Source organism: Diplotaxodon limnothrissa, linkage group LG23 (assembly GCF_057381915.1).
Source record: "Diplotaxodon limnothrissa isolate DT_005_m linkage group LG23, D_limnothrissa_male_GT1.1, whole genome shotgun sequence".
In the NCBI taxonomy this organism is placed as follows: domain Eukaryota; kingdom Metazoa; phylum Chordata; class Actinopteri; order Cichliformes; family Cichlidae; genus Diplotaxodon; species Diplotaxodon limnothrissa.
This window is the reverse complement of record NC_140617.1, coordinates 47,018,925-47,091,013: the sequence shown is the minus strand read 5'-3', so window position 1 is coordinate 47,091,013 and position 72,089 is coordinate 47,018,925. Positions and strand designations below refer to the sequence as shown.

Below are 72,089 nucleotides of genomic sequence, written 5' to 3'. Positions count from 1 at the left end.
CGTAGCTGTCAAACAAACCCAAACAGTCCTGACCCGCGACAACATGAAACAGGAAAGTACCGCAGTGTAATCCATTTATTTCAACAAAGTAACTGTACTCTGAATACCACCTTTTTAAACGGTAACTGTAACGGAATACAGTTACTCATATTTTGTATTCTAAATACGTAACGGCGGTACATGTATTCCGTTACTCCCCAACACTGACGGTGTGTGATTCCAAAACCTAAATACACCCAGACGCCTTTTGCAACCAAAGAATTGCCCCCTGCTGGCCATTAAGAAGAATGCAGCCTTAAGGCACTAACGCATTGGCTCCATTTTTAATACAAGTGTGCACTTTGTCCATCTTTTATGTGGTCTCTGGTTCGATCTCTTCTGTGAGTGTTACAAGGACTAAAATCTAGCAAGTGCGACTAACGCCAAGTAAAGTGTTGGTGTAGCCAACAAACCCATGTGCCAGCGCACCTGAAACCAGTTAGGGCTTTTGATTTTTATCTGTAGATGTTTGACTTGGAAGTCTTTTGTTGCCTTGAGCCATTATCTTAAGACCCAGATAAGCCTTGGGAGAAAAACAAAGAGAGCGATTAGATAAGTTTCCTCAAGCACTGCCACCTGTGTACGCCTCCACCTAAAACATCTGGAGATCAAACCTATTTATTGTTAAATTCTTCTCTCGCTCCAGCTGAACATGATGCTGAAATGCCCGAGGACTCCGTTTTCAGCCCACAGTGTTTGTGTGGCACAAATGCTGATTGATGATTCAGTTTTAGAAAGGCATGCTGCAGCTTTTCACACTGTCCTGACTCAAACTGTGGGCGACTGAATAAAGCTACTCTTCTCCTGCTGTAATTAAGAGAAGTTCCTGGGCTTTTGCCTCATGCTGCCACTTACACATTAAACCTGGCATGAATGGTATCTCTCAGTAGAGGTGCCAGTGTTGGTCAATTTGTGCTGTGTTATCAGGGTGGGGTTGCACTGATAATTTAATCTGTCTGGGCCTGTGTGTGTGTGTCTCGTTCAATCTTGCAACAGTACATCTCAGTTGTTCTTGCCTGAAGGAACGTTTATTATTGTGCACATGAGTACAGGAGAGGGATGAATAATGTGCTGTTCATTAACTTTGTTTTGACGCTCCAAGGTTTATGGCATGCACCTCCTCGACATAGCATTCAAAACTGCCTAACCCACTTCAAGGCGTCTCTCAGGCCTCCTCCGAGTGTTACATCATATGGAGTGTGTGACATGAGACTTGCAGAGTTGCTCAAACAATGTTGCTCAAAGGCTGTATTGTGCAACACCCAGCCAGGGTCTGAAATTCACACAAACGATCGATCTCAATATGTTTTAATCGAGGGCTCTCTCACGCAGACTCTGATTGAATCTCAGGGTGATAGCACCAGCTCCACACCCGTAATCCACTTAACGTATCTTGCAGTTGCTTGTCACAGTGTTTAGTTTTTATTTCCCTTTCTGAGGTCATTTAAGTGGTGATAACAGCTGCTGGTATTGCAGTGAGTCACTCTGGGCCAAGGTCGCCATTAAGCCGTGTCAACAACAGCAAGGCCCAGCATACTTGACGTACAAGGTAAGACAACAAGGAAGCTGGAGCTCTGCCATCATCCGAGAGAGTGCAAATCCAAAGATTAGCCCAGGTGTAAAATCTAATATTTATGGCTCGATGTTTGAAAGATATGTTCTTGTGACGTTCATAATCTTTTAATGCAAGTGTCAGATTACATTATGATTGAAATTGCCATTTATTTTGTTTTGAAATATCTCCACAACCTGCTGATGAACATACTAACTAAAACCCCGGCTGTGTATCAATCTCCACTGAAAATAGCCCTGTTTTAGAATAATGGTCAGCTTTTTTTGTTTAGTCAATGCCAAACGATATATCTGTATTCATAAACAGCCACCAGCTAACATAGGAACGTAAATAGGACATAGGACATATTAAAAGAGTGACATGAGAAAAGAAAACAATAATTTTTTGAAAAAATAACCGCAGAGATTAAAACTTGTTCCATGTTTTGTGAATCTGAGGTCAGCTTCTTTCCCGTCAACCACCCGGCACTGTCAAGGACGCCGACACAGACCAGCTTCTGCGGCATCTGAGGAATTTTGATGCCGCAGCACACCACATGTTGTTTTGTCTAAACGAGGTCAACGCTCATGCTGGCAAAACACAATTGTTATTGCTAACAAACAGGTTAGTGAACATAGCCCATTGTCGCCTCCCCCATGAGGATAATATTAACATCTGAAACCTCAAGAACATGTAATAAATAGTTTTCGTGCCTTGAGGGAGAAAACAGTGCGGTTTCCTAAGGCATTAGAAACAAATCTCCAGGACTGGTGCCTGACCTTTGACCCCTGCTTTGGTTCCCAACAGGGATCAACTGAGTATGAGATTCATTATCATTTCAGCAGTTTACAAAACTGGATTTTGTACGTCTCAGCAACCAAACCCGCAGGCCTGCTTGCAGCCAAGATGTGCACAACTTCCTTGGCCTCCTGAATGTCCCAGCATGCCTTTCAGCGTGTGGTTGAATAAGGTCTTTTGTGTGTCTGAGTTTGGCTACACTTTACTTCCTTTCAGTAATGACTTGTGCTCACTGCTTTTTAGTTGGAAAGTTTCAGAGTAAGTTAATGTGATACATGAAACTGTACAAAAAAAAAAGTTTCACCAATTTAAAATGTCAAGAGTTATTTAAAGCAGAAGTTTATACCATTTTCATATGTTGTAGTCATGCCATATGAACTAAAAAAAACAACCCTTCCCTACTCATGTCATGTTTAAATACGTTCAGCAGACAGACAGCTTATCATTTCTACATTTCTATTAACTCTTTCAGGCATCCATGTTTAAACTATTGTGCTATTTCAGCTATTTATCCAATGTTTAGCTGCTAACAGCAATTTAGCAACCAATTCCACTGACTTATGTTGAGCTAACAGTTTTATTTTTACTGTTTGCTAACAATGTCAGCTGTTAAATCATATTTTAAGATGTTAACACAAACTATTACCTGACAGCAGTTTAATTTGCTGGCAGACCTTTAACTAAAGAGTTTACCACTTTTCATTAATCATTTTCACTGTCCATTGTAGTTCAACTCTTTGTTATGTTTAGCTAATAATTCTCTTCATACTGTTAGTAATAACTTCAAGTATTAGCCATAAATTAGCTAGTTATGGTCAGGTTAACAACAGAAGATGACACGTGGCACTGTTTCATTTCATTAACAAAAATTAAACCAAAATGCAAATGCAGTCATATGAAAAGCTAAGTGCACCCTTAATGCTACCATAAGAGTTAAGATGGGAAGTTGCAACCAGATATTGCTAATGAAATAGTAAGTGTGAAGACCTTTATAGTTTTGGTAGTTTGCCTGTCTGGATCGTTCATGGTAACGCAACGCCAAAGAGGCAAGACTTGAGGATCAGCTTTATGGAAGCATCTGTTTGAAAGGTTATAAGAGCATTTTCAAATAATTTGAAGTAAACCATTCTACAGTGAGCAAGATTATTCACAAGTAGAAAGGATTCAAGACAGTTACCATTCTTTCGTTGAGTGGACCCCAAGGTCAGACCATGCAGTACTCAGAGAAACTGCAAAACCCCAAAGAACATCTCTGACTCTACAGGGCTCATTTAGCATGTTATATGTCAAATTTCATGACAGTAAAGTTAGAAAAAGAAAAGACTGAGCAAATATGGACTGTTTGGCAGAGTTTCCAGGAGAAAGCCTCTTCTGACTAAAAAGAACATGGCAGCATGGCATATGTTTGCAAAGCTCCATCTGAACAAAGCCAAAACCTCTGGAACGACGTCCTTTGGACAGATGAGACCAAAGTGGAGCACCACATTTACACCACCACAAACACATATAACTGTGAGCACAGTGGTGGAGGCATGATGACTTGGGGTTGTTTTGCAGCCACAGGCCCTAGGCACCTTGCAGTTATTGAGCAGACCATGAGCTACTCTGTATACAAGAGTCAAAGGTAAGGCCAGCTGACAGCTAAAGGTTGGTCCAAATTGGGTGATGCAACAGGACAATGATCCTAAGCACAGCAGCAAACCTGCAAAAAAATGGCTGAAAAAGAAAAGAAATCAACGTGCTGCAATGGGCTAGTCAAAGTCCAGACCTCAATCCAGTTAAAATATTGTGGTAGGACCAAAGAAAGATGGGCCAAAGGTCCACAATGATGTGAGACTTCATGTTTTTGCTGCTAAAGGTGCATCTAGAACAGACTTGGCCAACTCCAGGCCTCGAGGGCCGGTGTCCTTCAGGTTTTAGATCTCACCCTGGATCTACACACCTGAATCAAATGACTAGTTCATTACCAGGCTTCTGAAGAACTTCAAAACATGTTGAGGAGGTAATTTAGCCATTTAAATCAGCTGTGATGGATCAAGGACGCATCTAAAACCTGTAGGACACCGGCCCTCGAGGCCTGGGTTTATACACCACTGATCTAGAAGCTACAGAATAATGGGACGACTTAGTTATGAAGAATTATTGACACACTAATAGATTTTCAAAACATTTTATATCAGTGGATATGCCAGTCTACCATTGTGTCCCAGTCCCATGTGGTTTGAGTCACACTGTCAAAATCTTGCAGCCTGTCTGTTTAATCTTCACTGCAAACTATTAAATATATCTTACCTAATGTGTTTAATTAGAGAGCTTTAGTGCTCCTCTCATTAGAGCCTGTTGTGAAAATGAAATCAATCTAAACAAAGGGGTAACTAATATGGAAACTGATGGTTGGGGGAAATGACTGTATTCTCTCTTTCACTTCTGATACACAATGCTGCTTGTAAACTCTAGGAACCAGGGAGGAAACAGTGGACATTTTAGGTCATCTATTTTTTGCTGTTTTATCACAATAAAAACTGCAGGCTACAGTCAAACCTCTTTTATTGTCAGATAAAGTAGCTCCAGTCACAGACTTAGCAGACTGAGTCACTGATATCGTGCAAGCAATGTAGGTCAACATCCAGTCAATTAAGATAATGACACCAGATTTACTTACAGTGTGTACGTTATAATCTCAATCATAAAGATACAGCCAGTTACTGTTGTTGAGGCCTGGGAGATTATATCTCTGTTTGTGTGCGCACAAACCAACACGTCAGTGTTGTCCTCGTGTTTACAACAAAAGTTCAAAGTATGAGAGCTATTCGTGTGGGCCGGTGAAATGTTCTGTTATGTTGAGTTTTGCAGGTTCCCTCTCGACCCACTGGAGTATCTGTGCTGGTGCTTCTGCACAAGGAAGTCAAGGAGCTGATTGCTCTTCCTGTTTTTGGGTTCAAAGCTTGGGCCAGGCAGCACTCTTTTCTGCCAAGTTTCCACCACCTGTGTATCAAAGGTGAGGCCACGTTGTTCTGAGGTCTGAATTAGTGAATTATGAAGGTTTATGGCCAGAACACTTGTTTATAGTAGCAGATATTTCCAATGAAAACAAGTCATTAGGCACAACAATGAGCCATGAAGGGACTCGTAAGGATCTCTGATTTTTGGGGTACTGCTTCGAAATCTAAATCGTCCAAAATGCTTGCTTTAAAGATTTTAGCCGTTGTTGGGTGAATAGAATCCCAGATGCTTGAGTGCCCCTTGGTTTTAGCAGGGATAAACAGCTGGCCCCTGTGTCTTTGTTGTCCGTTCAAGCCCCCTCCTTGCGTTCAGACGTGTGCCTGCACCCCCCTCCATCCACTCCACCTCCAACGTCGTAAGTTCGACTGGACCCCTGCCCAGGCGAGCACCGACTCACCCTCTTTGTCTGCAGATCTGGCGCATGAGCGGCTCTGGCAACTGGCACGGTGGGCCAAGTTCCAAACGCCACCCACGCCCCTATTGTTCCCCGTGCCCTTTTTTTTACCCCCTAAAAAACTCCCTGCTCTCAAGCGTAGGCATGCCGCCAAGACGGGTACAACAACAATCATGGCGTCAGTGCTCATGTGTAATGCGTGCGCTGCGACTGCCTCATTTGGCACAGCAGCATTGTTGTTACAACAAATTATTCGAACATCTTGAAACCAATGAGATCCCCGTTTGCAACATTATTGAATGTAATGAAACATGACATACATGTTGATCTTTTTTTTTTTTAAAGTGTTCAAAGGCTAAAAGCCTGTTTACACTCACTATATGACACAAAATAGTGCACACATATAACCAAAACCAAAACCACATGATGCAAAAAAAAGCATCAAAAAATCCCTGGGGAAAGCCATATTTCACCACAAACAACAAGATCTAATGAGGCCTCAAATGTCAACCAAATGTCTGCAATTGTGCAACCTCATAACAACATTCCTCTCCAGAAACATTATGATAAGAGCTGAAGTTTGTTCTTTTTTCCCCTTTTAACTGTAGCATGGATGAATACAGGCAATAAAAAGTGGTACACCACTTGTGCGAAGAGGTGAGAAAACACAGATATCGCCTCGTCTTCTGCAATTGCTCTCATCAGAATGTAAATGTTTAGATTGGCAGGAGAAAGCTGAGGTTTCACCCCCACCCCCATCTGTTACACAGCAGATTAGCATTCCGATGGAGTTCGGACCTCGCTGGATGAAGGCGGGGAGAAAACTGATGTGGGCTGGGAGGGAATGTCAGCTGTGAGCTCGAGCGCCCCCGCCATGCCAGGCAAATGAATTCATGAGCAAGACAAATGGTGGTCTGATAACATTTACCCCAGAGGCTCGCTTTTCTTGGGTATTTAATTTAACCAAAGCAGCTGATTGAAGCTTGAGTATATCCCTAACTCAGGGATGTATATGTAAAATCGAACAGACTCCACCATTGCAGCCAAAACAATCACTAGTGGGAGCCAGTGCAGTGAATCCCCACTCAATCCAAACTTTGTTTTTATTTGATTAAGACGGAGTATTTCTCCACCCCGTGGCATTGTTATGAACATTGCTTGGCCCTCGGCTCCAATGAGAAATTTGAGACAAAGCAGAAGTGGATCAACGTGAGAGATGGAGAGAAAGCTGGGTGGGGTGGGGGCGTGTTGAAAGAGGTCTGCCACAATCCCCAAAGAATCCTCTTCTCCTTGTACATCCACCCTCCCCCAGCTTCTCCTCCTCAGAGGTCAGCACGGGGTTGCTTCCCAGAAACAAGCCGACCCTCAATCTCTCTGTCTTTCCCTTACAAATCCACCCAAACACAAGAGCGCTCGTAGCCCCGAGGGCAACAAAAACTGTGCGCCTGATGTAGCTGGATGGTTTACACACAGCTAAGGAATGTTTCAAGTGTGTGTGAGGAGTGATATGTGTCATCTGCAGTGTGTACGGTTGAGGTTCTGTGCGAATTTGTGTGAGGTCCTGTCATCCTTTTTGTTACGGTACACAAAGCTCACTGTCAGATTGCTTACCTGTGTTAGGAAGTCGGTTGTTGGTGTGACTCAAACAACCGCATTTCTGAATAGTTTTCATTGTCAGAGTTGGTGCTCTTGTAAGCTGTTACAAACAAGCAGACAATGCTTGTTGTGGTGCTGAAAGCTTTGTGATAGCTTACAGGATTACTGCAGCTGGTAAACTAACTGCTAACTGAGCAGACTGGAGTAACACCATTTTGCTAGTCACAACAGCTCTCTGGGTCTTTTTGTATTTTGTCTGTAGAAATGTTTTGTTCTTACTCAATATTGTTTCACTGAAGAGGAAACAAAAGCTAGTTAGTGTGCTAGCTAATTAGCTTAACTGTGACCGCAATGCTGATCATTCATTTTCTTTTGTTTTACCTCATTTTGACTTCAGTAAATTCATCTGTTTTGAGCCAAAATAGGACACTGGTAGTTCTTTAATATAGTATTCAAATATCGCTTTAGCTCTCATACTTTCAGGGTGCCTGCTACTATGTGCTATTTCTAGCTAGTTTCTAGCTAGGTAGCACCTTTGACCAGCAATAAATGGTTACAACCTCATAACAATTTAAAGTTTTAGAAAAAATTTATATGACAGGTGTAAATATGGAGAATTAGTCAAAAGCTTCTTTGTATACACCACTGACTTTCCTCCACAGTGTTTTTACTACCATAAAGCCAAAAGAGCGGTAGGGGTTAGGGTTCATGTGAATTTGTAGCCACTTTTTTCAGATTACTCTAACATCATTTATATGAGCAGCAAATTCAGTGTTAATTGCACATTTTTCCATTTGCATTCAAATGTTTGCAAAAGTTCCTAGACTGCAATTGGTGCTGAAGCGATCCCAGAAGCTTGAATTTTCTGGATCATGTGCCAAGTGAATTATTTCCATTCACTCACCATATTTGTGGTCAATTTTGGTTCTCCTTCCATGATGACTGCGTGATTTGTTCTCTGAAAAGTCAACATTGTGTGATGGCTAGCTAGTAGACAACAGGGTTCGTTTACTTCTCCAAACTCACAAAAGTGAACCTTGATATTTAAAAAAGCGCCAATATATAACTGATTATAACAATTACACTGAAGCAAGCTGATGATCCTGTCGAATTCTGATGTTTAAAACACTGAAATAACTGGACCTTTCAGCTATGTGCAGGTAGATATTAACACTCCTTAAAAAGATTTAATTAAAAAAAAAAAAAGCCAGTGCAGAGAAACCTTTAGTGAAATGTTGAGCATGGACAGTTTTTCACTGATTACAGTTTGGTATTGCTATGCTTGGTATTGCTTCCAGTTGCTTTGTAACATTAACATGGTTTAAATCCTGTGCCTATTACAAAAAGCTCTGCACTGTTTTAGCTTCTGTTTGTATGGTAAAGTTACAAATTGTATTTCTTGGATCATTTTGATTGTTCTTGAAACAACATTCTGATCTTGGGATGTTGAAATGCACCTCTGTTTTTGGATGTAAATGACCTGGGGGCAGATTTCAGTTGCATTCTGGCAGATGAACAACAAATGTGAGCCAGCTATGGTTCAGATGGGCTTTTGGATAAAATATGAGTTTCTAGCCATGGGAGGATTGAGCTTAAACAGGATCATCTCCAATGATCTTAGGTCAACTCTTCATTGTGGCTGATGGTAAACTGAGCATGAAAGCACAGTGACTCTCTGCAGACCCTACGTGAACATCTGTATTGGATCTACCTGTGTAATCTATTGTAGGACAGTATTGTTATGCTAATACTTACCGATGCAGCCTGTAGGCAAAGCTAGGCTCTTGAAGTAATTACCTTCCATTTTCAGTTTTCAAGTACCTAAAATGAATAGACTTAATGCAAACATAGTGGTGTTATCAGTGTAACTATGCAGAACAAGGACTTTGCTAACTTTTGAGTCATGAAAAGGAAACAGTGATAGCTTGATAGGTTTGGTGACATTGTGGGACTCAGTGGAGACAAGTGCAAGAGTAGTTTTAAAGTTCCGCACTAAAAGGGCAATGAGATTAGACAGTGTTGAAATCAAACATCAAGTTTCCCTGACAATGCAAGGTCTGTCAACTCTCCAGCTCCTGATATGGAAACAATAGGGAAACTGGCAGCCTCTCGCATTCCTGCATCCACCAGACAAGTGGCCTAATAGACAGCTCATAGCCATGCGAAACAAATCTATTTTCACATTGATGGGAACAGCTCTGCTAAATGGACTCCTGCTTTTTGTACTTCTGTGTCATATCAGGGCTTGCCCGGGCTCGGCAGCAGGAGCACCCAGTTGCCAGAGGGTTGAAATGCTTTAGCTGGATTGCGAGGCCGGGCTTGGTGCCGATAAATAGGACAACTAGTGCTCCTAGCTACAGTAATGCTGCACATTGGGAGGCTCTCTGAACAGCTATGGCTTAACTTTTTTTTCCCTGTTTCCCCTGAACAGAAAAACATGCTGATACATGTTCCTAACAGCATACAGAGCTTAGGATGCTTTTACGGCTAAGAAGATTTTTCATGTTGGCTTAAGCATAGTGTTTTCATACAAATTGAGTCACTGAAAGCTAGCCTTGGCCAGTAAAGCCAAACAATGCAGAATTTGTTGTATTGCATCATTTTGATGATATGATATAATTGTGTTTTGCCTGCGAAGTATAGGAAAGTAAATCTAGCCACATATTTATTGCTAAATGAGCAAAATCAAGAAGAAGAGTGCATCTTAACTGGCACTACTCCACCGGCACCCACCAGCCTGTCAAAGAAAACACACTGAAACTCAGACACGCTAATCCTCTCTGACAAGATGCTGATCAGATAGAGCAGACTGCAGCCAGATACTTCAGACAAGACATGCAGGCCCTGTCAGACTCATGCAGTGTATGTATGTGTGTGTTTGACTTCAGGCTGGATGTTATGTAACTCATGACTGACAGACAGAAAGAAACACAGTCACACAGATTGGGTTTGAGGTACCCCAGGGCAATACAGTCCAGGTTTTCTGCTTTCTGCAGAGCTGACATGGCTTTCCTACATTTTAAGCATTTATTTGACACCCTCACAGATTGAAATGTTGGCGGAATAACAGGCACGGGTCCTGGCAAGGACACTAAAAAAAGAGATGAAAAAACATTCGTTTTTATTGAAGTAGCAATAAAATGACTGAAGTTAAAACTGAACTTGCAGTTAAAGGTCTTTTAGAAAATACACTTCTCTATTTTTTTTTTTTTTTGAGAACTACAGCCTGCAATTAGCCAGTCTGCTTCTGGTAAGCTAAAGTAATACATTTACAAGCATCTAAAGCTTACATTTTCTATCCAGTTAATCAGTACAGATGCTAAATATATGCAGGAATTCAGGCTAACTGTTTCTTGTGTGTGTGAATGGGTGGATGACTGGTTGTGTAAAGCGCTTTGGGGTGCTTAGGGACTAGTAAAAGCGCGTTGGAAGATGTATATCTGTGTGGGTTCTTTCCAAGCTTCTCAGACAGAAAGGATGATGTTGGCCTTCAAAATAAAAGCTGTTCCTTACTGCTGAAACTAACATGTTTTAAAAATGTCGGCTTCTACTTTGAAGTCAGGCGTTCTTAGTTTCAGGGTTGGTCGGCACTCGTCACAGTTTCACTTAGCAAGTACCGTATTTTTCGGACCATAAGGCGCACTATCGATGAACGGGTCTGTTTTCATACATAAGGTGCACCGGACTATAGGGCGCATTAAGTGAAACAAAACAGTCAGATAAGTCAAACTTTACTCAACTCATTCTTCTAGATTCCTCCACTTCTGCTCTATTCCCATGTTGTTGCAGTATATTAATGACTAACCTCGTATTGTGGATGGATTAGCTCGGTGGTTCTCCTGATTGAAGTTTGGTCCGTTTACAGCATCCTGCCATGCGATTGCATTTGTCCCTCACATTAACTTTTATAGAGTGGAAAAAAGTTAGCATTTATCCTCCAGCTTCACTGTGTTTATGTTATGCTAACATAGCTGTGTCGCTAGCGATCATTATATACCAGCTAGCCCAACTTCAGTAATGTTACAAAAGTCACTGCTGTTTAGTTAAGTGATAGCCGAGCTGTACGTTTGAATTTTCTCAGAAATCTGTCAGTCAGAACATGCTATATCATGTTTAGGTGGTAACCAGCGAGCTAACTTCCTGCTAACTTCTAACTTTGTTAAATTGAATAAATTCTGTTTCCATGGATGCCTGGATGTTAAACTTAATTGTTACACCTGGTAAAGCAGCAACACTGCCGTGTTCGTTTGACTTGGGACCTGAAGCAGACGGAGTTTAAGACCCAGATTACTCCACGAGGCTCCTGACTACGGTAGCTATAATGCTCTGACAATCCATCAAGCGGTGCGGCTACGTAGCTTACCAAAGTCGTACTAAAGCATTTTTTGACAGATTTGTGAGCGCCGTGTACCACATAAAATTGGTTCGAGGTCAGTAAGAACAACCAGAATTCATACATAAGGCACAGATTATAAGGTGCACTGTTTTGAGAAAATTAAAGGATTTTAAGGGCACCTTATAGTCTGAAAAATACGGTACCGGGCAAGTGTTTGCTGCCAAGTTGGTGTCTGCTGTACAAACTACAGGTGACCACAGCAAACTGCTAGCAGTCAAAGTAATTGCAGGTTGTTGGTTTTTAGTGCAGCATTTATCTTTTTATCTTTTATATATCTTTAGTGCAGTTCATATCTCTGTTTGAGATTAATTTTACCCAATGACAGCAAGCAAGAACCTACCAACCAGTCCGGGAATATTAATTTTTTACCAGCAGTTGTTGCAAACCAGTCTCTAGGCCTGTGTTACTGAGGCCTAAAGTAACCCACTAAGGTACTGGAACTAAGGACTGGAAATAAATAACCTGGTTCTTCTAAAAGATAATTAGCGAGGCTCGGTATTTCAGTTTGCATGAGCTTTGCATTTGATTGATTCAGAGTAAAAAAAATGCTTTATATTTATACATGTGCTCTTTAGCTGCGCTTCACTTAAACCTATGTTTAAGTCCACCACTTCAGGTCTTGTCTTGTTAAGTCAGTACTCTCCAAAAGCCCCATTTCTTTTAGTGTGTCAACTTTTGGAAGCCTCCTGAAGGTCTGTGCTGTCTGTACTTTATGTACATGTTTTCCCTGTAGCAGAAAGAAATAGACAAAAAGCTGATGTCAGCTACAAAGCATTTAAAATCTGCAAGTGAAACAGGCAAAATCTGTGGTACCTTCTGAACTGTAATAACACTTTTTTTTTTTACTTTGAAGTGCAATAGTCTTTGAAGTAGAGTGCTGTCTCGACAATCAGTAAGGAAGTTTATATATGGTTAATATGGAGAGCTGCAGTATTTTTATCTACTTCCTATTTTTAAATATGCAGTCTGTAATTAACAGCAAATTAAAGTGGTAAAACCCATTATTAGGTCTGTTTGTTCCTGAAAGAAGAGACAAACCTCACCCTGTAATTCATTGTCTGCGTGTCCTAAACACGAGTTTTCCATTGAAACAACTTGTCTGGTCACTTTTGAAGTCATGCTACAGTATGTGCAGCATTGTGATGGAGATTTATAGCCTTCATTCTGCATTCATTCAGCAGGTTATAGCACTGTACTATCAAGTCTGACAAAAGGTTGAAATCTGTAATAAAACATGAGTGCCACGAGTGGGAGTGGACAAACCTATGAGGAATTGAAAACTTGTGGTTATAGCACAAATGTAAAGGTCACGGGAAAGCGGATCTCCTCGCAGACAAAAGGCGAACAACTTGTTTTCATGGGAACTGGAGTAGCAGTGGGTACGCTGTGTTTTGTTTGCTGGGTCTAGAGTACAGTTACAAAACCACTATGTAAACTTCCTCTAAATCAAATTGATATTGTGATGTGGTTTGGGTTTGCGCTAAATGGGTGAGAACCATTTTAGGATGTTTCTCGAGATCCTATTTTGGTGACTTTTCAGCTTAAGATCTAAAAAAATCCCCACTTATTCATATTATGGATGCAAAGTTATTTCTCATTCCTGATGTTGATAATGTTTAAAAATCTGTGTTTGTGTTCCCATCCTCAGCAACTTCCCCTCAGTTATGAGAATTTTGATCCAAGGATTACAGCTCATCTCTGTCAGGCAACTGCATCAGCCAGCGACGGCCTTTTTAATAAACATACAAAGGAAGAAGAGCAGGACTGACTTCACTACATTAGCAGATTGCAGACTTAAATAACACTCCCCTCCATTTATCAACACCACGTTGTCATGGAGATGTTCACCAGGGCCAAAAGTGAGCAGATGGCTCGAGAAATCGATGGCTGAGACTCAAACGAGCTGATCCGCTGATTTGCTTCAGACCCAGGGGGAGAGTGTTTGGGCTCGCTCTCAGCTTGTGTTTGTGCCGCCGTGTGTGGGTGTGTGTCTTTGCAGTGCGAGCTGGGGTCAAACGTGTACAGGCCTGCCACAGTCACCCAGAGCATGAGATTATTGTCTTTTACCTCTACTTTTGTCTGACATTTCAGATATTTCCACTAAGGGTGCTTGGAATGAGACGTTCCCAACATGAAATCAACACTATACACATTTAATGGTTGCTTAAACCTGAAGAAATATATATTTTTTTGCCTTTAAAAGTTATTTTTAATGACAAATGTGAATACTTGGCTCTTTATGTTGCTTCTGGCAGTTAGCTGGGGAGACCTATCCATGCTTTCAGCCATGCCTGTAGGGCAGGGTCACATGATGGCTGGGCTTTACAGCCTAGTCTTATTCAATCACCACAACATGACCCATGAGAGATAGAAAGCTAACCCCAGCTAAATGTTTATATAATACCTCATTGTGGAAGAGCTGCCAGCGACTGAGCAAAACATTAGCAGGCCTTTCGAGCATCTTTGTTTTGTCTGGTAGCTAGCTGGCTTATCAGCTCCCTCTTAACAAGTAATATACAAAGTGAAGCACAATGGTCTCTCAGATATTGTAAACACGGGGCTAAAATTAATTCAAATGGAGGAAATCACTGTTTTTCACCTGCCTGCCAGAGGCCCAAATGATAAAATACTCAGTTTGACTAAATTCAAGCATCCAGTTGGAGACAACCAAGTAAACAAGCAATCATCTTCACCTGAAATGGCTTTTTAATATGTCTTTAGTCATGTCCTTATGCAATATGTAATCCTGTCCCAAGTGTTCATTAGTAACTTTGTTCCGTTTATGCTTTTACCTGCAAACACAATTTTTAAAGCTTTTATTTTGAAAAATACAGTGCTTTTTGCAGCACAAATACGAGTATTATTATCAATGGAGTTCAGAGAGAGAGCGAACAGTCGGTCAGACAGACAGTCTGCCCTTAATGCAACTTTCCAATATTACCCATAATCCACCGGGATGTATCTGTGCAGGCCAGTCCAGTTATCGTGCTCAGAAGCAGCCAATCAGACCTCATCTTATGTAATCCCTGCATTCATCTAGCAGCACAGCGCAGGCTGACAAATTGTGGAGGAGAGGTGTGCATGTGGGTGCGCGCACGTGCGCACACACACACACACACACACACACACACACACACACACACACACACACACACACACACACACACACACAAATGCAGTTAACCCATCATTTTCCCTTTGAACTACACTACGCTTTTTCTCACTGTCCATCAAGACATATTCATCTCTTCTTCTATTCTTTAGTATTTCAATCCTTTGACACACACACACACACACACACACACACACACACACACACACACACACACACACACACACACACACACTCAATCCAGACCAGAGTAATTTGAACATTCCTCCTCCGCGAGCCAGCGTCTCCTGCTGCACATTCCTCAGACATTAGACTGAGCCGCTGCAGCAGATGGGAATTACTGTAACCGCTTCTGTTCCACTTATGTCATCACACACATCGTATGTGAATTAAGAGTGAAGTATAAATTACCGCATGTTTGGGATGTTTTGAATGACGATGGTGTTTTGTTGATGCTGTGAGGTGGTAATGTGCGCTGCATGGCGAGGAATGTGGAAAGTAAAACTGCTCTTTATTATACAGCCGGGGGGATTATGGCAGTAAAATTGTTTAATGGATTATTCTGGCCGCAGCAAAACTGAAGCCCATTTTCCAGCATGCACTCCCTCCCTGCTCTAAATCTTTGAATATGTTTACATGCTAATAGCAGAGGCACAGCTATCCTGTGGCTTATTTTCCTACATCTTAAAGGCTTTTTTGCCTACATGTTCATTAAAGTTGTGCATGGCCACAAATAAAAAACATGAAAAAGAAAAAAGATGTCCGGCGATAAGTTGCACAGTTTCACCTGCAGCTCTCTTCACCAATAGGAGGTTGGGTTTAGGTGCAATTAACTCAAACCTTGTGCTAGTTAAACTCTTATAGCCTAACTTGTTGTATCGCACCCTGTAATTTACAAAGACGGGAGGCAGCTTTCAAATGTGGGGCTTTTATCTTCGACACTGTTACGCCTGCTCCTGTGGTATTCAGCTGATGACACTCCCCCATGATTCTCTCTCTTCTTTCCTTTTTTTTTTAGCACTGGACAGCAATGTTGGAAAGCCAGCTTGTGCTAGCTGAAGCGACTCAACCCCGTGCCCTCTGAACCATCACCCGCCTCCTCTCCTGTCTTCCCTCTGCTCCTTCACTGCCAGTTATTCTTGTTTCCCGTCTCTCACTGTACAGTGTTAACACACCCATGGCGGGAAACGCCATTGTCTTATTGGGGGAGGAAGGGGCACTGTTGGTTGCGGACAACAGCCAGCCAACAAGAAGACCCCCTGCTGCGACAGCTGCCGTGCTGTTCCACTGATCTGTGGGCATTCCTGCTCATTAGCAGTCTTTGTTGTTCATTTTGTGCGTGTCTGTGTGTGTGTGTGTGTGAGTGCGCACAAAGCTGGGTGATGAATTGACTGTGGCAGGTAAAGTAAGAGGCGCAGGATGAATATGCATTAGACTTCCCAGAAAGCCAGAAAATTTCCCATCGCTGGGACTGAAAACAAACTTCACAGCAGGTGTGCCGAGCACAGAGCTCTTATTAAGTCCTCCTAACAGTCTGAACTCTCACTCTTTGTGACCACACCTGAGCTCAGGAGGTCACTTCTCGTGTTTTTGTGACGTGGGCGTTGAAAAACGAGCTCTCTCCTTTTGTGCGTTGTGTGGAACACACGTCCAGGCTCAGATTTGTCGTTCTTACCTCATGTTTTCACTTTTGTGCCAAGTGCCAGCGTGCAGCCTTATTTGGACACGAACGAACATGCTCCCATTTTCAGGAATTTTCTTAATGTGTCCCTTCTTCTGTGGTAATCGATGCCATGATAAGACGTACTTCTGGCTCAGAATCTCCTGGGGAAAAAGAAAGAGGAAGAAACAAAGCTCACCGAAAACCAAGCAATGCTAAATATATGCTTATCTTCCTCACTGTTTGCAGAAAGGAGGAACCTCCATTAAGACTCTCTGCGTGTTTTTAGTGAAAAGCTTTCATTCTTCACACATTTTTAATGTGAAAACTGCAGGTGAGGGTATGACTGCAATATTTACAACACCCTGGTGCTGGGTGGCAGGAATGAATTAAAGGTAAAAGGAAAACAGGTACGCGCGCTGCAGCAAATTATCCACCTCAGTCTCAGCTGGTTGTTGGATTTTAAAGCAAGTATTGAAGGTTTTCAAGCATGAGCTCACCTCTAAAGAATGTGGGCTGCCCCTTCCTCTGTTACACTGAAACCAGCCAGATAACCTGCCCATTACAAGGACAATATGCTACCACATCAAGAGGGAATTTTTCTCTCTCTACCACACATCTCTGAGCTGAGGAACCTTTGTATTTGGTACAGAGAGCAGCCATTGTTTCAGGAATGTGGGAGGGATGATGTGTTTTTTAAGGCGAGGATATGAGCTTGGAGCCCTGAAGAGTCCTCCAACAGCGTGCAATTTTTTGTGGTCGTCAAAATGGAAATGCCAACAACAGGAAATTTGTTTCCCAGTCTGTTTGTTATGATAAGGTTATCTGTTATCAGACTGCATATGGTGCTTAATGTCTGCAGTTTCTCTCTAATATGTCGGCCTGTTTTTTTGTCACTGTTTTTTGGTGGAGGTGGTTTTAGTTCTGCCGTTGTAAGTATAAACACGCCTGACATGGAGCTGACTCATAGCTGGTCATAGATCATACTTAGTGACCTTTGGGACAAACATTATTAACAGTTTATAGCTACAGTACGAGCACCGAGCCAGGTGAAATATATACTTTGGAAGTTGCCAACATTTATCTAAATACACTGGAAAGAAGCTCCCCTGTTAAATTACACAAAAGTATTAGCAGCTGGCTTTGCAAGCTAACAAGGGGCCCAACTATGGACAAGCATTGCAAACTAGCTGAGGTTATAAAAGGTGGTGCATGGCTGGTTCATGTAACACACGTGTGCCTATAAAAAGAAACCATGAATAAAAAACAAACATCTGATATTTTACAGTGCGCCTACCGTAATCTGATCTATAAAAACATGTATTTTACTTTGCTTCACACAACATATGCTTTGCAGTATAATGCTTATATGTTATGTTCCCATAGAAACACTGTATTATACTGTTTACAGCAACAACATTTACAGCATTTTCTCACAGTGCGTCTAAATAATTTTACCACAGGTGTTATTTCAGTCATAGAAGGAAGTGTCCCACAACAATAACACCTCATCGCTAATGACGAATAAAGGTTGCCTTATGGTCAAGCTAGCTAGTTCATGCAAGGCATTATCTGACAGCATGTGAAAGCAAAGATATTTAAAGGTGTTGTGAAAGTGGAGTAAGATGCACCTGCAGCTGAACAACAGAAATCCCACTTTGGCAGGTGTTTCTTTTCTGTGCTGACTTTTTGTGAACATGCATCATCGTTTTCAAGTATAAACTTGTTTGTCTTATTTGTGTTCTGACTGCTATCTTAGCGTTTTGGCAGATATGAGCTCCATGCGTCTTAAGTTATTTATATGTTTTTAATTTGCAAAAGAAGAACAAACATTAACACTTGTCACTTCTTTGCTTTGTAGGTTGAGACAGTTCAAAACTGATAATAACAACGTGGAACATCCCTGTCTTTGTGAATTCTGATAACAGGGAGGAAGAGGATGGTGAAGAGTTTCTGAATGAGAACTGAGAGCGACCTTTCTCCTTCTCGAAACCCTCTGCACTTCTGCAATTGCCCTCGCCAAGGAGGAAGTGGGAGCGCTGACTTCCTGCTGCTAACACAGGTGGGCGGGGATAAGGGGGGGCAGACCCTACTTCATCATGGGTCCCTTTACCCAGAATCCATCGCGTGGATTCAAGCAGCAGAAAGGCAGGAAGTGTGACCCAGGCTTGATAACAGCGGGGGCGGCTATTTCTGAAAACGGCGAGCACAGAGCAGACAAGGAGGTGTCTGTTCTGCTTCCTGTTGGTTGTTTTGTCAGATGTGAGCGGCTGAATGTGTCTTTATGTGTCAAAATGAACTGTTTGTGCTCCGAGGTCACCATACTCAGTGACAGACAGAGAAACCTCTACATGGGCACCGACATGAGTTTGCATGGCAGATTTTGCACTTTCTTCACATTAACACATTTTAGCCACAACGCTTGAGCAGAGGAAGAGCAGCTAAGGTAGCAATGAGTCCTGTCTGTGTTGCAAAGACTTCAGGCTTCAAAATGGCGGCCTTGATAACCTCCAGATATTGTTATTCTGCGTTCACGCTGTGCTTTAAAGCCTGCTGCTGACTCCAGATCAGTCTTTGATAAAAACCTGATGTGGAATTTTGGCCTTCGCCGCCCTCTTTCCTTCCTTCCCCCCCCCCCCCCTTTCCTGGGATGCCAAATAAGGCCAGGTTGCCACATCTGCTGAAACTCGAGGGCTGCTTTGTAGCTGCCTTTCAGAGTCTCCACATGAGACCGAAAGAATGAGACAAAAGGGGAAAAAAAGTTTGGTGTTTGTGCGTTTGCCCTGCTGACTTGATCGCGTTCTTTTACTATGAAAGCCATGACATCATCTGGTTTCTTTTTTCTCCCTCTCCTCTATCGTTCCCTCGTTTAAATTCTCCTGCACTTTTTTTTGCTTTCATATGTTCACTGTTATGTAAGTCTGTCGAGGCAGCCAGGGTGAAATTGTGAACCTTTTTTTTGCCTTGTGCAGACAACATTTCCCCTTTTCCACCCCTGGCCACAGCTGCTGTTTCACGGACTGTCAGAGTGCGCACAATTAACCCAACAGTCTCCACATGTCTTTTCTTGAGCTTATGCGACGAAATAAGATGGCCTAAAATGGTCATTTAGTAAGTCTCCAGAGCTGATGTAAGTGCCTGGATTTAAAGAGGTTATAAGATAGTTTGATGTGTAGAAGGAAGTTGATATGAGAAGCAACCGAGGCTGGCGTGAAGATTGAAGGACTGCATCTTGCTGCTTTGATAGACTTTTGTGCGGAGACACGCCTGTGAGACAACACTGAGACAAAATGTACATTTTCTGTCACGATGCAAATGTGGTGGCGTCAGCAAAAATGAATAAGCTGCGTTATTCCTCCCTGCTTGCAACTATTTCCACCTGATTTTAGTAAAACAAGCCCCGGGCTGGATATCTATACACCATCTTCCTGTCAAGTGTTACTTCCTCAAAGCTGTGTGTGACTGTGTGTGCGTGTTTTTTTACTCTAAAGTTCCCCTTTTGGAATGAGAGAAGCGCCGCGTGTTGCCTCAATGCGAGGAAGTGAGACGCAATGTTGTGGTTTACCTCAGCTCAACCAAGTAGCTCAGCACTCAGTTCAAAGCCAAGGAGATTAAAAGGAGCATGACCTGCACTCTGTCTTCAGATGTCGCCTCCTCCCCCTGCTCGGTGTGTTATTGTACCAGTCTCATTGTAAGAGCAGCTTTCATCCCCTGAATAGATTTTTATCTGCAGACAAGATTCGCCTCCTCCGTTTGACACGTCTTCATATCACACTACACATTCCACACCTTCAGCAGTGCAGAGGTTAACTATTCGTAGAACTGACAGGACTGAAGGAGACACGACTTTCAGACAGGCAGTCATCAAATGCGTGAGTTGGAGGAGTCCAGATTTAAGGGTGTGTGCTTGGAGAGGTTTGTTTGACCTGTGCACAGCAAGCCTTTACGCTTTTATCTTCAATTTGGTGAAACGCACTCTGGGCTCTTGACTAGAATTAAAGTGGCTGAACCTGAAATTGGAGGTTAACTTGGGACAAAAATGCCATTATCTGTCTGAACTAAAAGTACAGTCCTGACTGGATTTGTTTGGTGCTTCCAAATATACAGGCATGAACACAGCTCTGCAAAATTGTGCTGATGTCATCAGGTATCTTCAAGCTCACATGAATTTCCCATAAAGTTTCCAGTTTCATCACGTGTGGATGAATGTTCATTACCTGCGTGTGAATGCCTTTGGTGACTTTTTTAACATTAAGAGTCCACATGGGACACGAGTCGAGGTTCAACGAGTCAGTCTTACTGTTTGGTAAGATTGGTTTTGCATATCTGGTGTTACCTGATCCAGTCTTATCACAAAAAAACATCTAAGAAGTTTTCCATTTAGATACCTAGCAGATGATTGGCTGAACCATGTGTCTGTCACCATCTAAGCCTTAAATGTTAGCTTATTCCTTATCTTTGTAATAAGAGCTCACCTTCAAAAAAAATAAAAATCCTAGCAACATAAAACATGAACTGCAGCCTTATTGGCCAGTAGTTCCTTGTAGAATGCTGATTGGTCCAAACTCACTGTGGTTTGGCAAATGTGTAGGTTGGCGTCTAGCAACATGGATTTCCTTGCAACTGATCTTATAAATACTGTGTTAATTCCGCAATGCTTCATCCCCTCCTGTTTGTTTTCAGCGTCTGTTATTGCTGCAGTCGGTACATCAAAGACATCCACACTTTGCTAACACTACAGTCATGTGACTCTTAGCAGCCTTGGCCCAAATTAGGTCACACAAAAGGACGATGATCCCAAGCAGAGCTGCAAAGATACAACAGAATGTCTGAAAAAGAAAAGAATCAAGGAATTGCAATAACTCAAACTTCAGACCTCAAGTAGAATGAAATGCTGTGGTGGGACCTTACAAGAGCCATGCAGAAACAAATGCCTGCAAACCTCAATCAACTGAAGCAACGTTGTAAAGAACCATAACCCTGAGCCTCCACAGCGATGCGACAGGCCGATAAAGTCATACAGAAAAAGAGTTACTGCGGCTAAATTTGGCCGTGCGGCCTTTTGAATTTAGAGATGCGTTTCATGTTCGGTGACCACAGTCACGTCTGTAGCTAACACGAGCTTTCAACATTATGCACTCCACACTGTATGTATGTCCACTTGTTTTGCACAATATCCAACTACCAACCTCTGTATATTTTATATATTTTATTTATTGTTTACTCTATTTAATTTGTAAAATATGTATACACACACACACACACACACACACACACACACACACACACACGTAGAAAAACATATTTAGTATACACATCCAGTAATGCATACACTCTTATATTGCACAGATATTTATTACTCTCAGATTCACAAGGATTCACTCGCCTGTACTGTACCAGTGTACCTGCACATGTGATGTGACAGTAAAAGTGATTTGATTTGAGCTACTAGTCGCACCGTACTTAGTTAGACTGTTTGACTAAATATTAAAAGTAATGAAACGAGTAAAGGTGCGTTTACTGCTTTCATGTTAACCCTTTTTTTCTCTACGTAGACTGAATGCGGCGTTGTGTTAACAGCTGCTCACTTATATTGTGTTGCTGTATGATAATGAAAGCTGTTAAGTCTAATTGTTGAATGTTGCCATTGTGTTTCTTAAATTTGTACAGTCTTAGTTTAAGCAGTAGGATCAAAGCCATTCCTTTGATTCTGACCACCTCTCCAGCCACTCTGTGCTGGGGGAGGTTTTATTGTAGATACATCCTATCTGAAAGATCTGTTTCTTTTGATGTAAGCTTCCTGGGTTTATGACCCTTTGGTCAGCAGGAGGTCTCTCTCTCACACACACACACACACACACACACACACACACACACACACACACACACACACACACACAGTGTATACATTTACATACAGTGCCTTGTCTTTGTAACCAAAGGGGGGTTGCAAGGGGAGGTGCTTTGTAAACTATTGTTTGAAGTTTGTCAATAAAAGGCAGCGAGAGGAGGCCACCATTTTGGGGTTCTTTGTCGTGCTGGACACAGACGAGGCCTCCCTTGTGCAAGTAATGGATCGATCGACTGTCTTGTTTTCTTCATGATGAATAAGTCTCTAGAATTAGCGGGGTTTGTGGAAACACAGACCCAACAAAAGCGAAGTCCAACAACGCAATGATTTTTCAATGTTTTTATTTTTGTTCAATCAGAACTGTAGGTGTGATTCCACTGCTTATAACACGTTTTCTATTCACAGCTTTCTCTCATCTCGAATAAAACAGTTTGTGTTTGTTGTGTGTGTCTGTGTGCATACATACATTTGTGTGTGTGTGTGTGTGTGTGTGTCTGTACATCCCCTTACTGATTACTCAAAGGGAGCGGCGATGACTCCTGCACTCCGTTGGCTGCTGTTGTATTTAACACATGACCAATCAGCAATCTGTAAGAGCATGCATGCGCGTTTGTGTGTGTGAACACAAACACATGAACTCAAAATGTGTGTGTACATTCCCATGGCTTGTGCCCAGGCACAGTCTCACAAGCACACCTCATCCCACACTTTTCCTTTCCCCACTCTTTTCTACCTTCAGCTTTCCATACTCTGTGTCACACTGCGCCTCCCGATCGTGCCTCCAGCAGACAGCTGAAGTGGAGGACAGGCGCCGAGAGGAGGATGTAAGAGGGGAGGGGAGGAATGCATTTAGTAAATCTACAAGGGGGTTTTTGGAGGGTGGTGGTGGTGGGGGCAGCAAAGTGAAGGAGAGCGAGAAAAGGAAGGAGAAAGAAAAGCAAAAATCGAGGAAAAGGGAAAGGTAAAAGAAAGTTAAGGGGTTAAGAAGTGTCCTGTCCACACACACCGCAGGGCTATGAATCTTAACTGTGGGATATCAGGAATTCAGGCTCAATCACCCAACGGAAATCACCAGAGAGGGGAGGGGGAGGGGGAGGCCGGCTAAAAATGTAAAAAAAAAAAAGGACAGAACGTGCACTCTCTGTCCTTTCCTTTTTGAAAAACAATAAATCACAAGTTTGACTGTTGCGTGTATCCCCTACCTTGTGTTAACCTTTTCCCCCTAAAAGCTAAAAGTGCGTATTGGATGAATCATTAATCTCTCGCGGGGGAACTTTCTCATGTTAAAAAGTAACAGAGCTATCTTGGGACATTTAGACTCCGAGGAGTTTATACCAAAGCTGGTCCCTGAAACAGCTCGATATGTCCTGCCTCTGCTTCATGTCGGGGTGAAAGAAGATATTATGGCTCACACCAGACAAAGGCCTTCTATTGTTCCATTCACACACAAGGCAGTGCCCTCCCAGATAAAGGCACTTTCAGCTGTTATCGTTCACTTTGTCACACCTATTTAAATGTTGTTTACAAAGAGATGTTTAACTGTGTGTGGGGGGCGGTTATGTGCGGGTTTACATTTTATGAGAAAGTGAAAAATCTTTCTGATGTGTGTGCGTGATGATTTGCAAAATTGCTGCAGAAGTCAACGAATCAGAACAGAAATAATTAGCACTGTCAACCTTTTCCAGCATTATTTAATGTTATTTTTTATAGGAACCGTTTATACACACAGTGGGCCGGAGCCAACCTCGTGTGATATTTATATCTAATGACACATTTATATAAATCAAATTAAATTAATGGGAAATTCAAAGCAGAATAAGGAACCCTCCAGTTGTCGCAGCAGGAGGCTGCCCCCCCCCCCCCCCCCCCGAGTCCTACTGTTAAAAGAGAGTTCTTCCTTCCCACTGTTGCCATCTGCTCGCTCATAGGGGGTTGTCTGATTGTTGTTTTTTTCTGTATTACTGTAGGGTCTATACCTTAAAATATGAAGTGGTTTGAGGTGACTGCTGTTAAAATTGAATTGAAAAAATATTTCAAACAAAAAAAACACTGAAATGTAGACACGAAGGGCTTGTGAATGGCAACAAATATTATGTAAAGTCGCCTGATTTCAGTGTCAGTGCCCGTCAGCTGATGTTTTTGCGTTACACTTGGTCATCCTATTACTCAATCATATATAGGACGTGTGGTTTAAGCAAGTATTAGCAGGTTTCTGCTACACTGCAAACCACTTTGCAACCCACTTCCACCCCATTTCCTTACTGTCTGCTGCCACTAATGGCTGCCCTTTTCTTTGGGCTCTTGCTCCTGCTCTTGTTGCCCTAAGATGTCCAAATATGAGCACAGAACAACAAATGCTAAAAATAAACCACCAGCAGCACAAGTGAAATTTATTTTAAAATGCTATATAAAATAAACTGTTCTGCCAACTGTGTGAGGTGTAGAAGAACAAGGTTAAGGACGATGTTAGCCAACACTAGATGCTTATTTGTGATTGCTGGTGGGCTTCAGGAGTGACACAGGCGAGCTTAGTTGAGACCTATATGAGCATTTTTTCATGAGTCACCGAAATTGTATTTGTTGGGCAGAGAAGTTTGGTTTCTTTTCTTTTCTCTGCTCAGTTGCAGTTGGACGTCATGTGGTTACCGTGAGTAACATGTGTCATCATCTATCAGACATACTTGCTCTGAATCCCTTAGACTCGTCTTTTGGTGTGTGTCTTAAATTTGAGTGTAATTGATGTCACATGCAGCTGAACCAAAGCAAAGAGCAGGACCTCACACCTGTGCACACTTTGAGCCTCAGACCTCCGCTGTGATCACATTACAAAAGTCCAGTGGATGCTGCACAACTGTGAGCAACGTGGGGAGGATGTGGTTATTTGTAACCCGGGCCCACCGGCTGGTGGATTTCCCATAAGGCAGAGCATGCGTCCAGTTGGTGTGTGTGTGTGTGGGAGAGAGAGGAAGGGGGCGTTCATGGGAAAACAAATGTGATGAATCAATGTGGATAATTATTTGTACAGGGGAGGAAACATATGGTTGAACCCTCAGAGGATCAGAATAGCAAAATCAATGCTAAATTTTTCTCTTTGGTACAAAGGGTTAACAGAGGCAGTTATACAAAAGGAAACAATTTAATGAAACTATTTCAGAGTGCACAGTTTGAGCCCCCAAGTCTGCTTTGAACTGCTATCAAGTGCTGCGTCACATCCCAAGAGACGCTATGAAATTGAGTTGCTTAAAAAAGTACCTTGCACAGCATTGTTTCACCATAATCAAGAAAAGGGTTCGAGTGAGTCTCGTGATTCTGCTTTGACTCTGCTGTTGAGCAAAGCACAAACAAGTCACAATCGTCTGCACTTCCTCATCGCTTCTGATAAAACAGAGGGGTTTTTTCTTAATCAAATGGGAAAATTTTCATGATCAGCAAGAGAAGACATAGCAACTGTGCTCTTAGCGGTTTCATGTTTGGGGAGGCTCATTTCCTGCTTCGGGGTTTGCAGGACTCCAAATAAGCACAAGCTAAAAAAACAACACTTTGTCTATACTTTGCCTCTTTATAACATTTATTAACCCCCCCCCTTACTCCTGCCCCTCCCACACACACACAAACAGAAGAAAAATCTTTGCAGCGCTTCAGACGAAACAGAATGAACCCTGAGGCAAAACAAACAGAATCCAATCCAGTCATCAGTGATTACCCTCAAGGTAATGACGGATGGGAAAGGTATGATGGGTAGGGTACTGCCAGAGTCCCTCTCAACACACACACACACACACACACACACACACACACACACACACACACACACACACACACACACACATGACCTGTCAAGAGCATTAAGCATGGATACAAAATAAGAGTTGACTTTGCTCTCACAGCATAAAAACCCCACAGTCTCTGTCGCATGTGCTTTTACAGAGAGATCACATAAATAAATAAAACACATCATTTTCATCATATTTAATAACATCTGAAAGGCAAAGCACTCTAATTATAGAGCATTACATGATAAAACTCGTTTCACTTTAAACAAATAGGTAACAATAAATATGCTGCTGTTTGTGGTAAAGTTCGCATTTTTTTCCTTTGGAATGTCAAAAATGGGAAGAAAACAAAAAAACATTTCCTCTTCCTCCACCGAAAAGTCCGATCAGACTTCTGCCAAGAAAAAGCAAATATGCGTAGCTCTTCCTGTTTTCTAACCTCCTCTCACCCTGTGAAGAACAAGGTTTATCATTGCACTGACACTCACTCAGCAGCATGTGACTCACGATTGCTTTGAACACTTTTTCACTTTGTTGTCTGTCACACATGCACTTGGCAGCGTTGGGAGTATTTGCAGGTCGTGGTTGCGGGTGCAGGGACTTACCATGTTGTCATGAATGTCTGACCATGAAAAAGCTGATCACTCTAACAAGAAGGCCTTGCTCCTCCTCAGAATTTCTCAAGCTCAGGGCGGGGTAGTGTGTGCGCGTATGTGTGTGCGCTCATGCGTACACGCCATCTAGAAGGCGGGGACAACAAGAGCAGGATGTGATACAGCAGGACTCCACTTCCTCATAGGGCTCAAACCAGCGCAGTGCAGAGAGCGCCACCTCTCGGCGCTCGGCTGTCACAGCAGCTGCGTGCTGGTAAAATTCCATTCCCACTGATAAGAAAGTGCACAAGTGCAAGCAGGCCGCACTGATATGACTTGATAAGATGCAAGGAGTCTTGTGACTCTTGTGATGGAAATCAGTCGCATGTGTTTGAGGGTTCAAAATTTAGCAGGTTTAATGTATTTAACCACAGAAAGAGGAGTTTTACACGTATCCACTGATGGCTCAGCCGGACCCCACCCATCTCAATCCAAACCTCGGAGGGGGTCAACACTCAGGATCCTTCTGCTTGAGTAAAAGGTTGGAGTTTTAGTTCACAAAATGCACTTAACAAAAGAAAGCTCGCTCACAGAACCTCGAATATCCCACACGGCACATTTCCTCACACGCTCAAAGAAAACTCCTCAAGCCAGAGAGCTGCTAAAAGCCTCCTGGAAGCTTTAACTTCCATTTGGGGTTTTAAAAGCAGCTCTTTGAACTTGAGAACCAGAAGCTTTTATGCGAAGAGACGCCAAATCAATTTTCCCTTGAGGCCTGCACTGCTATCGGCCCCAGCTGCGTGAATCTTGAAAGCACATTTTAATGTAAGATCAGGAGGGTGATGTCACACCAGCAGTTGCATAATGGCGCCCTGCTCGTCTAATTACATTTCATCTGGGCTTTTGTGTGAATAATAACATATATGGTTTGGCAGGACTATTAAAAGTGCTTCAGTGAATAAAAAGCTCATTTTGATATAAAGGCAGCTCGTGGTTTCTGTTTATCTCTAATTTATGAATGCAATTCACAGTCAAAGGAGTCGTGGAAGGCTTTACAACTTCTGCCACTGCAGCTATCGCCAAATTTGTTGAAACCAGCACCTCAGATGTGAAAATAATACTTCCTACATGGGCAGAAAAATACATATATTCTCAAGTAACTTATAAAGGACTGTACAAAAACATTTGTCCTTATAATTAAGATTTTGAAAACGTAGAGGGTTTTATGATTTGTTTCTTGTGTATAGGAACGCCTCTTGACATCGTTTATTTTTGTGCTTACCTTTAGCCTTATGTTGCAAGATAAGTCGCTATAATCGTCTCTACAATATCCCCCACACCATTACACCACCAACTGGTGATACAGGCCTGCATGATCCATGCTTTCATGTTATTTACTCCAAATGTGTACTACTATCTGAATGTTGCGTTAGAAATTGAGACAAATCAGTCAACGTTTTTTCAATCTTCTAATGTCCAATTTTTGGTGAGCGTTTGTAAATCGTAGCCTCGGCGACCCTGGGTGTGGTCTTCTGTTACTTCAAGGTTTGATGTGTTGTGCATTCAGATCCTTGCTGATGGCTGAGGTCAGAATGACCAGACTGCTTTGACCTGATCGAAAGGCAACAGTAACTAAAATAACCACTCATTACAACCATCTCAGCATCTCTGAATGTAAAGGTAAAAGAAAAAGGCTACAGCAGCAGCAGACCACACCCGGCGCCACTCCTGCCAGCTAACAGAAAACTGAGTCTAAGATTTTCACAAGTTCACCAAACATTTCTGCTCCAGCGTTTAGAATTTAGCATAAACAACATCCAGCCTCAGTTCAGGCTGCTGGTGTTGGTGTAACGGTGTAGGGGATATTTTCCTGGCAGGCCTTTCGACCCTTGAGTACCAACTGAGCCTTATTGAAACACCACAGTCTACTTGAGTGTTGCTGCTGACCATGTTCATGCTGTCATGACCACAGTGTACCATCTCCTGCTGGCTGCTTCCAGGATTAAACACTGTGTTACAAATATCCTTCACAGTCATGAGATCCCAGCGTAATGCAGCACCAACGAGATGTGGTTAGACAGAAGATTCACATCACGGAGCCATGTGCAGCCAACAAATGGATGATGCTATCATGTCGATATGGATCAAAAACTCTAAGGAATGTTTCCACCAGCTTGTTGAATCTGTGCAACACAGAACTGAGGCTGTTCTGAAGCCAAAAGAGGGTCCAAACCAGTCCTAGCGGTGAGTTTACATTTGGTCTTCTTTGCTCACCATGAAAAGCACGAACTCCTTTTCGTTATATTATTTTAGTAGTTAGTATGAGTGTGTTCGAGTGAGTCAGTGCTGCATGTTTGGAAACAAAAAATGATGATGAATATGCCATGCTGTTGGGAAAAAGGGAATAAAGCAGCAAAATAGGCAAACTGTCTAAAAAACAAACACAGACTAAATCAGCCTCCCTCATCACGTCAGCAATTTCCGTACACTCCATAAATCCCTAAAGGTATTATTGAATTGTTTTGTCAATATTCAGATATGCTCCCATTCAGACAACATCCAATTAATACATAATCAACCTTTCAGCCATGCAATTAAGCCTCCATTTTTCTCTCATTCACGTCACCGTCGATGGTGTGATTACATCAAACCATGTTCCAGGTTTCCACGAAATACTAACAACTACGTGCGAACGGATACGTCCGCTGGAACGTTTCTGGTCTTAGCTCCACAACCATGAATTATCCTAAACACTCAATCATCTTCTTCCATCACAACATGTAATTGCAGCACAGCTGAAAGACTTGCCTCATCTTGTCACGAGATGTGTTCCACTAAATTCCTGTCTGCAGGTCATTTGGCTGCTTGGATGCGAGGATTACACGTTTCTGCACGCCGAACCAAATATCTTTCATCTCGATCTCAGGGGCTGAAAAGAAGGAACACAAGGCTATAATAATAGCCATTAATGCAACACACATTTGAAATCGAACACTTTGTCTGGACAACACCCTCAGCTCCTCGTGTGGTTTAGCGCAGGTTCATCCACATTTGTTATTGTGGGAAAAACAGGAAAGAGGCGTTAAAATAGACAGAAGTTTGGCCGTGGGAGTAACCTGCAAAATCCAAAAGCACACACCTAAATCCTCACATAAAGCACTAATCCCACAGTACATTTTAGATAAATCACAGACTGACAGCACAGCTGGAAGGCTCTGCTGGGATACTTTCAGATTAAACAGGCCACAGTGTACTCAAAGGATGATTCGGGGATTCAGGGTCACTTTCATTGCAAAGAGGTTTCATTTATAATATTGCATCAATCCCTGTTTTTAGGGAAAAAAGATTGCATACATACATATACATATAGTTCCATTTTAAGAAACTGATGGGAAACTACCTGCACTACCCTCTCTTTGTGAGGCTACAGCTCCATCTAGAGGTGAATGCTGGCATTTTTCTCCCGTGAAGACACATTCAACATGGCTGCTCCCGTGTAGACGTTTGCTAGGTTCACTGTTAGCAGGAAGAAACTGCAAACCATGAAGGAACTCAGGTAAACACGTGCAAAAGTCTATTTTAATGTGTTTCTAAGTGGTACATACTGCTGTGCTTTCAGGAGAGCACTGCTTCATTTTGCAGTGAGGGGCAAACATCACCACATTAAGAAAAAAACATTCATTGTTTCATCTTTGCTTTTGTGTCTTTGCAGCCACGATGGATCCAAAGGAGATGCTCCGCTGTGCTCTTCAGATAGAGAAATTCAGTGCAGACAGAAGCTATGGGAACATCATGACCCTCCTTGGTGACCTCCAGAAGTCTCACGTCACAGCGGAACAGCTGGAAACAACGGACATCGTCAAAGTGCTCTACAGGCTCCTGAGAACCTGCAATGATGACAGCGTGAAGAAGACAGTCAAGAGCTTGCTGTCCAAGTGGAAGAGACAGTACACGAAGGACAGGCAAGGGGTGAAGTGCACAGAGGAGAGTGAGGATCCTGAGCTCCCTGCCGGTGTTTCTTTACCAAAAGAGGCCGTGGGTGGTGCGGTTGTTGCCCAAACATGTGATGGTGGAGAGGGGAATGCTGCAGGAGAACAGTCATCTATGCAGGCTAAACCTGGACCCAAAGCTCATACTTCTGCTTCATCTCCAGATAACGTGAGGACCAAATGCGTGCAGCTCCTCCTTGCTGCCCTCTGCCCCTCTGCCCCCGATCAGCACAAGGCTGCTGAGTTGGCGCGAGACATCGAGCGGCACGTCCACGAACTTCATAAACACAACCAGGTCAAATATAAAGCCTGTGTGAGGAGCAAGGTGGCCAACTTGAGGAATCCCAAAAGCGGCCACCTGCATCAGGGCCTCCTGAGTGGCTCCCTGTCCCCCGAGGCCTTCGCCCGCATGTCTGCGGAGGATATGGCCAGCGCAGAGCTGCGGCAGCTGAGGGAGGAGTACTCCTCCCAGGGCGTGAGTGAGAGGCAGCTTCCTCAAGGGATAGAGGGGACGCGGACGGAGAAGATTCGCTGCAAAAGATGCGGGGGGTCCGACTGTAGGGTGACGCAGGTGTCCAGAGGGGTTCTGTTCTTGCCTGCGTGGGTGAGGCAGGGCGGCCCAGACGAGGATGCAATGACCTTTGTGACCTGCAGCCGGTGTGGCCAGCAGTGGTACCACAGCAGCTGGGTCTGCCTCTGAATCCACATGGATAACATACATGACTCAGCAGCTAAGAGCAGGCTAACTGATAATGAAAATAACAGATTTTTAACAGTCATGCTGTGTAGAACTTTCATTAATGATTTACTTTCTTATTTTTGACGTCTATGGAGTTAAAAATGTTCAGAAATCTGGAACATGACCTTCTTAGATTCCTAGCTCAGATACTCAGTGTTGCTAGTTTTGAAATAATACATTTTGAAGGCTTTTCTTTACACATTTACATAATACATTGACTTAAACTGCCATTGTTGCAGATGAATCACCAGCCATTTAGTTGATTGGTTGTTTCAGCTGTTCTGCCCGCTGTAAAATTGCACCCCTAGTACATCATTTGGTATTATAAAGGCTTTCCTGTGACCAGTTACATGATTTGAGTGTCATAAACTCAGCTCTGAAACAGGAGGATTGGTCACATGGGATGCAGAGTGGAAACTTGTAGTTTAAACCAGATTTTTCCCACAGGATTTGTGCTTTGTCTTTCATGAAGTGACCACTCAAACCCACAGCTGAAAGCATAAACTGTATCTTTACTGGCTGAAATGCCAAGTCATTGCAGTCTCCGACTGAAACCATGGGTTTTCAAGAAGCAGCTGTCGTCATCTTCTTCCCGCTGAATCATTTCCTGTGTCTCTACTCTCTGTAATAGCCCTTCGTTTTATTTCTACTTACAGTAGCTCATTTAACTGCTTTTACTGGCCGCTCTCTCTTACATTACTGATCTAAAGATCCATTAATGCCTTGACCACTGGCGGGGAATTCTTTAAAACATGCCTCTGCTCTACAGTATCCCATTCATTTGTGGCAAACTGAATCCAGCAGATGAGACATGTGACCCCCGAAGTACTCTGAGCATGTGAGCCAGTAATCTGCCCTCCCCAGCAGCCGGAGGGGCGGATATCCCGTGGTGCTCCAGCCAGCGTGGCACAATGACTCACATACACGTCACTGTGATGTCACATGAAGCAGTCTTTATGTGTGTGTGAAGATATTACAGAGAAAATCACTTATTTTTATCCTCAGCTGTTCTTCCTGCGTCATTATTTATGTCACGTCCTGGCCCACTGCAGCTTTTCTGATCTTTGCAGCAGACTCATTCCAGGATGGCCGAAGGTAAAATGGCCAAATATGAAAAAACAAACAAACCATATCTTTCCAGTAAGTGTTTGGTGTCTCAACACTGGTGCATTTGTCTGTAATCCATCTCCTCTCACGTGCTCCTTATCTTTTTAGTAGATAAGGAGCATTTTAGTGGCGTGGCCTGTCAGATTGATGCTCTGCAGCCACATACAGCTGTGGTGAGGAGTTTACATCTGCTCATCAAGGGCATGGCTGTGATGCTAGTTTTGGGCTTTTAATGGTTTCTTTGAGCTGTTTTGTTTTAAGGGTGGAACGATTGTATGGAATCCATTTTTAATTACTCTAAAGAACAGTCATGTGCTGCAGGTTCTACAACGTCTTAACAAAGCTAAGGCCTATTAGCTCCTCATTAGGGATTATGATTGGGTGCAGCAGGGAGTTTATCTTTGCAGCATAAAAAGGATTTGTTTGACAGCACTCATTGGACTGACTCAGAATACTCAGAACAACTGGAAAATTCAAGGAACTCACTGAAGAGACTTGTAGATTTACATAAGTTGGAGTGGCAGCTGTTGGCGAGATAGTTAGGACTGCTGTCTTGTAGCAAGAAGGTCTTGGGTTTGAATCAACCATTTTTCTGTGTAGAGTTTGCATGTTCTCCCCAAGTCTGCTTGGATTCTCTCTGGTTACTCCGGCTTCCTCCCACAGTCCAGTTAGTGGGGTTAGGTTAGCTGATGAGTCTAAATTGCACGTAAGTGTGAATGTGAGTGTGAATGGTTGTCTGTCTCTCTGTGTTAGCCCTGCGACAGACTGGCAACCTGTCCAGGGTGTACCCCGCCTCTATCCTATGGTAATTGGGATAGGTTTCAGCCCTCCTGGTTCCCTGAATTGGTTAAAAGGAAGGAAGGAAGAGAATGGATGGATACGCAAGTTGGGAAGGTCTCTTGGAGCCATTTCTAAGCAACTGCAGATTCCATAATTGTCAGTTCAAACAATTGTACAGATGTGTCACCATTGGAAAAAGAACCAGAATGTCAGATTTGTTAGGATGAAATTGGTTAGGATATTCCAGAACAGCCCAGGAACCACCAAGGCTCAAGCCTGAAATGGACTGGAAAATCCTGGAACACCAGTGTCACTGTCCAAGGTAAAGTGAGTTCTATCCCCTGGTCCAAAGTTGACACTGTTAAGGTCAAATGAAATTTAACAGTTGCTCACATGGACAAGCCGATGATGTATGTTTTGGTGGTGGTAGCATCATGTTCTTGGGCTGATTTGCTGCCAGTGGTTCTGTATACAGCACAAGGTGGATGCAATAATGAAGAAGGAGGATTATTACCTCCAAATTCTTCAAGTAAACCTCAAATTGGAACTTGGACACAGTCGGGTGTTTCAGCAGGACAATAATCCCAAACACACATCAAGTTTATCAAATTTCGCTTTGAAATTGATAGAGCAGGCTAACATTAATCTTAGGTATTCTCAAAGTCCTGACCTCAGTCCTAAAAATGTGTGGACTATGACTAAAAACCAGTGCTGTGCAAAGAAACCAACCAATTTAAATGAACTCCACTCCTCTGGGAAGAATCATTAATAAAATATACAGAATTATACCCAAAGATTGTTAATGGCTATGAAAAGCATCTGGTTGAAGTACAACTGGCAAAGCAACAACCAAATATGAGTGTGTGTGTTTATACTTTTGACCCTGTGTGGCTTAGAGAAAATCCAAAATAAATTTGAACTTTTGCACCCAGTTTTAGTTTTCTAAACTCATCAAACATGTGTGTAGTACAATCATTCAACAGCCCCACGAATAATTAAAAGCCCAGAATGGCCATGTGACTCATGAAGAGTGTATGTAAACTTCTTACCACAGCTGTACCTCCTTTCCTTCTCGTACATATTTGCAAAACATTAGTCTGAGCTCTTTACTTCTGCAGACGAATAAACCTACAGAGGTGCATAAATGTTTAATATTTGCACTTGTTGTTGTAGTGCAGGAGGGACGGTGTTGCAGTTTGTGGATTATGATCCCTTCAAACGATTCATATCTGCTTAAAACCTCTTAATACAAACATGTCATAGTGGTGGTTTGTAGAGGCCTGAAGTAGTAAACGTGTATTTAACGAAACAAAAACAAGACAAAAATCTTAATATAATTCAATAAAACTGTGAAATCTTTGATTTTGTTATACTTTCTGTCATTTTCTGCCTTATTCTGGAACACTTTGGAGGATCGCAGTGTCTATTTCAAACCTACACACACACACACACACACACACACACACACACACACACACACACACACACACACACACACACACATTGCCAACTGTATATTTCACTTTCATTTCTTCACAGTGAGAAACTCACACTAGACTGTGGATGCGTCGGTTTGATCCAGGAACGCGCCTGGTGACGGGAGGCGTGACAGCCCCTGCCGGGTCATATGAGCGTCATCCGCAGCTGCGGGGCCAGAGAGCAGCGGCAGGGACACCGCAGCGCCATGTCACCGGCTATCAGCAGCGGCCCATCGGGGAAAACGGGAGGAATTTAACCGCTAGAATCCAGCACCGATTGGCACATCGACAGGTACGGTTACCGAAAGGCGAAAAGTTCAATTTCAACCGCGAAAATACCAACTTTCTGTGGGTTTAATTGGATTAGGAAAGTCGGGAATGTGCAACTACCAGCGCGCCCATTATCGGACAGCAACAGTTTTACGAGAGGCTTCCATTATCGGACAAGCTCAGACTTCTCTTTAAAAGGATTTGTCTCCAGATTTTGACGTCGACTAAATACGCGTAACAATAATAACATTTTCATACGTCATGTGCGCCGATTCTGCAGTGATGAACACCTAATTTGAAAGCAAACTTAGAGTGTATGGCTGTTTCATCGAGGTGTTTCCTTTAACTGTTTAATGCTGTTTTGTCAGCAAGTGGTACAAATGACAACATTATTCATCATCATCATCATCATCATCATCATCATCATCATAATAATAATAATAATAATAATAATAATAATAATAATAAAGAAACTATGAAAAACATAAGCGTTACTCGAGGTTTCCTGCGTGTCCGAAAATGGATCTAGTGCGTGTTTGCCAGCTGGAAAGCCCCAGAATGCTGACTCTGTGCTGTCATTATAATGTAGTAACTTATAGTGCAAACGCTTCCTGTGCCTCTCACGGCGACGTTTACAGCCTACACACAGCCAGCTGTCTGAGAGGGCTTAACTGGTATCACATGTGGCTGCAGCTGTTTCAGCTCTTCGTGTTGTTTACGGATATAATACTGTCAATTATTAGCTCTCCCTCAGCTGAGGTGTGTCACCTGAACGGCCTGTGCTGCCGTGACTCACGGCTGATGATTACCCTGCTGACTGAGCATAATGGCTGCTGCTTTGATTTGAAGATGCAGGATACAAGGTTGTTTTATTTTGAAGGCTCAGAAGTGCAACATTGGGAGGAAACGCACATTTTCATAGAGGAAAAATAAAGACGCGCACACACACAGACACACACAGACGCATAGCAGCCCTCTCTTCAAATTGTATCCTGCTGAATGAAGCACATGACTCTTGAGTGAGTGACTGTGTGTGTGTGTGTGTGTGGGTTCTTTCCCGTTTCTTTTTTCTGCTGCATTGCTGCTTTTAGAACTGTCACAGGTTCTTTGAGCAGCTCTGTGCTTAAAGTTTTAATTGCAAAGACATTATTTGCCCCACTTTGGTCCTTCAGCCTATTTTTCAGCGCTGGTGACTCTGCAACTCAAACTTTCCTATGGAGCGGTGGGTTTAGTCCGTTCTTCCCCTAAACTGTTGCAGACAGCACGTGATTTTTACATGTAGGACATATTATATAACAATGCTCAGAAACGTGTCTGAGCAATAACTTAAAGTCACAGTCATGGTTATTTAGAGCCGTTAGCAAGCACCGTCACCTGGAAGCAGCATCATGGACATGTGGAACAGCAGCATGGGCTGTTTTGGTTCCTTTACTTCACCCCCGTGTGTGGAGAAGGCAGAAGTCACAATAGACTTTGTAGTGAAGTGAAACTGAGCGTTAAACCAGTCAAAACCACCCACTTTTTCCACTTTATGTGTCTCACGTGTGCTTTATGAAATCTTAAATGTTTCTCTTTGCTCCTTCCTCCTCTGCTGTGTCCCCTGTTGTGTTCATGCCGCCTTTTCTGTGTCTCTGTCGTCTCTGCAGTGGTTGAACTACCATATTTGTTCTCTTGACAGTCAAAGGCTCAAAATCCTGCAGAAAACTACAAATGATAATTAGTGTACTTTTAGAATAATCAAACAAAATGGTAGCATTGTAAAAAGGATTTGAGGACAGACTGTATTACGCTGAAGGAGTGTTTCAGCCACTGAAACCCACTGCATGCATGACATCAAACGTAGAACATAAGGATTGGTACCTGTGTGAGTAATGCGGCGGTGCAGTCTCACCGTGGCTGTGATAGATGAGGTGATGGTGTTCGTGTGACAAAGCCGTTAGAGTGCCCACGTTTGCCTCAGAGATGATCCTGAAGACTGTTATCCTGAAGGTGCATGAAAAGTATGCCAGTGTGTGGGACAGGATTACATTTGCACTTAAATCCTCATTAGGCTGTTTTTTGTCTTTGCCGCTGAGCCTTCGTGGGTTAAACCCTTGGCCACTTCACGATCTGCGACTCTCTGTCTGTCTTACAGGCAGCTGATGCTGAAGTGATCGATGTGCAGAAGTAACGGTGAGGAAAACTCTCTTGTGAATGACTCAGCAGTCCTGTGATCGGTGTCCATGTGATGTTTAGCAGGGGTCATTTCATGCACAACATTGTGCACATGGTATAGTAGCAAGTGTATTTGTTGCATAGAGTAATGAGGGGGCTGTGGTGGTTTAATAGGATTAGCTAGTCTACTGACTTGAATCAGATGTTCACGTGGTCCAAGTTGGAAATCATGCAAATAATACTTGAAGGCCACAAAAGAACTTGGAGAAGTTTTAATGATCCATTTTCTTCCACTTCTCCAATTCAGGGTTGTGGTAGGAGTCTGCTCCAGCTGTGATACGCAGGCAGGTTGTCAGTCTGTCACAGATCAAACCACTGTCATGATCATATCCACACCTACAGCCAGTTTAGAGTCACCAGTTAGTCTAACGTGATTGTTTTGGGACTGTGGGAGGAAGCCACAGTGCTGAGAGAGAACCCACACAGAAAGGCCACAGAGGATGGATTTGGACCTTCCTTTGTTGTGACCGTGCAACCATAAGTTCATCTGATCTCAAAGTATTTGTAAAGCAACGTGTCAATGTGTGGAAGATGCTCATACAGAAAAACAAAGAAAGCAAATGTGACAAATTTTCCTTCTCCTTTGGTTCAGCTGCTGTTTCCAGCTCATATGTGCATCGATTTATCGACGATATTCTCTTATTTGCAGGATTGATAGTGTTGAATCCAACAGCAATGCACACCCCAGGGTTCGGCTTTCTCTTTAGTAATTTATGAGTAACCCAAGTTTTTTTGTGTGAGATTCACCTTTTGTTCTTTAATAATTGAACTGCAAGTTTATTTCCTCGATTATTTAAAGAACTCTTGATTAGAAAACTGTAAACGTGCAGTGCCTGTTAGCATTTTTCACATATGACTTCTTTTACATCTAAATTTCACAAAACTCGAATCTATGATGGGCAGCCAATCAGAACAAGAGGACACAGAAGATGAACTGAGAGGCTGCTCCAAGCCCCTATATCAGATAAATGAGGATTATTCTGAACGCTGAAATCATGCAAAGCTACTTTAGTAGAATCCAAGAATAACAATATGAAATCATTTCAATAGTTCCTGTTTAAACATAAATTGTGCAGCTAAAAATGGGAATTAATGTCACTGGGAGTATTGTTTAGCACAAGGTCACTAACTGGAAGTGTTTTGAACCTTGCAGCGTGTTGTGGAGCAAACAACCACACCCTGCAGGTAGCCTCATCCTTCCTCATTCTCATGCTTCCTCATAATTCTTACCTTTATTTACTGTTTAGCTGAATGGCTTCTTGAACACAATGTTTCTGAAGCGCATTCAATAACATACTTTTGTACTTATGACCTTAAATGAAGGTATTTTGCCTCCGCCTGCTGTTGGAGCTACATTGTGTACCCCACTTTTGCACATATATACTGGTAGAGTACTAATACTGCAGTGCAGAGCCGAACGAATTCGTCTGTTTGTCTCGTTTTTATATCATTGTGCAGTGCTGTGAAAGTTTCTCTAGGAAAATGGGGCGTTTTACTGAATTGATGCAAACATACATGCGATTACAGTAGATGAGGCACAAACAGAGCATGTGCAATTCCAACCAGCTTGAGGGTGAATATTTGGTATGACCACCTTCATTCATCATATTACCATGAACATTTGGAACTTAAGTAAAATAAATAGATCTGTTTTTATTTTCTTTTGTTTGAACATTTCCATATTTAAAACGATTCTTTGAGTTGATCGTGACTTTTTTCCTCTGCAGGTCAAACTGCTTCCTTCATCGTTCGGCCGTCCCGTGCGGTCTCCTTGCTCAGAGTAGTCAGTCCAAAGCACCAGGCTTCATGATGTCCAAATCCGCTCTCTTAAAGGTGATCCTTCTGGGGGACGGTGGCGTGGGCAAATCGTCACTCATGAACCGATACGTCACCAACAAGTTCGACTCGCACCTCTTCCACACCATAGGCGTGGAGTTCCTGAACAAAGAGCTGGAGGTGGACGGGCGCCGCGTCACCCTGCAGATCTGGGACACGGCGGGTCAGGAGCGTTTCCGCAGCCTCCGCACGCCGTTCTACCGCGGCTCCGACTGCTGCCTGCTCACCTTCAGCCTGGACGACGGACAGAGTTTCCAAAACCTGGCGAACTGGAAGAAGGAGTTTACTTACTATGCTGACATAAAGGACCCCGACAGCTTCCCCTTTGTGGTGCTGGGAAACAAACTGGATATCCCTGAGCGTCAGGTGTCTGGGGAGGACGCTCGAAAGTGGTGTCGCGAAAACGGCGGACACCCGTACTTTGAGACGAGCGCCAGGGACGCTACGAATGTAGCGTCGGCCTTTGAGGAGGCAGTGCGTCGCATTCAGATGACAGATGACAGAGATGGTCACCTCATCAGCACTGACACCAACACGGTGGACTTGCAGAGGAAGAGTCAGGCTCAGAACAGCTGCTGCTGAGCTCAGCCTTCAGTGTGTGACAGGAAGTGAGCGAGCAGGAGATCATGTGATACTCCTGCAGAGGGCACACAGGGAGTGTGTTTTCTGCAGAAAATGGGAACTGGCGGTGGCTCAGCAGCTCCTCCACAACGCAGCCTGTGACGTCCTCGGCTGGAGTCTTGATGCAAATCAGCAGTTTTGTGCAGTTATTCATGATTTCTACACGTTATGATGTCGGTTACATTCAGTCTCTCACAGAAACAAATTGAATCATTAACATTTCTCATTTGGATGTTTCGATTTATAAATTGTGAATAACTCAAATGGGGTTTTCAATTTATTAAAAAAAACAAAGAAAACAAGCTAAATTGTGTCACCTCTAAACCACTAAACACAGGATTTCCACCAGTTGGTGTTTCAGACTCGCTGATGGTTTTTATGTCACTGATGGAGCTGCGTCTGGAAGCCACAGAAAGTCCTTTACGATTGTTTTTGCACACCGAAGCAGACGCTGCGCTCAATATGAAGGAGTAAAACCTAAGCTACAAAATGGCTTTTACAGCAGTTTAATACTAATTATCCTTAAACAGACCTGCGAGTTAGATGCATACCTCTCAGAAAACAACCTAAATTTAAAGCTAGTAATGTTTTTGTCTTAGAAACACACGACACACCTTCTTTTCCATCTATATAAACACATAAATGGATGTAAACTAAATGATATTATTTTCTATTTTGGCAGCGTCATAATGCCAAACCAGATATTTTCAAAATGTTGCTAGCTGGAGTTAATGTTTTGTGTTTATTAGTATTTATTCATCAGCTATTGTAATGCTTAAATTACTGTAATTATGGTTAAAGGAGTTTGTGTTTTTTAAACTGATAATAAAACAGAACCCAAAACTGGAGAAACACCTGGTATCTGTACGGTTCACTTGTGTTGCAGTACCATTTTAATCCACGAGGTGGTGCCCCTGTGTCAGAAAATGGTGAGATCGTTCCAGCGTCACACTATTCTTCCTGTATGTTAGCATTAGACCTCAGATGTGTTAGAAATTAGGCTGAATGTTAGGAGAGCTCTCCTTGGACTCTAAATAATATCCATTAAATAATAAAAAATGTTTTGCAGCAATTTTGTTAGAACATGAGTGAAAACACCCGTGTGGGCAGACTGAGTTTGTGTGGCGTCTTTCAGTTTCTTTATAGTCTGGAACTGTAGGTGTTCAGTAGTTTCACAGCTCAAATATTTAGAACCACATGCTTGCCTGAAAAAAAATGATCATATCTGCTAATTTCCTTTGGCATTCTGAGAAAGAAACATCTACTTTTCTCTCCCCGTGACACAGACGGTGGCAGCAGCATACAATTATCTCAGCTGGAATTACCTGTGATTTCAGAAATGACTTGTTCTTTTTGTCCTGCTGGCAAAGCTGCCAAGCTCATGAGTCATGTAGGATTTTTATACTCTGGAAACGACTTCAAAGATTCAACTAATCTAACGTTTTAATTTGATGTATGCATTGCTAGAATAATAGACAAACAGGTGTTACTAATGCTATTTGGCACAGAGTCTTAATTAATGTAATTATTAACGCTTGTGTTTATCTACTATTTTAGATCAAAAAGGCTACAATGCAAATGATTGTTTTAATTAGCGCTAAAATGTTTAGTTAGATCACTATTGAAGCTTCTTCATGCCACTTGAAAAATAAATAAATAGATAAAATGTATTTATTTAACAGGCAGCCAAGTCAAAATTTCAGGTTACTGACTTAAAATTTTGAGATGATCTGATTATTTATCCATTGGAACAGTCAGTGAACAGAAGATTAATTTCTATGCCAAGGCACGATCCAAAGAGGAAGTATTAAGTGTTCAATGCCATTTGTTTGCCATCACGATAACACAAAAAATACCAAGATGAACTTGGAAAGTTTAAATGATCAGTAAAAATGATTAAATCCCAAATCAATCCAGATCACTCTTTAAAAATAACAAAACAGCATAACGACATTAAGAGAATATGCTCATGTGTGCCCTTTTCCCTTCAACATTGCTTTTTATTTAGAGAAATGTTTGATATTTAAGCTGAAGCTTTGCATTTTGTTCCCATTACTGTACAAAAATGCACTCCAAGCGCTATTCTGCTGTGTTTTTCTTTTTTTTTTTTATACATTTTTGATTCAAATCACCAGTTGGAGCCTTAAGAGAAGTCTCTTATCTATACTTTCACTTTAATTTTTTAAATAAGTGTCCATAAAAATCACAAGGAAGAGGCGGGAGGCAACGGTGTCACGATAATAAAAAATATCGGTTTTACTAGAGAAGGTTACAAAAATCATCACTATATAGGAGTCATAGAACTATTTCCAACTTAAAAAATAAAACCATAATGAAACACCTACAGGGACTACAATGCCATCAAAGTACAATGGAGTTTTCTTTAGAAAAGAGTGGGTGGAAGGGGAGGAAGGAAGGGGGCAAACACCGCCTACCATAGTTGTCATTACAATTGACTACACATCACCTGAAAAACTGCAAAGACACAGTCATGTCTCCTTCATGCAAATAACAAGGAAACAACAACACCCTGACACGCATCGTCTTATAGGAAATTGAAGTTTGCCTTTACATCGACCTGGCGGCAAAGCACGTATATTTATCAAACATAACACACATGGCAATATAGTCCTTTTTTATACAGAATAGACAGCTGCACACATGGACAATACTGACATGCTTCATCTCATCAAAGTTCAAAAAATTGTTTTCTTCAGTGTTTTTTAAGGGTGAACTAACCAGTAATGACTGATATAGAATATAGTTCATGATTATTAAACAATATCTGGTTATAAAATTAATGTCTGAAAATTCCTGACTTGTTTTATTCAGTGTAAACATCCAAAAACAGTCTCTGTGGCTCATTTGAGAGGCATGACGTATAAAAAAAAGGAAATAAAATAGGAGAAATGAAGAAAAGAGTGACTCCCCCTCATGTCTCGAGTCACTCACTTGGTCGGCCGTCGAAAAAATAAGCACAGACATGTTCCATAAAATAATTAGTACTAATTTACAAGAAGAACTCAGCTGCCTAAAACTGGTAAAACATTAATAAAAATCAATTTCCACTATATTTTTTTTGTCACATTTTAAAATGTATACGTCACAAGCACCTCAATCCATCATATCATGTGACTGCACTTTATCCCTCTCACGACATATCATTTAAGATGTTACATTACAATTATTATATCAAATGCAGAACTAGTATCTGAGTGCTAAACACATATCTCAAAGGGTACATTTACATATATTTGTGGGAAAAAAATTGCATGGCAAATGACTGATTGTGTTCTCATTGGTTTGGGAACGGAGCTATTTCATGTTTTTAGGGTCATTCGGCTATTTACAGGTGAACTTTCTCAAAAGAAGGAAGTGAAAGAAGAAGTTTTTACTGTATAATTCACACAGGACTGCAGTCTGGAGAAGAGTTTAAATGGTGATGTTTTAGGAAAAGTACACAACTGGTGGAAAATCAGACTTGGTTTAATACCTGAGGTGTGTGTCTGTTGTTTAAGACCCGGACAGATTTATCTTTGATTTCTGCTGCGGCTGGTGGTGAGTGTAGCAAAACCCCATTTTGGTCTTCAAAAGATCAGTTTCATATTCAGAAGTATGCTAATATGTTTTCTTGCCAAGAGCTAGATGAGTAGATCCATACCACCTTTGTCAGTAAATAAACATCAAGCACTAAAATGCGTAAGAAAGTACTAAAATGATGTACTTCTTTACTTGCACTTGCTGTTTTGAATGCATAAATGCATTAATACTAAAAAGTATGGCTACAGGAAGTGTGTAAGGCTGAACTTCTCACTTTTAATAATGACCACCATCTTGTAGCGGGAAAATAACAGAAAAAGAGGAACCAGCAAACATTAGCCAAGAACTGGAAAAACAAGGCCTTTCAATTAATTATTAGCCCAAAAGTGGTAACGGAGGACCCATCAAACAATTTTTAGCTATGAACTGGAAAAGGAGAGCTTTACAAACAATGTTTCAGCCAGCAGGCCCTACCAATGCTAGGTAGCTAGCTAGCTAACAGCAGCAGATATCTTTCTTCAGCTGCTTGCATTAGTGTTTTTGTGTTTGTTTTTGGATTGATTTTTGCATTTTGTATTACTTAATCATCTTCATTGTAGAGTGAATTAGGTTAATATTTGGTCGGCGTCTCAACAAAAAGGAATGTTCACAAAATACATTAGCTAGCGCAACAATTGATCCAACGCTACAACTGTTGTTTCTGTAGGTGCATGACTTGCTGAAACAAATCAAAATTCATACACTACATGATTATGTACACTGTGTACTACACTGAAGTGAAACATCTTAAATCAGACACAATACCAGTCTTTGTGTTTCCAGTCTTTATGCTAACCGTAGCGCTATGATGAAGCTTTTTACAAATCATACAGACAGCTTTTAATCATTTCCTCTAATCCTTGACCTGAAAGCAAATGAGCGTATTCCTCGAAGCTTTTCCTTGTTTCAAAGGTTGCTACCTCTCCGGTCTTAAATAAACTGTGAGTGCCTTAATGAGTAAATAAACTCTTATCATGTAAATGCATAATAATCCTTGAGATACCACATGATTTGACATAATTTTAGGTATTTCTATGAGAGAAGGGATTGGAGTGGTAAATGTTTTTTAAGGGATTTTCATTGTCCCTTTTTTTTCTTTATTTAATAGTGCAACAACGAGCATTAGCAAAAGAAGTTAAAGATGGAAAGAAAAGTAAAGGAGAAAAACCTATGAGCGCAAAAACATAAAGAAGAAAAAAGATCATAATAGTATCTGGCATACTTTTCAGAGAGTATTAAAAAAAACAACAACATTCGTACACATTCGCACAATATATTCATATTCATATATATATGCATATAAAACACCAAAAAAACAGAGGAAGTTGACCACTGCCTGGCTTTTTATGGTCGATGCAGGCAGTGAACAATGTTTATCTTTTTTAGGCTGTTAGGAGCTGTGTGTCGAGAGGCTGTGTTGGCTCAGGGCGCGAGGCCATCACAGCCGGGCCACGTTCACGAGTCGCCGCCCAAAAGCACGAGGGAAGAGACGCTTCTGAACTGATGTACTGTACCTGAGCTCGACCCCGCGGGCGAGCTCTCCCATTCTGAAAGCATCCGCCTCCGTCTGGGCCTGCCACTTCTCCTGACTTTCTATTCTCTTCCCCTCAGGTGTGAGGACGTGCCCACAACCCTTAATGAACACTGCGGAAGGGAAGAGGATGGAGAATCAGGAGGTTTTGGGACTATCAAACATGACCGAGGTGGTTTGTTTTAACGGAGGGAAAGGGTGGGTGTTAGTTGTTGCAAGGGGATGGGGGGTTGTGGTGTGGAGAGAAGACGGATGGTGGTGTTGGGCTCTCTTGTCCTTATGAGTAGGAGGACGAGTTCTGGCCCTCCTTGGAGCGTGCCTCAGCCTCCAGATCCTGGTCATCCTTGGTCTTGATGTCCTGGTAATCGTGCGTGGAGGCGGCGCTCTTCAGATAGGCCCAGTTGGCCCCCAAAATCATCAGGTAGTGGATCTGAAGAGATACAAGATTTTTTCTTCATGTTCAAGCACAGGAACTAACTCCATACTACTACTACTACTTCTATTATTACATGCATTCAAAATGTGCTCAAAAACCTCTGCGTGCATGTTTTTGGTATGTCCTGTTACACCCTGTTTTACATCTGTGTGCCAAATCCCCAAGTGTCTCATCCCACACTACTGATTTGTGCCCACTGAAGTTTAGCGATGTCTAAATGTAGAAAACATCCAAATATATTAATAGAAACCAACCTGAGAACAATGAAAATGTTCCAGAGCAACATTACTGTACAAGCCAGTTTTCCTCAGTGACTTTTTTCTAGCATGTCTTTCCACCTTTTGTAACACATCAAAGTACACAGAGCTTCCAGCTGACCCTGTGCCAACATCTGGAGTACTGCTTAATGCTTTTTTTGAGCATCTCCATCTCCCTGGACTCAAAACAAAAAAGCCCACCTCCGCAGCAGAGTAAAACACTGACCCTTGGTGAGCGCATGCACAGAGGCGGGCTGCAGAAACCCATAGAAGGACATATGTGAGAGGCGGAGAGGTTGCCGTGGAAACAGATAATCATGCCATAGCAACATGCATATTTTGAGCGGCACACTACCGCATCGGTGGGATCATGAGGAGCTTACCAGTGCGATGACGGTGGCTCCGGCGCCGGCTAACGCAACGATGTAGAGGTGGTAGGACAAGTAGAACTGCGGGGAGAAAGAGAAGCTAGGTTAGTGAAGGGAGGAAAGGAGAGCGAGGGAATAAGGAAAAAAACAAAGGAGGTCAGCATCCTCTCACCTCACTGGTGTTACAAATCTCTCCCAGCGTGGCTCCGCAAGCTTTGCCTGGCGTGGCATTATAGGGAATAACACCTGCGGGATCAGAGAGATGAAACGTCACAGGACTGAGACAAGAAGCTTTTTCCTCCCCAGAGACTGTGTGATATGATTGAAGGCATTATGCATTAGGCGCAGATAAAGATTAAAGGAAACAGGGCTGCTGCTGGAAAAATGTGGGTCATTGTGAATCCCTTTTTCCTTTCTTTCTTTCTTTCTTTCTTTTTACTGTAGAATCACTTTAGGGGATTGCTGCTATAGGCTGCTATCTGTAAAAAACAAACTGTGTGCAGTTGCTTGTTTTAGCTTCTAAAACCTTTCCTCAATCACTCATCAGCTGGAGCTCCAAAACTGCTGACAATAATTTGACGACTGAGTAATTGGGGTTAATATTTCACACGCCGTGCTAGTGCAGCACCGCAGCCAATGAAGCATATGTGATCCTCATCCTACTTTGTAAGCGAGCCAGCTGTCTTTCAAATGTGGGTCACGTACTGTACGTTGGGCCATCAGACTGATGACCACACACCCAATCACAGGGGAGTGTTGCTGTGCTGTAACACTGCTTTGAGGTGGATTTTCATAGAGATCCAGTCACGCTCTCAATAATCTAAATGTATTCGTTTGACCTCTTCGTGCATAGACAATGACATTTAAAGTGGTTGGAGATGACTAGGTGATGTTTATAAGGAGGGGAAAGCCTGAAAAATTGTTCCAGAGTTTTCTGCCTGCAGGTAACGCCTGTGTGGAAATGAGAGAGGCACCTGGATGTTTTTCCTATTTTGCTGCAGACTTTTTAAAGTTAGCCAGAATATTTCTTGATCAGGGGAATTTCTCCTGAACTTTAAAGACCGGTACCATGACAGATTTATTATTTTTTAAGACATCTTTTGAAGATGGTTTTAAAGTGAACTGATTAGCATGAAAGCAGGTTTCATCATCTAAATCTTTGGTCTGGTGCAGCAATGCCACAATTCTATTACATTTTATACAGCACTTTAAAATATTTTGTACAGATTTTCATAACCTATGATTTTCAAGCGTTGCATATCTTCTTGGATGTTTCCATACATACTATACTGTACATTAAACAGATACAGTGTATATATGTATATTTTTCATTGTGAGGTCGGCCATTTGCCTCAGGAAGAACCACTGTGTATACATTGTCAGTATGTGGTTTTACATGTGATTCGAAAAAAGAATAAAATAAGCCTAATAGGTTTAGGAGGAGGCAGTTTAGCTTTGTTATTCCTAATTTACATATAGCACATTTGAATAAACAAGCTCTCCTTCAGGCTGCATGTAGCCCTGCATATGAGCTAACATGAGTTTGGAGCAACAAGGAATGGTTGTTGAGTTACAAACGACACATCATCTGTACATATTATTTGCAAACTGTTTATAACCAAGTAATGGAGGCCCACCTGTCTGGCAGGTACTACTCCTGCACAAACTGTGATGAAAATGTGTCAGCTGTGATAACATAAGGTGGGCAGAACAAGAGCTACAGGAAAAATATAAAGGGCAGACTGGCCTTGTTGACTGGAGAAGGAGGTAAGAAACAATGCTAAGGAACTGCAAAGCCTTACAGCAATGACTATTAGAATAAAAACCAGGCTTTCAAAGATTTATTGGTGCTAAGTGATTAATTTATTTTGACAGGCTGCATGTTTCAAAAACAACTAAATTGACAGATTTCTCATCGTCAGTATCTGAACATTTATTATTGTTCCAGTGCTAATTTATGTAAGATTTTTTAGCCTCTCAATACTAATGTTTATCCTTTATAGGGAAAACTATGATATTAGTACAGAAAGATACAAAATATCTCATAAAAGTTCAGAGAATTATGAGCTAGCCTATACCTAGCTAGCCAACCTAGCTCAAATGGGCTAATGTCAGCCAATTTCACTTATAAAATCTACGTATGCCACACATGTACGGTTCATTCAATCACCGAAAGAATGCATCAGACATAAACTTAACTAATACAGTTCACGTCATTTCTAAGTTACTGACCGTACTGCCTGACATCCACACAGATGGAGTCAGGAGAAGTGATGTTAGCATAGGGAGATTTCATGGTAGCACAGGTATTCCACATGTTAAAGAAGAGGAAAACCGGGATCGCCGTGAAGCCGAAGATGGCAAGGAAGGCCAGGAAGAGGATGTAGGTCAGGAACATGAACTGAGGAGAGGAGACAAGTGGAAATAAAGAGAAAAATTGTGATTTTATAAAAAAGAAAAGAATATTTTTTAAAGGCTGAGATTGTTTATACGGACACAAATCAGAGGCAAATCAGGGTTTACGCTAATGTTAGCCGACATCTGCAGCAATTAGAGTAATCAGGGTAGAAAGGACAAACAGTGCCAGAGTTACCCTGAAGGCTCGAGTGGGATTTTAAGCATTTGTGTATGTGCAAGTATTTGTTTATATCTGTCTTCGTCATGCGCACGTGCTCATAAACGTGTAAATGCGTGTGACTGGGTCTCTGAAATACTTGATGACCCTTATTCAGGCATGTAAAGCATACTGAAGGACCGTTTTCTGTTTGTTGTTTTAAGCCACTAAACTACTTTAAGCAGGAACATTTTAAAATACACATCAAAGTCATTAAGTCTCATTTGGAGGCTTTAATTTGAAGTCTAACTGGGTCAGTGGGTGTGATGATTTGCAGCTGCTTATGTGTGCGTGTGTGTATTTGTGTGTTCACATACGAAGGCGGTGATGCAGCGTCCACAGACGGTGGTCTTGAAGTCACTCTGCAGCTCCTTCTTGATGGCGCTGGTGGTGTAAAAGCCCTCAGCCAACAGGACGATGGCGTACACAAAGAAGAAGGAGCCAATGCCATAGATGATGTACTGAAAAATCTGAATCCTGAACAAAAACAGAGGCAAAGCAAGGAATTAGCTTTAAACATCAAGGTTATACGAACCTGCACCAAGGAAACCCTAAGCTAATGTTTTATGCTGTTTAATGTTAGCTCGTGTAAGCTAAAACCCTTTTTATTTTATGTTTCATTTAACTACTTTTACCTTTTTTTAAAGAGATAAAGATCAAGATTATATTGTATTATATTGACTATCGTTGGGTAACCTTAGATAATAGTACCATTAGCTCATGGTGGTTCATCTTAGCTAATGTTAGATGCAGTTTTTGTGGCTAAAGTTGGTTAAGGTTAGACATTTGTGATACATAATTTAAATTTTACTTAAAATGTAGACTTTTGGGACAAAGGGATGTGATACAGAGCTGGATTAATTGGTCAGGAAGCTTTGTTGTGCTTAAAGAATTTTCTATCAGTCTGTCTTTTTCCTGACTAAATCATTGTAATAACTCAGGTTATGTTCTGAGTTTCAGTTTAAAATAGATTCAGATCGCACAGTTTCGCTGATTCTACTATCCACAACATGTTTTAAGTATAATATAAATACTCTACTGTAGGATATGTGCAGCTTCAGAATGAAGCTGAAGTGTAATGTTACAGCAGCAGAACGGCAGCACAGTGTCACTGGCATTTGAATGCAGCTGGTGAAGCAGACAATATATACATGTTTTAATACTTGGTTCTAATCTCTTGCTAAGTCTTTTCTCCACTGCTGGAACTGAAGCTAGAATATTAGATTAAAAAACGGATTAGGGTATTTATTTTCAAAAACACCTATTCAGGCAACTTAATAATAACTTTTCTTTTGTTAGACTACGGGACAGTAATGTTTAATGTTTATATTTAAAGTTTCACAGCTCTAACGTGCAGCCATCACGTAAGAAGGAAACAGCAGCGTTAAAATACATGAATTTAAGTTAAAATGTTTATTTTAATGCTCTGCACTAAATCCCAAGATTACGATAGATAAAGATCGAAATATGAATTTGTCTTTCTTTCTTTTTTATGTTCCTTATAAATTTTAATCACCACTTTATCATCATAATCTGACGACATCTCTGAGTGGACTAGACAGAACTCATAGGGATGACTTTGTCAGCACGAAGAGTCAGATGACACATGAAACACCCCTCTTATAGCCTCTGTAGGAATTATATCTCACTTATCTTAACTGCACTACTGTATAGCTCTGTGTAAATAATCATTCTGTACATTCGATAATTTTTAACCCTACAACTGTTTACAACTTGCATAGTTCCCATTTCTGTATAGCTGTATATCTCAGATTCTGTAAAGTTATTTATTTCATATTCTGTATAGTTTTTCATATTTATATCCTGTTCATATCCTGTACATAGCTTGTACTCACTACAGCCTGTACATACTTATAGTTATAGAATATTCACAACATCATACCGTGTACATTATAACATACCATAATAGACCCATTTCTGTAATATACTCACATATCTATATTATTGCTAATATATATTGTAATATATCTATATCACTAAAGCACTTCTGGATGGATGCAAACTGCATTTCGTTGCCCTGTACCTGTGCATGTGCAATGACAATAAAGTTGAATTCTATTCTATTCTATTATGTGTACAAGTAGAGAACAGGAAGCAGAAAGGAAGGCTTAACAGACCATGTTGATAACCATCGTACTGAAATCTGTTTTCTCTGACTAGAGTTTGAACTTTATGATGATATGTAGACTATAGTGAAAGGTAATGAAAGACAGTTCTATCCACTAACTTATGGTTTATGAGAGCTTTTGTTATATTTCGGATTATTTTTTTAACATGTTTAAACCAAAATACTAGGGGGATTTGTTAGAGGTTTCTTTTGTGGGGCACATTGATGAGAGTTGTTCGCCATATTGGACAAAATACAACCACTGGTTGCTGGGGAAAGGTTTGCATTCTCTGATTAGCTGGTGTTTGATTATCGGAGGCTGTAATTGGGAGAAATCCATCACAAAGAGTGTGCTGCACCAAAAAAAACCCTTGTTGCTACAGATTACTGCAAATGCATGTAGTTTGCATGAAAGACGGTGGCTGTTATGGCCCTCTGCAACCCCTACTCAACTCAACTTACAGTGGCAGTGCAAGATTCTCTGGGTGTTTCCAAGGCATAAATGTCTATTATCTACACCTGACAAGGTGTGAATAAAAACATGCCTGAGGTTGGCTTAGTGTAGATGCCACTTTTTGCCTTTTTGCTTTGCGTCATGGGCTTTACAGTTTCATGATCACTCAGTGAATTAGTTGGCAAGTGTTTGCAGACGGGTCATGTTCAACATAAACTCTGGGTGATCACAGCTAAAGGTAATCACGAGGAGGTTCTTGGGTTTTGCATCTCTTTGTGACCAATTTCACCTCGTGGCTGCGAGCAACCTGTAGCAAATATTTATGGAATTAACTTTTCCTTCTTCTTTCTTTGCTTAACCTTAACCTGGTTTACAAATCCAAAATAGTTTATGTCATGTGGTTAGCAGTCATATAACTGCAAAACCTGAATAAATGAAAACAGAACTATACGGTCCATCGACTCCTTTTCTTTGCTGATTATCCAGGTCAGCATTGTGGACCTAACTTAAGTTAGATAAAGATTTCTGAATACCTGACATTACAGAGTGTATAAGCACCCCAAGATTTATATTTATGTCAGGATCCATTTTAAATATAATCACCAAAAAATATATTTCAGTCCTGTGGGAGAAGATTAGGGCCAAAAAAGGGGGTTGGGGCTGGATTTTTGTTTTCCAGATTTTAATCTCAGATCCCTTTTTCCCCCCTTTCAGTGGCCCTAATCCTCTTCCATACAATTCTAACCTTGACCTTTTAAGTAATAATTTTCTGACTGTTTCTAACATGACCAGTTTACCAGTTTAAGGGTTCTAAGTTATGGCACACAATGTGGCGGGTTCTTCTCAGCAGATCATTGCAAGCATAATATCAGTAAATTCTGGTCATACCAGTTTTTAAGTAAAAGAAGGGGAGTAAGTGAAATACAGTGACAGGACTTATCCATGTCTAATCTTTTCCATAAGTGACATGTGATAAAATCATAAGTAAGAGAACGCCTTAGTGATGAACTACACTTGGATTAGAAACTCAGTGGACTTACACCACAGTGAGGGTGGCGTGGTCGCTAGATACCCTGGAGAAGTGATTCTCCAGCATGGTCAGAGTCCCAGTCAGCGCTACGTGGCCACATCCGCAGAACAGAGCCACACCTATGAAGCAGAGGATGGTGGCCACCAGCGAGGCATAGGGCACCCCGCCCAGACACTTGATGCAGCACTCGAAGCATCCTATAGGGGGAGACAAAGAGAGCCTGAGCCATAGGTGTTCTTTTGCATTTAGCTGCTAGAAAGCTTCAAAGACAGAAAGCTTTAAGGAAGGATACAAGAGCAAATAGGTCAGATTTGAAAGCACACACATGGCAAAATCGCAATTCAAATGTATGATTTTAATGATAGCAACGAAAGCTGACTGTGGCAACGTGACATCTCACATAGAGACTTGTTCGCCTCTGCTGATGACACTCAGCGCAACACTCGACGGGCCTTTTTGTCCACCGCTCTTTGATTTTTACTCAGGCAGAAACCTGCATGGATGTTTGCACTGCTGGGGCTGAATCAAGCGTGCACGCTTCAAGGGCTTTATGCTCATCTTTCAGAGCAGAACACGGCATCATTCACAGTAAGAGTGTGTTCACTTTGAGCTGAATATTACATGTAAGCTGTGCTACTGTACATGCTGTACATGCTCAAATCTTAAAACTACTTAGTTTTTTTCTTTGTTATGACCAACTTGCAAGATTAACTCATGACCTAATCTACATGGGTTTAAAATAAATTCCTATGAGCTACGTTATTTTTGTAGACCAGAATGATTACAACAGATTTGGAGTTCTTATGCTTTAAGTATTTGGGATTTCTATGCAACAAGAAATTGACAAATTGGACATTTTCTTAGGGCAGGTGGAAAACGACTGAGATTTGCCTGTGCCCGTGTGCATATTTTCCAGCTTTCTGCAGCTGATTTTGCCTTTTTTCAGAAGTCAAAAGAGAGTGATGAATAATTTAAAATTATCCCTTGTGCACGAGCAGTTTCTACACAGTGATGATGATGAATTAGTAAATTTGTTTTCCATTAACCGCAGCAGTGTGTGAGGCTCCCTGCATGAGTTATGGGCTTGGGAGATACAGGTGCTGCAAACACTGTGCACCCTGCTGCCTCTGCTCCCTCTCACAATCAAGAGGATAAGGACTGATGATGAAGAGGGCAAATAAAACACTGTGTTGAGCTCGAGAGTTCGAATCTTAATAACTCCTCGAATAAACCACGAAGTTACTCAGGAAAAAAGACAAAATGAAATGTCTTGTGCGTGCCACTTTGCTGTTTCCATGACAACCCGCTCCAACCGGAAGCTTTGAAGCATCATAATTTTATTTTCAGAAGTTTGTTCAATTCAGACATTCCTGTATGTGAAACCTTGGAAATGTGATTTATCACATTACGCGTGTTTCAGAACCTGCACATGAAGGTCTGCAGAGATCGGACGATCTATAGCTGACAGCCCCTGCTACTAAAGTTGATAGCGAGCATTAGAGAATAACACCCTTCGTGCTAGTCGCAGCTCTTTAATGCATCTGACAGTTGATTCTATCAGAACATGAAATTCACTTCAACATCCACACAAGCCGGCGCTAAGACTCTCTGACAGCTTCTATCAACGTCAAGCTCAATCAATAGACTCTGGCAGGTGATGACACGAGGTGATAGCCTCCCACACAAAGCAATTAAACCGCACACTTGAATGCGTGCATACGCAGAAAGACACAAGACCATCTCAAGGTTGGCCGGAAGGGAAGAAAGTTTCACCAAAATGCAACAAGAGTGTCATTTTATAGTGAAAAAACCTTCTCTGCCACTACACAGTAGAGAGCATGGTAGGGTTGTAAGCTTGTGGACACTCGTTATTGATGAGCTTAAAGGAGCAGATTGGATTTCAGCCTCCCCGGGGGAAAGAATCATCAATAAAATTACTGCTGGGAGAAAATATACTCCACCATGCTGAAGCTAAATGTGGCGATTATTACCTTTTAAATTTAGTTATCACATTATATGTTCCCATTTAATTAAGTCACTTATATAATAAGCTAATTAACTTATAAATAACTTGACAAAGGAAAAACAACAATAGCACTTTGCTTCCTGAAATAGACCGGGGATTAGCTTTGACTTCCACGACCTGAATATTATAAATTGTGTTTTATTCATCCATGCAGTGGTGCAGCCAGATGGTAATGCTTATCTTTTGGATATTAATTTGTTCCAGACTTAAATTATTTAACAAGAGTGGATGATGCTAACCGATGTGACATGTGCTGGTGACTACTGGTGATCCCTTATATGCTTTCTTCACACCAAATCTTACTTGATTAATGCTTTAGTTGATAACCAAATGCCTTCAAAGCTAACATTTTAGCTTCCTCAGATTTCTTCAGGGTTTAGTTCTAAACCAAAACCAAAAGTTGACCTGCTTACACACTACACTGTGACTACTGTAAATGTTAGAATTTGAACCAGCCAGGCTTCAGTATGTTATCGTAGTTTGCTGTTGTTAGTATTGATTATTAGCAAAGATTAGCATGCTAACACGCTAAACTGCTGGGGAAAAGGTTTTCCTGCTGAACACGGGAATGTCACATTGACATGAGAATTTGTGTTTGCAGCTGATGAAGCAAACTTTCACTACCAGAAACATGATTTGTTCTATGCACAAGTATAAAAATGTGCACTTCCTGTCACTGTTACAGTTTAAAAGGAATTTTTCTTCTTGCGGAATTTAGAGTAAAAATCTCAACTGTAGAAACTAATAAAGGAAAAGCTTGCAAGCATCATTTTTAACCGTTACATATCTCTCTGTTATTGAAGGGTCTTTACCTTACAGTTTAAAGCACCTTTAGGCAACTGTTTTTATGATATATAAATAAAATTAAATTGAATTTAATTACATATCCTTACATATACGTAATGACAAAAAATGTTTAGTGTGACTTTTATTCCACCCCTTGAATAATTATAAAAAAGATTATATACATACATATATTTTCACAATTTAATAAACAGCATTACTTTACAAAGCTTACACACATTTTTAAACAACTTCTGAAATAGATTTTATGCACAGACGTCACACAGTTTTTTGTTTTTCTCTGATCTAAAAAGAAATGTTCACTCTGGTCAATGCCCATGTCCCTCTTTAAAAGCTGAGACTCTACATCTGCGTGAACATAACTGAACCATAAGTCTAAGATGCAACTGCTCCCCTCCAAAGAGTGTTGCTGTTGATGAAGACTCTACGTTGCATAACGCAGCGGAGCCTCGTTGCGTAATAGATCCAAATCCTATTAATGTTAATGAAGAAAACGGGCTGATGGAGAAGTTCAGCTGATAAGGCTGGATGGCTCTAAACTCCTGAGCCCAGAAGCAGGCCAGGCCTCAGGGGGCCTGCAATGGAGTCGGTGGTCGATACAATGACAACCAGGAGGTTTAAAAGCTGCTCTCGGCTGACACTTCATCCTGCTATAAAACGTCTGTGTCAACAGGCAATTTAGTGTGCAAGTCTTCTGACCTTTCTTTCTTTTTCTTTAATTTGGAAAAGAGAATAAAACCAAAAGAGACGTGATAACCCTGCTTTTTCAAATGCAAATCAAGAACTTCCGGGAGATATTATCGTCCAGGTCTATTCATGGATGTGACCGAGGTGACTTTGTTCATTTAAGGCAAATCCTGAGATAGCGTGATTGGATTTTAAGGCTTATATTCTGCTGTTAACTCTGTATTTTCCTTGGCTCCATGCAGCGTCATGGATGAATTCATAGGTTTCTTTAAACACTGGTCAGGCCGCTTCTTCTGGTCTGCCTCTGGCTATGACTGTTTGTCAGCCTCAGTTTAAAACTGCGCTAATGGGAAACAGACAGGCCAGAGTGGTCAGCTCAAGCCAGCCCTAATGGAAATCAATGGGCTATTCATTAGAGTAGAATTTAGGTGAAACACCGAGGCTGGCCCATCTCTCTTGGTTTATAGCTCGCTGCATCTATCTCTGCCTTCTTCTCTGCTCTTCGACTGAAATATGACTGCACGCCCATGCAGCACTTACAGTGAGCCAGCTGGAGTTAATCGCTGAGACAATATGTTACGCTCCCGCTACGATGCTGCATCATATATCACCTCAACAATCTCACACCAAGGACGACGCATCAGTTTGTGGGGACGTTTCACAGGCTGTCTGTGAAGGTGCCCCACCAATAAGTCAGAACAAAAGACTTTCTGCTAATATTGTCAAACAACAGAGCAGCAAATAATATGACAGTCAAAGCTGCCACTGAGGATTAACATCCCCCTACTGTTAAAAAGCTTGTTTTCCTTCCAAGTGAGCTGCTTCGGCCTACAGTGCAAAACTATACATTTGTGGCTGCTGGTAAGAGTTAAGAGAAAGGATGATAACAGACGCCTGCTCTTTTTGCTTTCTGCACAGAGCGAAGGCTAAAGACACAGGGATAGAATAAAAGAGTTGAAGGCAGCATAAAGTCAGGAGTTTCAGAAAAAAAAGGAAAAGGGTGAATGGAGATGAAGAGCGGCAACAAGATGGATAAAAGCAAGCAGAGGAACAAAGGGATGAGTAAGAAAAAGGAAAGAGAGAAGGAGGTGAAGAAAGGGAACGCGAGAGAGAAACAACAGAGAGAAGAATGAGAAAGAGTAAGTGAAAAGCAGTTCTTGGCCCCAGGGCCGCAAATGGCAGTTGCCATAGCAACGTGTTACCCGCGACCCAGTTCAGCGGTAGCGTAGTCCTTAGCAGCCGCTGCGCTCTTCTCACACGTACACTCAGAGTGATGTAGCCTGAATCAAAACCCAGAGATCGGTGCTTAATGGAAGTCAAAACAAAAATAACAACCAGCTGCAGGACGTTAAAGCAACTGGAGCTATAACACAGGAAATACGGAGGGAAGGCAATCTGGTTTACTCTAAAGTCGCTTTTTGGGAACTGGGTCAAACAGAAATTGCAAGTAAGAATAGTATACTGTTAGTACATGCCACAAAAAGCCACATAGACTGCTGATGTGGAAGTATCGTGCCCCACTCACACATGTTATAACTTGTAACTATTATAACTACTGACCATGATAAGCTTTCATGGTCTGAAGTTACACCTTTCATTAAGTGATGCAGGAAATTCAGCTAACAGATGCTTCACCAGGAACTAGTTAAAGCTTAGTTTTCTGAAGTGGACGTACGTGAGATGCTCGTCTATATTCATGTGTATTAATGACAGTGAGTGAAAGCTGGCAAGCCCCCAGTTTAGAAAAGCACGAGCTGCAGCAGTAGATGTGCAGCCTTAAAGAGTATTTTAAGATTTTGAACATTTTCACAGTTTTGCAGTCTCTTATGAAGGGAAACTGAAGCCATTATGTTCTCCAAAGATGTCTCTGACCAAAACAGCGCCTTTTCTCCAACAAATCATGGGAGTTGACAGTCAGCTGCTACATCTGTTTGTGTTACAGCGGGACATTAATGTGGATTCATTCGAACTATTTCACTATTTCAGCACATCCTTAAATCGGATACTTGTGAGGTAAAAGTGCCTCTATCATCACGAAAAGCTTGAAAGCTGGTGATGTAAAAACTTCCACTACCCACCATTTGCCTACTGTCAGTGTAAAGCAATGCAAATATTTTAAAAGTGGCATACAGTCCAAAGTGGGGCACACCTACCACCATCAACTGCAGCTAACACAGCAATCAACAGGAGGTTTCTGGTGCAGCACCAACAATAACCAGCAAAGAGTTGCCAACTGGTAATACACCAAGAGTACACGTTTTCCCCAAGGAACCACAGGTTATGAGGGTTTCACCAGCTGGTCGCTAGGCCCGTGTGGCTGAGGCCTTAAATATTTAACAACAGTGGCATTTCTTCATCCTCATTTCAGGTTTTCTGAACAGTTAGCCTTGTTTTAGAACCAAAGCCTTATTTTTTTCATCAAATTCAAACCCAAGTCTTATTGGACAAGAGAGCCTTTGAGGCTCTTTGACTGGATAAATGAGGCCTGGCACGCAATGGATGTGGTTGGAGACAGAAGCTGTCACAGATTGCTGACATCTTTTGTGATTACGCTCCGCTTCCTGTCAATCACCTGACACCCACGACACAAAATGAAGAGCGTTTGCTATGAAATAATCCCTCGAATACACTTCGCATTATAAACTTTGTCACATTTTGTAGCATTTGGTTTTAATAACAGACATTTAAGTAGGTATGAAGGGAAAAATAACTGAGGTCAATATATCATTGTTTTCTCAGTCGGTAGCAGGATCTGCTAATGTCTAGTTAATATTGCCTTGATTTATGCACTATATTTCTCTGGCTACATCGATTTCTGTGCTTCTATAAATCAGATTTAAATATAAACTGAGAGTAAAGGTGTCCCACTGTCCTGATAGTTAATGATTTGCCATAAACCTAGTGGCACAGCATGATTATCGCCAACTGTGAGTGCGCACAGTGCATCTGCCAGGAATAACAGCGTTATTAAAGCTTTGTGAATATTTCAGTGGCCGATCTGGCCACTGCCTGAGGCTCCATTCAAATTTAGAAGTGTTGTATTCATTATGGGGCAATTTCCTCACAGTGCATTATGGGTAGTTTCCCACAAGAGAGAAGAGAGTGGGAAAGGTGTGGGAAAGTGAAGGAAGAAAAAAGAGATGGGAGGGGGGGATGGATGACTGCGCCTCCTCTGGTGGAAATAAAAAAAAAGCCCCATCTGCTCAATGGCTGCAGACTCCCGGCACAGCCACGCACAAACTACAGCTTGGGAGATTTCCATTGTTCCACTTTGTGGAGAGGGATAAAATGTTCTTCAGAGCTTCTTCAAAACTGCAAAAGAGAACATCAAAAGCGCAGCATTACGAAGTTCAATTTGCTTTTTCTCAGTATTTTCTTTAACCAGTTTTTTCCACCAACATTATTCACTAAATCTGGGAACACGGCTACATCACCGCAACAAAAAAGAAACATGAACAGTTGGATAATCAGCCTGGTTGTAAGGAAGCCAACAGCTAGGCCAGATTATGCACATTGGCACAAAGTTGCAAACGCTGATTGGTTGCAACCATTGTGATGTGCCAGTAATGTTCTGGGTAAACATTTTAATAATTCTGACTATACAATGTTAGAAAAAAATTACCGTGAGAAATTCCTGGAGCCCAGACAGTTTTCTACAAAGGATCTGTCTACACAACAGCAGCAATGTCAGTCCTTTCAGTGTCTACCTGTGATTGAATCAAGCACAGTGCTCGGTGTAGGCCATATGCATTTTGTCTGAAGCCATTTAAGTGGTTATGCAGATAAAAATGTTAAAAAGCAGAATTTAGGGTATATTTCTTGCACTTTTAGCAACTGGACTGATCAAAAAGACAGCAGATGATAAGCTGTCGTGGTCCTGAATCTAAAGATAATCAGTATACTGTGGCGTAGATGCAAATAGAAGCCAAAACAATTACTCACTGCAATTAATTTTAATCAAATTTGACTAATATACTATAAACAGGACTATCTGCATTCTCTCATCTCTGTAATAAAAAAATAATTATCTCACGGATTATCTGGCAGGTTATTAGCACATGCACAGTTGCTGTATCTGCATGATTCGTCAGATGCGTCTTCTGCAGACCGTTCTGTGCAAAGAAACAACACGAGAATACTCATTTTGTTTTATTTTCTTTCGATTTTCTCCTCATTTTGCCTCCATCTGTCAAACGACACTTTGAAGTTGTTTTCAGAACAATAAGAAACAAAGCAGCACATAATGGTTTGCCTGCAAAAAGCCTGTAATTCACTCAAAAAGTTTCACTTATTGCTCAAAAGAAAACATTTGTTTCCGTGAACAAATCAGTGTCAGAACCTTGACAAATGTACCATCCTGTCAGTGCAACAGAGTTTAAGTGTGTGGTGGTTAGAGCCACTGCCAAAGCAAACAGGTCCTGGTTTCAACCCCAGGCTGGGCTTTCCGTGTTGAGGTTGCATGTTCTCTCTGTGCTTTTGTGGGCACAAATCCTCTAGCTTCCTCCCACAGTCCAAAAACATGTGTGGGTCAAGTGGTGTTTCTAAATTGGGTGAGCATAAATGTCTGTCAGACTGGCAACCCGTCTTTCCACCCCTTGACAGCTGGGGTGGACTCCAGCTCCCCTGCAGCTCTGAACTGGAAAATGGATGGATAGGGCTTTTCTGATGAGGGGTTTCGTCTTAAATTAGCAAGAAGTTACATATCACCTGTGTGTGGTAGAGCAACTATTAGACATCTTTCATTTTTGTTTTTTTCTTTTCAGCATCCCGATGACTTGGTCACATCAGGTCATGTTTGCAGAAAAACAAAATATGCAACTGGCATTTAGTTCAAAGGAATAAGTTCCTGATGTTGGAGATAGTTTCTGATCTTTTGATTTCTGTTCTGAGGAATATACCAGCTTGTAGCTGATTAAAAGGACATGCTGGGTTTTTTTTTTGCTGTTTTATTTCCCACGGTACATAACTGACCCAAATCTTGTGTTTGTGAGAAACCCTTGGCTGATTTTGCAGAATTACGAAGGGCCACAGGGTCAGCATCTGCCCTGGCGTAACTGAGCTTGATGGAACGTGCGACGCTCAAATCCCGTTCTCGGCACTCCGCTGCGTGATCAATACTTTTTTATCCTGCTGATCTGTGCCGTGTTCATTCCCCTGCAAAGCTCTCTCTCTCTTTCAGCAGTCAATCTGAGCTAAACGCTGCCAGCTGGGAGAGAGAGGGAGAAGCAAGTCCCAAGACACACATAGCAAACACACTTACCCATGTTAAAATAAATTCTACAGAAATGCCTACACACATGAGAGCGGATGCTCACACAGATGTAGAGCAAAACACACAAACTGTCAAAATCAGCTTGTTGCCAGTTTGCATCCAAACCACCACGGTTGACACTGACGCTTCCAAAAAGGGGACAAAAATAATGAGCAGCATGAAGTTTAGGACCCCTGATTTATCTTCAGGCAGTCACATCATTTGGAGCGTTTCATCGCACAATATGATGAAAGAACACTGTATTCCTCTGGGGCTATTTGGCATAATGAGGCGAGTGCAATTAACATGCACAGCACTAAAGGAGTTCATTTAAAAGCACCTGCCTTAAGCGTGCAGTGACACGATTTAAAGCCTGATGGCAGATAGTTCACTGACCTCATACCCTGTGTGAAAACTACTTAAACCGCTCTCCATTGTCTCCTATCGTCTCGTATGCAGAGGCAGGGTCACCTGTCCTGAGCCACCGTCTGCTGGCTCAGTGGAGCGCAGTCAAAGCTATTACTTTGAGTCTTGTTCCACCAAAATGTAAAATGGCCCCTCTGGCCAGAAGTGCGGTGCCATTGGAGTGAATGGCTCAGCGGTTACGCAACCAACTTGGCTAATGTCACTTTCCCTGAGACGTCAAAGAAGTCAGTGGCCCTCCCCTGGCCCATTCGCCTCTCCTCCAACTCGATGTGATCATGGAGATTCACTTTCAGCCGCCTCAGGGACTCTGCACGTTAAGTCTGTGCGTGTGGCACAAAGGCACCACTGAGCATGAACTTTAAAACATGAGCTACAAGTCTCATTTAGTATAACACAAAAGCACGTTCTGCGGTGGCTGACTTCACATAGTTACATCTCTTATACATATAAAAAGAAAAGGCTACGAGATGAATCGTACATAAAAAAGCAGGACTGAGACTCTTGCCTGAAATTTAGCCACAGAATGACCTACACGTAACTCCGGCGAGTCACTTGTTGATGTCAGCTGTGGCTAATGATCACAAGCGCTAATCGGCGTCAGGAATTTTATTAGGTATGGATGAGAGAAGCAGATTGGACATCAGTGGGTGATGGACGGGGGCCAGAGGAGGTTGGCATCACTCAGGAACAAGACATGCTGCGCCAACCTGCCACTTGCTGCTAGTCATACACTCACTGCAGTCTGGGATTCAAACATAGATGCAGTGTTGGAGGGTGATGTGTTCAGATTACAGTTTTTTTGCACTAGCAGGGGTATGTGTTTCCAAATTCTAGCAATCTGTTGCTTCTTGCTAGGGCAACACAGTTATAGACATCAGCAGTTTGGGTGTAATTTTGTTTTTAATTTAGTCCTCAGAATGTTAGAATTAGCGGATAATGTTGGTTAATGTTGGCATGATTGTGAGGCTAATGCGAGCTAAGAGGTCCGTCTTCCACAGTAGGAAGTAGCTAGCTGTCTTAGAAAGGCCTGCACCTTCACTAATATTTACACACCACTTTGCATTCATTCATTCATTATAATTAATCTGTGGTTCTCTTTCACAGTCTGTCTTTTGACCCCTCATCTCAGACCAATTGTACCAGCTGGCTGCCACTCACTGCTTCAAGTGTTTGCTCATAGAGGGTCGTGTGATTGTTGGGGTTTTCTATCTATTATTGTAGGATCTTTACTTTAAAATATAAAGCGCCTTGAAGCAACTGTTGTTCTGATTTGGTGCTGGTTAACTAAAATTGAACTGAACTGGTGTTTGTGGAAGAACTGGCCCTAGTAGGACCTCATCCAGGGAAGTTCTGGGGGATAACAAGGTATTTAATGCGAGGTAGGTAGCGTACTTTAGAGTAAGAAGAAAAGCTAAGAATGGTAGGATGTATACTGTCAAACATCACCATGAAAAACATAATATTCAAGATGCAGTCGGAACAACAAAACCAGTGCAACCATGATGATGATGATAATGAATTTTAGGGTTTTCCGTACAGGTTTTTGGGGCAAGAAATTTAACTGTGACTCCCAAGATCCATTTTAGGAAGCAAACATGGCATTTACTTAAAAGACCAGTTTACAGAATAGTTGCAGACAAACTGTCTGATGACCAATTTTATGACACACATGGGAGGACGGCTCCATGCTTGTTTATGCCAAATTCTGATCCTACCATCTGAATGCTGCAGCAAAATTTGAAAGTCATCAGACCAGCCAACATTTTTCCAAACATCTGTTTTTAGGAGTGACACCCAGCATGCTCTTCTGCATGCCTTGGTTGTAACAAGTGGCTATTTGAGTTACCTGTTGCCTTCCAATCAGCTTGAAGCAGTCTGGCCATTGCCCTCTGACCTCTGGCATCAACAAGACATTTTCATCCAGACACCTGCTGCTCACTGGATATTCTCTCTTTTTCTGGCCATAAACCCCAGAGAGGTTTTGTGGGAAAATCTCACAAGATCAGCAGTTTCTGAAATACTCAGACCAGCCTGTCTGGCACCAACCACGCTCAAAGCCACATAAATCACCTTCCCCCAAGTGCTAACTTCATAGTCATGTTAACTGTTTCTGAATGCATTAACTTGCTGTCATATGATTAGCTGAATGAAATTATGGCACATTCTCAAGTTTAGTTTAGTCATTTTGGGCAAATTTACACGCTGATGTAGAAAAATCTCCTAAATCACCTGATGTCCATATTTTAATAATTAAAAAGACTGGACCTGCCACTGTAAGTCACACAATAAAAACTAAGCTGAAATGAGTTAACCCACTCCAGAAACCAAGTGAAATTAAACTAACAATATCAAAACTCTGTTGACATGTTGTAAAACACCATGCTTTCTTTTTAAAACTCCTTTGTGACGCAGCGAATACAAAGATTCCTTTTAAGGTGAGAAACAAAAGGCTCTTTTAAAGGGAGTTTCCTCAGTGCAGCGCGCTTTCATGCAGACAATAAATAGCAAGGCACTCTAACATGACATAGTCCTTGTTTTGTGTGTACACACAGAGATCAGAGCCAAATAAAAAAAATGTGACCACAGTGCAGGGACCGAGAGTAAGAGCACAATGGTGCACCACACAGTCTCGCCCACATGTGTGTCCAAAAATAGAGCTTTTCCTTTAGTGCAAGCGAAGCACTGACACAGACATTCCCCTCAACCACTCCTGGTCATTGACACGTAAACAAATACAAGCGCACACACAGACACACACACACATATCCAGATGGAGGCTGACAGCATGCTTTGGGCAAATGGCTTCAAATGAGGAACACATGAGCCTCTCTCTGTGTGACGGCTTTCACATGCTCCCACAACCTCACACACCTCCGGGGCGGGAGGAGGATAGGCGAAGGGTGTGTGCGCATTAGTGTAAATGTGGGAATGAGAGAGAGGGAAAAGGACAAGACAAAGAGGAGAAGAGAGGAGACAGAAGAAGCAGAGGAGAGAAGCAGAAAAAAAATTAATGACAAATTAATCGGTGGGAACAGTGAAGATGCCAGAGCACGTGGGGTCAGATTTGTCAGAGGGATTTTTAAAGCATGTAAAGACAGAATCACAAGTGTAGTTTGTGTTTTGCACAGAAAAAAAAAGATTTTCCTTTAGTTTTGCTGATTCCTTGCATGCAACATTGACCTGATAGCACAGCAAATCACCAGCTACATAAAAATGCATGTAAAATCATCCATTTATGGATATTTTGAAGCCTCAACTTTGGCATCTTTGACTATCTTGAGAGGATCTGACTGAGAAACGAAGCACACAGGACGCTTCTGTGACAGAGAATCACACGGTAGCCCGATCTGAAAGCAAATGCTGCGATATTGTCTATTTGACTAAAATGGGACCATATTTTCATGTGTCGCCAAATACAGAGTTTAAACTGGTGATAGAGACCATAACCCCATAAGGAACATTCCTGCTGTGACATTAAATCAAGTGGGAAAAAGAGTCATCTTCCCATGCACTTCTATTCTTTTTGCAACCAGAGGAGTCGCCCCCTGCTGGCCATTAGAAAGAATTAAGGTTTAAGGCACTAGCAAATAAGATTTCACTTTTTAAAAGACAAACTATACTTCTTAAGTTTTTCTTATTTGTCTTTGATGCTTATCTATATAAATAAATAAAGCCTTGAATCACTATTAATGTAACTTGTCCTTGTTTTAACCCTGTAAAGCCTGAACTATGAAATAAACTTGCGCATTTACTGAACTTTCTGACAAATTTAAAATAAAAGACATTAACTGCCAACTTGCATGTACAAGTTTGAATTAGTATAATTTTTGCTACTTCAGTGGCTCTAAATGTGTCTGGTTATAAAAAAATAAAGTCATACTGATGATGTAGAGGTCTCAAAAATTCATATTAAATATGATGCAGTTGGTGTTACAGGTTCATATAATATTTTTGGCATTGATGAACAAACAGATTAAAAGTTCACAAGGACATAACTACATATAGTTGATGTGTGGGAGCTTTTTTCTTTTTTGTCTGCCATAAAAAGCAAGTGAAGGGAGTAAAAGCCTTAGTGAGAGGAGGCTGTTTGTAACAAAGTCGAGTAGGAGACCGATTCCAGCTCAGGCGAGTCTGTGCATTCGAGTAGACGTGGGTGTGTGAGAGAAAGAGCGAGGTTTGCATTTGGCCGGACTGTTAGGTGTCAGCTCCCAGTTTAATGGTGACTGAAACACTGTGTCAAAGCACCGATAAAGGAAGCAGCACCTGTAAGCATGGCTTACACCAACACGTCTCAAAAAATATTCATATCAATGTAACTTTGGTATATCGTGACCTGAACTTTATCTAATTTCTACTTTGCAAGAGAGAAAAATATTGGGATGCTCCACAAAGCCGCTGAAGATAAATGCGTGTAGGCCGAGTGATGAATTTACCAGTTTCCTGCCCTGAAGACAAATATAAGCGCTGAATAATGAGTGGCTTTCTGGTAAATCTTACTCCTTCACAAGTGTGGAGAGGAAGCTTCTTAAGATTTATGTGTATGTGTGGGTGTGTGTGTGTGTGTGTGGCAGCAGAGCTTTGATTTGGTCTGTAAAGTGGATTACAAGCCAGAAAAAGACTGAACACAGGCGGCATGCTCCTTCAAAAAAGGAGCAAAAATCTCCATTGGACGTATATTTACTTGGCAAATAAATCCTCTGTTGGTGCTTTACATCCACACACAAATAAAAAATGAGAGGTCAAGAGAGGAGCCCAAACTTTTTAATATGACATTAAAGAATAGCTTGATCGAGATGTAGTAAAGACAGCTGGGGAGAGAAACTACCCCGATATTCATGAGAAGCACAAACCAAATGTCAGCAGGGAGAACAGCCCCGCCCGGCTCCTCACCGCCGCCTCACCTGATTGAGGATCATCAAACAGAGGTTGGCCTTTAAATTCAAGGTGTCAGCCTGGGCTCAGCTGGACTGTAGCACTGAAGCTTTTTTTCTCCAGTGACCCCTGTCTGCCCCCCCCAAATATATACACGTATAAGGCCAGGATGTCATCACACCTCACAGTGGTTATTTTCCTCTTTGTGCAACCTTGCTGTCACTTTATGAATAAAACTGAAGCACATTTTCAGATTGTTACTTTTGTGATGTAAAAATGTGTTAAAAATGAGCAAATTGGCATTACTGGCACTGCCTTTACTTGGTGCCGGATCCATACAAAAAATTTGCAGTATCACACAGTCTCTGATTGGATGCCCGGTCGATGGTCTTAGAAACCAGTTCTTACTGCATCCTGGATGAGCTTAGTGCAGCAAAGCAGCTCTCTACCTGCAGCAGGGCCTGCTTAGACTGACTTTTCAGCTCAAAGAAGACTCCTAGAGCAGAAAGAAAACTAGTTATGGTTGCTCTGGAGTCTGTCGACCATGGGGCGAGAGATTCTCTAGGAAACATGTGACAGGAAGGGCCAGGACTGGTTGTTTAGCGGAAACAGAACTTTCAAAATAAGAGTGAAAGGATTGAAGTGAATTGATTTGATTTAAAATAAATTTTATTTTTTCCTAAAATGAGCTGTCAAATCTGGAGAGATTCTCGCTGGCCTGGATTCTAGGCAAGAAAAGGAGCATTTTGAAATTCACAAAGACATGCAGACCCTTCAGTCTGCTTTAGCGCGAGAGTCTTGTAAGATTCAGAATTTTTAAATGCAGATGCGGGTAAGACAGCAGAAAGCAAAAAAAAATAAAAAACAAAGCCTGATTAAGAGGAACTCGCTTTGTGCTTCAGAAGCTGCAGCAGCAGCTCTGCCCTTCCATGCAGAAAATTCGACTAAACCTGTATCCTTCCAGACAATGATGTAATCTCTTACGGTTCTGATCTGAACATCATAACCAAAGACGGCGAGCCGGCACTGGGTTATGTAAGAGCAGGCCTGCACGCACACACAAGCAGGAGAGGGAAGGACCGTGTGTGTGTGTGTGTGTGTGTGTGTGTGTGTGTGAACAGGCCAAGCATTTACAACAAAGGGCAGGACAGAAGCAGCAAGTTGAAATGCGCTCAGGGGCACTTTCAAGCGCTTAAAGCCGCTTCAGGGAGTCACATTAAAGGTAAAAAAATGTTTTTAAAAAAGAGATGCTTGCTTTCGCTAATCAAACTGTCTCAGCCTAATGAAATCTGATATAATTGCACCTCAGAGAGCACAGATGATGTCTTGTTATCTGAGCTCAGAGCACCTCAACGCACAAACGCACACGCACAGATTAGAGATTATAGGAAGCAATCAAGCAAAAGGATCAATCCGAACCCACCCAAACACCACCCGCCACCCACCCCCTGATTATAAACCACGTCTGTGTTCTGTGTTCATTTTCCAGTTTGTAATTACTCTCAGCGAAATGTCACACAGAGACCCTGCAGACAGACACAATGAAGGTTCAATTAAGAACAAGACTCTGTTTGCCATGATTGGCTAATGGAGCTGAAGCTAAGGGAACATGTAGCTAATGGAAGCAAGTAATGTGAAGAGAAATAATCCAAAGTATGTGCTAAAATATCATACTTATGACTCAGTTCACTTATAATATTCTAAGAATAACCAAAACTAGACACACCATGAAAGCCAGCTGCTTCACTGCTTCCTGTCTTCATGCTAAACGCTAACTGACAGACTTGACTTTGGCAAGAAAGTTAAAAAAATTATATCTAACTACACATCCTCTTAAGTACAGAACTTTTGAGCATGAAACTCAAAATATTTACATTATGGACAGATTTTTAAATTGTAATGTTTTCACTTTTTCTCTGTTTGTCGCAGAAATGATCCTAAAGACATACATACTGTATATAAAAGATGGACTTTGGTTAGCATAGTTTTGGAACGGATGAGAAATGGGTGGGTTTAACTCAGGCTCAGAAGGATGCTGTGTGCTCATTCAATAGTAACTTGTCAGTCACAATGTAGAACCCACTCAAACATATCCTTCTTGGTCATCTCTTTGGACAGAAATAAGGGGCTAATTTAAAAAATGAGCATTGTGCTGTATTCAATAAAACTTTAAATTAGTGCTTGAGCCCATAAACTCATGAGAAAAAAATTTCCTGAGGTCACAGATCAAGGCAACAAACGGCAGTTTCCCTTTTGCCTTTTATACAATTGGAATTCCATCAGAGCTGCCCTCTGCTGGCCGTTAGAGAGAATGCAGGTTTAAGACACTTCGTAAATCTGTCTTTTATGTACAGGTGGAAACGCCTGCTATAATAAGAACTATCACAAAGATGCTGTTCAAGCTATTTGGCGGGAGGTGGCTGTCTCCATTGGGGTGGAGGCCCCCATTGCTTTTGCGGTGTATTCTATTAGGTAGCACTTAGCATTCATTTAGATTTTCACGAAATGTGTCCATGACATTGAGTGGATGTTACAATGAAAAAAGTGTAAGCCTCTACAAAGAGAAGAAACTCTACTTTCTGTTGCTCTTGCTACAATTTCCTGTTACCCACGGTGCCACAATGGATGTAACCGCAATCAGCTGACATAAGCAGTTCTTTAATCAGTCGTTTAAAACTAAACACGAAGAATCCGCTGCAGAAATAGGAACTCAAGCATCACAATTTAAGCACAAATCCTGCCTTGAGCCTCCGACTGTGACACCAAGCATCTGGGATTGTTTAAGTGTTTACTCCAAACTTCGTACATGTGCTTCCTGATTCAGAAATGCTGGCACACACGGACACAAGCGCCTTACACGACAGCGCTCGCCTTGTTGCCCCAACTTTAAGTCTTCAGCTTCTTAAGGGATGCTACAAGCTTATGGTCACATTCCAGATGTCAAAGGCACACACAAATGATTACACCAACAAATAGGCCATCCTCCAATCTGGTCTATTTTGGGCCACTGGTGTAGGTGGACTTGGTTGCGCAACATCACACCTGGAGCACAGCAGCGAGGCTGCAGAACTGGGAGAAAGCAGTTGTGTTATAATGTCGCTAATTCAGAAAATAGTCATTAATGAATTCAAGGGATCTATCGATAGCTATAAATATGGCTCTCTATCTTTAGAGGCCTTTAAAGAGGCTTCGCCCACTCTCTCAGCTGAAGTCACACAAAAGGCTCTCATTGGACATGGGCGTGCGCGTGACAGGATGCCTTGGGAGAAGATGATGTAATATCTTTTTGAAACATTACTGTTGAGGGACACCCCACACTTTTGAACTTTACGTCACAGACAAACGGTGACCCAGCAATATCACCGAGACAGGACCAAGGAATAAAACAGAGTTCCAGCAAAACCACATAAACTTACTGACAGAGAATGTGCTTCTAGTTTGATTTCCAACTAGGAATAAAGATTTCCTTCCAAACTTACCGAATCCAATCTAATACTAAAAGTACAAATGTAAATATTTGCTTCCAATCTAGTCATTTTTAGCCGGTTTTCAAGCATAAACACTTCATTTTAAGATGGGTTCACACACAACTGTGAATGCAATCTGCAGAAGACACTGCATGGCGCTGTGAGGTGAGTGTCTGTGCAAAGCCCTCCGGGCGTATGCACTCTGACTTGGTGTCACCTATCCTCCTCTCTAAGGAGGCCTAAGGGCAGGATGTCTGATCAGCTGAAACACAACCCTTCCCCAGGTGTAAACATAAAAAATGTGTTTATCTTTAAAACACCCATCACTGACTAAATTACGACTTACACCTCAGACTGTTTGTGCTGCACATTCACATTTTAGTAAGTCTATAATCACCAGGGCCTGTTTTCAGCTGCCCCCAAACTGCAGGATGTGATTTTTACTACCAGGCCACAACGAAAACAAATCAGTCACATCCACTCTGTATGGATGTCGAGTCCTCCGACGCACAAAGAAACGCCTACACAGAGTCAGTATGAGCAACAGTTTGAGCACGATTTTGAGGGGAAAATATCTAATTGCTTGCTTGTCTTTGACAGGTGACAGGCTGTTTGCACATTTGCGCCTGTAAATTAATTCCATGTGCATGTAAAGGTCTAAATGTATTTTAACCACTGATGGTGTGACATACATTGTTGCATTTTCATTGCATTATATAAAAACGAGCATGGCGCAGGGGTCCAAATCGGCATGCGTGCATCACACAGAGGCTCTGTTTCGAGTGCGCCTGGGTTCTAAATGATGGACGCGACCATCTTTTTGCGCCAACAGGATCATTGATTGTTTCGTAGCCTCCGGTTCGTCTAATAAAAGCTGATTTTTTAATTATTTTTTTTAAAACAACAACAAATAAGAATCTCTTCTATATTCGATTAATCGCGCTCCTGACAGTTCAGCCCTCATGGAGACCGCCGATAACAATCAAAGCGGCTGCGGCGGGAGGATCCACCTGGCGGAAAACAATAATGCAGCCGTGCACGGCGCGCGGCCCCGTTATCAGCCGCTCATTAGGCAGGAATGAGCTCACGATCGTGCAGCAACGCAAAAGCAAATTGGCATTAATGCATGCTCCATAAAACCAGAACGAGCAACCTTCCCGAGCGCATCAAGCCGCCCACCCCCTCATTGTCTCCCTCCTGCATCCGTCTCTCCCCCCCCACGCACACACATTCTTTGAAATCGCAAACCAAGACGTTAAATTGCGCTCGAAACCGCGCGAAATAATCTCGATCACCATATTCCCACGTCGCCAAATCGCCCTCAAATAGGTGTGCGGCCGCAGAACAAAAAAAGCCATGCTATTGTGTCGCGCGCAAGCGAGAAAGCCATTGCAAGTAGGTTAAACCCGCTCGCGCTGGCGCAGACGCAAATGTCTCCAAAGACAGGGGGAAAAAATGCCAAAAACGCGCAAATGCCAGCTGCGGATTGAGCGTACCTTTGCTCTCCTGCCCCTCGTCCTGAGTCTCCTCTGCGTTGGACTCCATGGCAGGCTTTGTCCCGTCCATTATTTTAGGGGAATATAGTCTCCTTGCAGGCTACTTGCACTTGTACCTTACAGTGTGTGGATGATGGAGCCTATCCTGGTGACTGGATGCTCTCTCTCTCTCCGTCTCTCTCTCTCGTACACACCCTCCCTCTCTCTCTCCCGCTATCTCTCCTTCTCTCTGTTTAAGCTCGCCACCGTCTCTCTGTCTATATCAACAATTCAGTTTCGAAATGCAAATGCACACGCATCGGTGTTACAGAACAATGCCCCCAAAATAATGGCTGCCGACTCCCTTTTTGGCGCCCAAAATCATCCTCATGATGTAAATTACTCTCTAAATATATTTTGGTGACATATTATTGCAAAAAAAAATTAATAATAATAATAAAATCTTGTCAGACTGTTTCATCTGTGGATTCCTGTGATTTTGATTTGTTTTATTGTTTGCTTGGATAAGGACAAAATGTGCAGGTGATTTCAATATGCAAACTCACGAGTAACCATGCAACCACAACCACAACCACACACACACACACACACACACACACACACACACACACACACACACACCGCCCCCTCTCCATCTGGTGAGCTAAGGGAGAAACAGAGAATGAGGGAGGGAAGGAAAGGATGGAAAGAGGCAGAAAGAGGAAGGGAGGGAGTGAAGAGGGGAAAAGAGGGAGATGCTGTAACAGAGTGTAACTGTGTGAAATAAAAGCGAGCAAGAACCTGAGCAGGAAGGCTGGGAAAAGGGGGTAGTGACTGATTTTCAGCTTTCTCTCACATTGAACATCAGTTATTTTAACACTTC

The 72,089-nt window shown here is 41.9% G+C and overlaps 3 protein-coding genes across 4 annotated transcripts; 2 read left to right on the top strand and 1 right to left on the bottom strand.

Moving 5' to 3' along the window:
• Window positions 1–18,603: 18,603 nt before the first annotated feature.
• tceanc (transcription elongation factor A N-terminal and central domain containing) lies at window positions 18,604–31,456 on the top strand. Of its 2 annotated transcripts, none has more exons than XM_085348618.1 (2): window positions 18,604–18,612; window positions 30,480–31,456. In XM_085348618.1, exon 2 carries the CDS (start codon window positions 30,485–30,487, stop codon window positions 31,454–31,456), a length of 972 nt encoding a protein of 323 aa, XP_085204744.1. In that variant the 5' UTR covers window positions 18,604–18,612; window positions 30,480–30,484. The 2 variants fall into 2 exon arrangements, with proteins under 2 accessions (XP_085204744.1, XP_085204743.1); XM_085348617.1 differs by lacking the exon at window positions 18,604–18,612 and adding an exon at window positions 30,270–30,323.
• A 3,595-nt stretch (window positions 31,457–35,051) lies between these two features.
• Window positions 35,052–40,409, top strand: LOC146608861 (ras-related protein Rab-9A-like). Its single transcript, XM_085347276.1, has 2 exons — window positions 35,052–35,152; window positions 39,072–40,409. The coding sequence occupies exon 2, from the start codon at window positions 39,151–39,153 to the stop codon at window positions 39,760–39,762; it is 612 nt and encodes a 203-aa protein (XP_085203402.1). The 5' UTR covers window positions 35,052–35,152; window positions 39,072–39,150; the 3' UTR covers window positions 39,763–40,409.
• A 4,779-nt stretch (window positions 40,410–45,188) lies between these two features.
• On the bottom strand, window positions 45,189–71,297 carry LOC146608860 (neuronal membrane glycoprotein M6-b-like). The gene is made up of 7 exons (XM_085347205.1): window positions 71,228–71,297; window positions 52,209–52,395; window positions 48,904–49,063; window positions 48,205–48,373; window positions 46,145–46,218; window positions 45,988–46,053; window positions 45,189–45,341 (listed from the first exon to the last, which is right to left on the bottom strand). Exons 1-7 carry the CDS (start codon window positions 71,295–71,297, stop codon window positions 45,189–45,191), a joined length of 879 nt encoding a protein of 292 aa, XP_085203331.1.
• Window positions 71,298–72,089: the final 792 nt, after the last annotated feature.

Bases quoted from the DNA above. Each gene is read 5' to 3' on its own strand.
- tceanc (XM_085348618.1), top strand. From the start codon at position 30,485: ATGGATCCAAAGGAGATGCTCCGCTGTGCTCTTCAGATAGAGAAATTC.
- LOC146608861 (XM_085347276.1), top strand. From the start codon at position 39,151: ATGATGTCCAAATCCGCTCTCTTAAAGGTGATCCTTCTGGGGGACGGT.
- LOC146608860 (XM_085347205.1), bottom strand. From the start codon at position 71,297: ATGGACGGGACAAAGCCTGCCATGGAGTCCAACGCAGAGGAGACTCAG. The intron at 48,374-48,903 runs GTATGTGAACAC...TCCTCTCCTCAG, and splicing joins GACGCTGCATCACCGCCTTC to TTCATGTTCCTGACCTACAT. The intron at 45,342-45,987 runs GTAAGCTCCTCA...GTATCTCTTCAG, and splicing joins GAGCCACCGTCATCGCACTG to ATCCACTACCTGATGATTTT.